This window comes from Misgurnus anguillicaudatus, chromosome 19, assembly GCF_027580225.2.
Source record: "Misgurnus anguillicaudatus chromosome 19, ASM2758022v2, whole genome shotgun sequence".
In the NCBI taxonomy this organism is placed as follows: domain Eukaryota; kingdom Metazoa; phylum Chordata; class Actinopteri; order Cypriniformes; family Cobitidae; genus Misgurnus; species Misgurnus anguillicaudatus.
Window position 1 is genome coordinate 41,444,981 of NC_073355.2, and position 52,450 is coordinate 41,497,430.

The following is a 52,450-nucleotide window of genomic DNA, read 5'->3' on the forward strand; positions in this document are numbered from 1 at the left end:
TACTACGTTAGTATTTACCACTAGTAAGGCGACTACTAGTGGTTTTCAAGATGAAAGAAAGAAATAGTTTGAATGCTATGATTGGATTTCATATTAACATTTTGCAGTATTTCACTATATAAAACATGGGTATAACATTTGTGCACATTACTGTCCACTATACTAACAAGGATGTCGCATACTATTTCCAGTACGGTTTAGGTTACTCTTAGCCACTGTATTTTGCTACTTTTGTTGTCTTCTGATTTGTCTGTGTTTTCTCTTGTTTTTATTAATGTAAAGCTGCTTTGGAATATTCAATTGTGTAAATAGCTATAACGTTATACATAAAATAACATTCTATTGAATTGTACGTTTACATGCAACCAAATAATCAGTTTGTAATCGTATTAATGGCTCAATCGTATTAAGAAAGGAAACATGTATACAGCTTAATCAATACGATTGAGGACGATCGGATGCAAATTTGGATCGTATTGAAGGGGGTGGTGTACTCCGATCTATCATCCGATCAGCAGGAGAAAAGTACGCATGTAAACGCGTGAATCGTTGTATTTTCTAAATCGGATGCAAAAATACATTTGTGTTCAAGTTCACGCAAACACGCAATATCATCACGCATTTTAAGGTAACGTGGTCACGCGCTGTACACGCGATGTACTAAATTCTGCCGCGTAAAGTATACTTTTAAAACATTCGGCTACTTAAAGTAATATGATAGCGTTGTGCCTTTTGAAAAGTGTGTTTTTATTACCTATATCTGAAAACTTTTTAAGAACTCGATGAGAGAAGCTGTCCGCATTGTAGCGTTGCCAAGTCCTCTGCTTTTTTCGAGTTTAGATTTGGGCTACTGTTTAAACGGTTTCCACCAATTGTTTTTTTCTGTGGGTTAAAGATTAAATTATTTCGTTGCTTAGTTACCAGTATTTGGGCTGTGAATAGTCATTGAGGTGCTTTTGGGCTAGTTTTGAACGTCCATTCGGATGCTTTTGATACGCGAATCTGGCAACCCTGCCTGCACGCTTGCGCAGATTTTCGGTTCGGATTATATATAATGTACACGTCAACGAACATTTAAATCAGATTGCAATGTTTGGGGTGCATGTAAACTGTATTGTCGTAACCTTCAATCGTATTAAATTCAGTCGGATTGACACAATTTTGTTCATGTAAATATAGCCAATGCGACTTTTGTTCGTTTGAATTTTTTATTTAAATGCAATTTATTATATTTAATACCAACGCAAAAAAATTCAATGATTTGTGTCGTTGCTAATGATAATATTCTGTAGTAATTAAGAACTCTGTTGGTAGACTTGCACTAACTCACCCCACCACTGGATGGCGCTACTAACCTCGCTCCCTGTGCACTGCAGTCATTACAGCTGCTGTGAGGAGAGAGGAGGAGTCAGTAACTCTGCCTTCACACTTTCTAAACCCCCTCTCTGATCTTTATTCCCTGTCAGAGAGAATAAACACACTCCAGATCAATGCAGCATCTTTAAACAGGTGAAAGTGAATTTACACGGAGATCACAGGAGATCTGAAGAAGATCAAGCACCTCACAGGAGTTTCAGCACTTTAAACAGGTGTTTGTGTGGCCACGGGGCCCAGAAGAGGTAAACAGACATATTTAAGCCATGTCCAGTGGGAAAGATGCACCTGTTACAGAAAAGTAAGTGAGAACAGTTTTGACACATAAATGTATGTTTATATCAGTACGCAATAAATAACGGTGTTGCCTTTCATATGCTGAGTTAAACTAAACGCCTTCTTTGTGGTTGTTGGAGTCAGTAAAAGGCTGATTCAGTATTACTGTTAGTAGCCTACTGTACGCAGTTGTGACAGGTTTTTTTCACTCCATGTCAAACGTTTACATCTCTTCCTTCCTTGTTTTGCAATGAAGTCTCAGCTCTTGTTCTCTGTAATAATGCAATTCTGATGTTTTAGTAAATGTTCAGTGGTGCAACGTAAACCTTTAAATATGTCAGATGCGATTAATTCAATTGCATTTAATTTGTATTATGACGTTCATATGTGTGTATTTGTATCTGTGTGTACACTGAGCAAACATCAAACACATTGACTTAGTGACACATTGTGTGATCTATAGTTTCTGTAACAGTGTCACTTCAGTTTCGGACATAAGCACAGTGTTACACTTAAAATTTGCTTGTGAAGTCACTGTAACACAGCTTCTGCGTCTTTTACAGTGTGCACGTGCGTTTTTAATAGGTGCGTGTTTATCAGCTCAATATCTCAGGTGCCAGAGAGACCTGTGGCTGGTTGCATAAACATAGCTGTGTCTTAAAGGGATAGTTCACCCAAAAATAAAAATTCTGTAATAATTTTCTCATCTTTGTGTTGTTTTAAATCTGTATAAATGTATTTTTTTCTGATGAACACAAAAGAAGATTTTTTAATGATTGATGGTAAGCACAGAGCTGATTGGATCCATTGACTTCAATAGTAGGAAAAACAAATACGATGGGTACCGTCAACTGTGTGCTTACCATCATTTATCAAAATATCTTCTTCATCATTTATCACCATACCTCCATATTATTTGTTTTCCTACTATGGAAGTCAATGGTTACAATCAGCTGTCTGCTTACCATCATTAATCAAAATATCTTTTTTTGTGTTCATCAGAAAAATGAATTCGTGCAGGTTTGGAACAACACGAGGATGGGAAGGTAGTGACATTTATTTTTATTTTTGGGTGAACTGTCCCTTTAAGAACTAGTTTGAGTAACTAAAGGTCTAATTTGTGTGATTTCTAACCCTTTAAATCAATAAAAGGCTAGCGTTATAATTCAATAAGTTTGATGTCAATTCCATTTTATTTATAATGCACTATTTAAAACAACAGCTGTTGACCAATAAGCATATCTGAGCTAAAAGACTAGTCGAAGCAGCTAGTCAATGCAACGACCACTGGAGCTCTTGGCTTGGTGTTTTCATGCATATATCTTTAATATTAAAGCAGACTCAAGCAGTTGACATTAATTAGTCCTGCTAAATATATCTTTAGAAAAACTGTGCATCAGGTTGCATTCATAATTTATAAAGGGCGCTGTTCACAGCTCTAAGTCGTGTCTTAGTATTTAATAGTAAATGTCAATTTTAAAGTGCTCTCTTCTTTAGCTCTAGTGCAATCCTAGAAATGATAACAAAACTGCCATAGACTTCCTGAACAAATTAAAATTCAGACACTTCAAAGGACAAGCAACACACTAAGAGGGGACCTATTATGCCCATTTTTACAAAATGTAATATAAGTGTATCTAGAATGTGTCTATGAAGTTTCAGCTCAAAATACCCCACAGATCATTTATTACAGCATGTTGAATATATAAATATACAATATATATTGCTTCAAAAACAACCACATTTCATCTTATCTTCATTTGTTCTCCTTTAATAACCTCTCAAATATGGGTAGGTGTCTTCAAAAATACCAAATTTTGATTCAACATTTTGAATATTTACAAGCAGAAATCCTCTTGTGTGGGGGAAGCCCCAAGGACAAACATACACACACGCTGTAGATTGTCACGTGAAACGAAACGATACCCAATCAGAAAGCGAGCAGATGAAAGATAAAACCATAACAGCTACATGGCGCAGCAGGCACATTCCAAAGTGAGATGGACATCAGAGATGTAAAAAAGCAGACCATTGTATTAATGCCATTTCTTTATGCCCGTTGTTTGCCATGTTTGTTTACTGTGAAGTCACTTTTGGACGCGAGAAACATCCCGGTGATCTTTGAGAGATTTCCTGTGAAGTCACTTTTGGACACAAGAAACATTGCTAGATTTATGTGAGATTTCCTGTAAAGTCACTTTTGGATGCAAGAAACTTCGTGAGGTCTTCACGAGATTTCCTGTGAAGTCAATTTTGGACGCGAGAAACATCACGAGGTCTTCGCAAGATTTCCTGTGAAGTCCCTTTTGGACGTGAGAAACATCACGAGGTCTTGGCGAGATTTTCTGTGAACTCACTTTTAAACACGAGAAACATTGCGAGATCTTTACAAAATTTCCTGTGAAGTCACTTTTGGACGCGAGAAACATCGCTAGATCTTCGTGAGATTTCCTGTAAAGACACTTTTGGACGCGAGAAACATCACAATGTCTTTGCGAGATTTCCTGTGAAGACACTTTTGGACGCGAAAAACATTGCAAGGTCTTCATGAGATTTCCTGTGAACTCATTTTTGGACACGAGAAACATCGCGAGGTCTTTGAGAGATTTCCTGTGAAGTCACTTTTGGACGCGAGAAACATCGCGAGGTTTTTGCGAGATTTCCTGTGAAGTCACTTTTGGACGCGAGAAACATCGCGAGGTCTTCGCGAGATTTCCTGTGAAGTCACTTTTGGACACGAGAAACGTTGCGAGATCTTCGTGAGATTTCCTGTGAAGTCACTTTTGGACGCCAGAAACTTCGTGAGGTCTTCGCGAGATTTCCTGTGGAGTCTTTTTTGGACACGAGAAACATCGCAAGGTCTTTGCGAGATTTCCTGTGAAGTCACTTTTGGACACGAGAAACATCGCAAGGTCTTTGTGAGATTTCCTGTGAAGTCACTTTTGGACACGAGAAACATCACAAGGTCTTTGCGAGATTTCCTGTGAAGTCACTTTTGGTCGACTTTGCGAGGTCTTCGCGAGATTTCCTGTGGAGTCTTTTTTGGACACGAGAAACATTGCGAGATCTTTGCGAGATTTCCTGTGAAGTCACTTTTGGACACGAGAAACATCACAAGGTCTTTGTGAGATTTCCTGTGAAGTCACTTTTGGACACGAGAAACATTGCGAGATCTTCGCGAGATTTCCTGTGAAGTCAGTTTTGGACACGAGAAACATTGTGAGATCTTCGCAAGATTTCCTGTGAAGTCACTTTTGGATGCGAGAAACATCGCAAGGTCTTCGCGAGATTTCCTGTGAAGTCACTTTTGGACACGAGAAACATTGCGAAATCTTCACGAGATTTCCTGTGAAGTCACTTTTGGACACAAGAAACATTGTGAGATCTTCGCAAGATTTCCTGTGAAGTCACTTTTGGACACGAGAAACATTGCGAGGTCTTCGCAGATTTTCTGTGAAGTCACTTTTGGACACGAGAAACGTCGCGAGATCTTTGCAAGATTTCCTGTGAAGACACTTTTAGACGTGAGAAACATCACAAGGTCTTCGCGAGATTTCCTGTGAAGTCACTTTTGGACACGAGAAACATTGCGAGATCTTCGCGAGATTTCCTGTGAAGTCAGTTTTGGACACGAGAAACATTGTGAGATCTTCGCGAGATTTCCTGTGAAGTCACTTTTGGACGCGAGAAACATCGCAAGGTCTTCGCGAGATTTCCTGTGAAGTCACTTTTGGACACGAGAAACATCGCGAAATCTTCACGAGATTTTCTGTGAAGTCACTTTTGGACACAAGAAACATTGTGAGATCTTCGCGAGATTTCCTGTGAAGTCACTTTTGGACGCGAGAAACATCGCAAGGTCTTCGCGAGATTTCCTGTGAAGTCACTTTTGGACACGAGAAACATCGCAAGGTCTTCGCGAGATTTCCTGTGAAGTCACTTTTGGACACAAGAAACATTGCAAGATCTAGCAAGATTTCCTGTGAAGTCACTTTTGGTCGTCTTTGCGAGATCTTCGTGAGATTTCCTGTGAAGTCAGTTTTGGACACAAGAAACATTGCAAGGTCTTCGCGAGATTTCCTGTGAAGTCACTTTTGGACACGAGAAACATCGCGAGATCTTCACAAGATTTTCTGTGAAGTCACTTTTGGACAAAAGAAACATTGTGAGATCTAGCAAGATTTCCTGTAAAGTCACTTTTGGACACGAGAAACATCGCGAGATCTTCACGAGATTTCCTGTGTTCTCAGCTGAGACTCGCGTTGTTTGTAAAGTTATCTGATAGTGCATGGCGTGCTGTCATGAACACATAGTGGCACTCTACACTATTGGAACAAACGTGTTAATCATGTTTGTGATGTCTCACAATCTGAAAATCTGATAAGATTTAAAAAATCTTTTGGTGTGTATACCCGGCTTTACCAACAAAGACAGTCTGCGCTTTCAGGTAAAATAGATCTGATTCCTGCGAATAAAGTCTGAGACAATAGTATCTCTCTATTGAGATATGGCAGATAGCATACAACTTGCTGAAGGTGGAAATGCTAATGCAGGACTGTCAGTCAGTGGCCGTGGGCGGGGCCTAAACAGTGTGATGTCACATTAACAAGAGAATCAAACAGCGTGTCTAATGAGACTGCTTTGGTTTAATGGAGAATAAAAAAGAGTGGGTGAATGTTTTTTCATTGTAGGGGGTATGTATTCACACATTGCACATAGAAGAACCATTTTTGGCTAAATAGTTATTTGAGGAACCAAATATGGTTGTGCTATGGCATCGCTGTGAGGATTTTTAAGAGTATATACTTTAAAAATGGATTTTAGATAAATCTAAGGCCTGGTTTCACAGGCAAGGCTTAGCTAAAACCAGGACTTGGCCTTAGGTAAATTAGCACATTTAAGCGTCTTTTATAAACATGGCTTTAAAAAAGACGTTACTGGTGTGTATCTTGAGGCAAATCAATGGCACTGGCATTGCAAGTTATTTTCAAATGAGACAGTTCAAACATTTGTTTTAGTCTAGGACTAGCCTTAAGCCTTGTCTGTGAAACCAGGGGTAAATGTGTTGTCTTCGTAACTAATTTTAAATCATTAGGGAAAAGCCTAAAGCTGGATTTATAACCAATAACCCTGTGTGTGTTTGACAGCTCCAGACAAACATCCCTCACGGCTTCTCTTGATGAATGCATGGAGGCTCTGGACCTGTTTCTCAACAACCACTTTAATGAAAGTTTGGACAAACTGAGACCACGGTATGAGCTGTCATTCTCATGTAGGCTACTTTATAGCTTTTCTCTCTTTTTCATTTATTCAGAGGGTTTGGACAGAGTATCTGTGTGGGTTTCGAGAGCAGGTGAGGTGTTTAGTAAGGGTGTGCTAGGACCTTCCAAGCCCACGTTGCGATTGTGCCTTATCACATTTTACATGATTTTTTTGTCCTGTTGCTGTAAGTGCCTTGTGAAATGGTTTTTATTGTAAATGCCATGATAAATGCCTTTATTCCCCTGGCATGTTTCGTGGTGCAGAATGACATCACACACGCTCCCTTTTCCAGGATGTAAGATGTTTACTTAAAGCTCACACCCTCATGACTGACAATAGCTCCACACAGATGATACACATTCATTAAGGTTCACCACAGACAAATACTGACCTTACACTGAAACACAAATCAGATTTTTTGAAGCGGCTCTAATGTTATATTTGATATATTGCCCTTCTGGCTGTAAAATCTTTATAAATAATGCTGTTGGTTTAGTGTGCCACTTTCAAATTGTTGCTCAGTACTCGAGACTGGTCTTGGTCCTTAAGATAAAGTGCAAAAAAGTATGACACTTGTTTTTTTGTAACATCTGATATAGTTCATCAAAAGAGAAAGAGAGCTGTTTTCACGAGTATGAGCCCGATTGTAAACATGAATTTTTAACGTGACATTTTATACAAACGTACAATAAGCAGGATGTCAATATTACATTTTAAACACAACCCTTACGAAAATTAACCTTGGTTTTACTACAGTCAAACAAAAAAAACCTTTGGTTACTACAGTTAAATCATGGTTAACACAAAATAACCATGGTTGTGCTACAAAAACCATGGTTTCTGGAAAAAACATGGTTTTACTTTTGCCAAGACTAATCTGTATGCCAAAAAACCTTCCCATAATAAATTAAATTTATTAAAAAAAAAAAATTTAATTGGCCAGAAATATGATTTAAATATATGCTAAATACATTTTGTAGAAAGTAAAGCTTAATTAAATATATATTTTGAATTTGAAAATATATTTAGTTTGAACCCCTTCATATTTTAACATATATTTCAAAATGTATTTTAATAGCAACAACTACATTTCTAATTTTACAACCTATACAGCAAAAAATATATTTTTCCTTGCCAAAATATAAGTTTGTATAAAATGTATGATAATAAAATGTAAAATATACCAAGCCCCTAAGGTGCCATTAAAGTAAAAAATCAAAAGTTTAGTTTCATGTGCTTACGCGAAACTATCGCGTTTAGTTTTCCCTTAGGGGCTCCGTAAAAATAAGTGTATTTTGCAGTTAAAAGTATATTTAAATTTAATATTTTCAAACTTGTTATGCTTACAGAGTAAGTTTTTCTTCCAATGTAATGTAAATATAAATGCTTGAAAATATATTTATTTTTAAAATATACAAAAGATGCCAAAAAAATATATTGGTGAAAAATACTTTTTTGTAAACACATTTCAAAATATATTTTAGCACATATATTTTTTGCCTTTTTTGAATATTTAAACTAAACGCGATAGATTTACGTGCGCACGCGGTAGTTTCACGTTAGCACATGAAACTATCGATTTCGCTTGCTCACGTGAAACTATCGATTTCGCGTGCTCACGTGAAACTATCGATTTCGCGTGCTCACGTGAAACTATCGATTTCGCGTGCTCACGTGAAACTATCGATTTCGCGTGCTCACGTGAAACTATCGATTTCGCGTGCTCACGTGAAACTATCGATTTCGCGTGCTCACGTGAAACTATCGATTTCGCGTGCTCACGTGAAACTATCGATTTTGCGTGCTCACGTGAAAGTGAAAGTTTCTTTAATTTTTGCTCCATGTCCCCTTAGGGGCTCCGTAAAAATAAGTATATTTTTGCAGTTAAAAATATATTTAAATTTAATATTTTTAAAATTTAATATTTTTAAACCTGTTATGCTTACAGAGTAAGTTTTTCATCCAATGTTATGTAAATATAAATGCTTGAAAATATATTTATTTTTTATATATACAAAAATGGCCGAAAAATATGTTGGTGAAAAATACATTTTCAAAATATATTTTAGCACATATATTTTTTGGCCTTTTTTGTATATTTAAACTAAACCCGATAGATTTACATGCACACGCGGTAGTTTCACGTTAGCACGCGAAAGCGATAGTTTCTATATTTTATATAGAAAAATATATTTTAGCACATACATTTTTTGGTCTTTTTTGTATATTTAAAAAATAGTTACAATTATATATTTGAAAATATATATTTTTGCCTTATGAATTAGTTACTTAAAAAAAAGGAAACTAATGCTGTTTCATTGTATTATTGACATTTTAGTGTTGGGGTAAATGCTCTTGGACATAACTCGATCTCGCCCTTGTCTGGGTCTTGGTTTACATGTTCATTATGCGAATATCATTGTGCCAGCTATTCTGCTCAAATAAATTCAGATCTGTTTGGTGCTGTTACCATTGCCGAAATGACCCTTGTGTTTATAATCGTGTTTTGTTTCAGGTCTAAGGACAGCATGTATCATGCTTTGATCTATGCCACAGTATTAGAAATGCAAGCCATGATGACGTTTCAACATGATGACATAGTGCAAGCTGGAAACACCATGAAGTGCGCTCAGGAGGTGTGCCAGAGGTACACAATACTAAACTTAATACAGCGTATATACAATGTGCAGATCTGTAAGACTCACCAGTGATCTTTCAACTTTTATGCAAATGGAAATTTGCCTGTGTTTGCATGGAGTTATAGCTATGAACAACAGCTGATTTTAAACATTTAATCTGACATTACATAACATGCATTAAGTGCAGTGTAAAGATGCATGTATAACGTTTATGTACATCAGGCTTTCTCATCTTATGATACAGCGCAAATCCACATGAGGGTGTGTGTGTGTGGTGTTACCATAGCAAGAGTTACAGGCAAGCTCACTTTGGTTTGTTTAAGAAACAGTGAGTCAGTATTAGATGACACTGATGGACAAACACAAATACCACGATTGAGATCCTTCACATGCATGCTGTGATCTCCACCTATAACATCCTCCTCTGATGGAGAAGTGACGTTAGTTTGTAGAAAGTGTGTATGCTTTGGTTGTTCAGAATATACTGTAGGTCGAGAGCCATTTGTAAACACATGACAGAATTACATATAAATTTAATAAGAATATTGCTTTGTAAATATTAAATGAATATACAAGTAATGTGAACCTAACCTTATCACAGTTGCTTAAAGAATTCACCCAAAAATGTATTCACTCCTATGTGATTCAAAATTGCATATGACTCTTTTTTTCTGTGGAAAACGAAAGAAGATATTTTGAGAAATGTCTTGGTGGTTTGGTGTTCGTACACTGTGAAAAAAAGTTGGTTCAACTTATAAAATAAGTTTCCTGGTTGCCTTACAATTTTGAGTTAATTCAACTTAAAAATATTCGTTTACACAACATTTTGTTGAATTAACTAAAAAATGTAAGGCAACCAGGTAACTTACTTTATTAAGTTGAAATAAATGTTTTTTTAAAAGTGTACAATTCTTGAAAATATCTTCTTTTGCGTTATACAGAAGAAGATAAATCATACAGGAATGATATGAAAGTGAGAAAATTATAAAATAATTATCCCTTTAATGCATATACACTGTACAAAGTAAAAGTTATGTTTTTTAACCTAAATTTTATAACTTTAAGTGAAAAAAATAAAAAATTAAAATATTTTAGGTGTTACCACTTTAAATAATTAAACACAAATTTTACCTTAAATTTTACCTTAAAGTGCGAAAATGAAATCAGAAACTTTATTATTTAAAGTTATTTTTTAAGTTGATCCAACTTTTACTATTAATATTGTATTAATAACATGCAAATGAGCAATTTCAGTGTTATGGATGTGACATTTGCAATCAAACCTTGTAATATAAGCTGAGTCCCAATTCGAAGGCTGCAACCTTCTAAGGATGTATTTTAAGACAGATTGTGTCACAGCTGTGTGACTTAAGGCTAGTAAGGACATCCCAATTTGAATCATGCTTAAATGAAGACTTAAAATGTGTCCTTATTTCTCCACGCTGTTAAGGATAAACTAATGGATCTTTTACAGCCTAGGCTATCCGAGGATTCATTGCTTGCCTGTAACGCCTGTAGCAATTAAACAATTAAAACCTTTATTAAATAAAAGTGTGTATTTAGCAGAAAAAAGTTTCTTCAACGTCAGCGTTTTAGTATTATAAGTTATGTTTTGTATTAAAATTATTCTGTGTATGTTGTGTTTACTTCTAAGGTAAATTAATTTGATACAGGGCTTTGAAACAGATCTTTTCCCAATTGGTTCGTTTCAAACAGAAACAGTATTTTAACGTTTCCGGTTTTCGGCTAAACCCTAAAATTGACGTTCTTGAACCGGTTAAAACAAAAAATAAAGTTCTCGAATTGGTTAATAATGTCTTATGTCAGCTGTGAGACATAAAAATAAGTAAGCTGATCATTAGGACATTAAACTTAAATTATTAGTCTACATAATTTTCCTTAAGTCTTGTCATCAAACATTAAAAAAGGCTACATTATGTAAGCGGCATAACTGTAATTCTGACATGCCTACATTTGTTTCAGCATTATACATGACATAAAACAAATGTTTTTATTAGAAAAAGAATAATGTGGTATTTCGAGATCATTTTATTTGTATGTGCCCTGTCAGAAACGGAAAGATTGTTTGCTTGTTATTGAAATGCGTCTCTCCGTGTATGCACTTGTGAGTGCACTTAAACACACGCGCACACACATACGGAGGATGAATTCCACACGGTGTTTCAGGAAGAAGATGCAGCATAAACAGTTGCTCCACATAAAGTGAAAATGTATTTTTTTAGTGCTTTATTCAGCAAACCTATTTTAATAGACTACAGTATGAGACAAAGTAGTGCAACTCTCTCTCAAGATTACACATCAAGAGTTCTGATCTTGTCAAAGAACGAAAAAAATAATGGTATGAACCGGTTACCATTATTTTAAATAAACGATTCTGTTCCGGAACATATATATTTTTTAAAGTTTCTGGTTTTTAAAGTTTCAAAGCCTTGATTTGATATACTGTTGGTTAGTTGAATCTACATCAACATGTCATATTTTCTCAAATAAATTAACATTATTCTGGTTCCATATTTATTTGAATAAGTCAGAAACGTCTCCGCTGTTTCCTGCTGACAGGTGTGGTGGGAGCCATAGATATGTATAAAGGCTAGATGTCTTACGAAGGAGTCTGTAACGGCATCACCTGGCGGCCATCTTACCTCAGACAGCTCGCTCACTCGTAGCATTGAGTTTAATGTTGCAGGTACTTTTAAATGACCATAACTTGCTCAATTTTCTACCGAGTTTGGTTTTTTACAAACGTTATAATTCTGGATGCTTTAACATGCTTCATGAATGTTTTATTTATTTTTAGTATAAGTATGCAGTGTCATAGGTACATTTTTGACGTTAAAACTTAAAACTTAAATGCTACGAGTGAGCGAGCGCCCTGTGGTAAGATGGCTGCCGAAATGCGGACGTTCCACTCAATTGGCCAGCAGCGAGGGCGAGACATCTAGCCTTTATAACATATCTATGGTGGGAGCATACAGGTGACGCAAATTATGGGTCCTTCGAATGCTAGACCGTCTCATTTCAGTTCTTTTCATGGACTTCGGAGGCTGCCACCTTTAAGGTCGCAGCCCTTGAATTGGGAAATTCACAGATAATGCATTTATTAGCCATGTACTGAAAATACCTGTTTGTATTTTCCTAATGAGAAAAAAACGTTTTTTAATTAAGATGAGGGAAACATGCATGCGTTATGGATGTGACCATTTTTTTTAAGCCACAAACCCGAAGCAATAATATCCAACTAATAAGGAAAGGATTGGCCTTCCCAAAACATTTAATATTTATTTTATTTATTATTTTGTATGTGCATATATGAGGAAGAAACAACGTTATGGACTAAGCTGATTTGATGATTATTGGATGATAAATGTATAATATATGTGCCGAGAACATGCGGTCAACATCATTATATCATAATCATTTTAGCATACTTTTGAAATGTTTTTTTACGGAGTGAATACAAAAAACCCTAGTTACATTTTTCAATAACTAAACCTGGCCCTCGCCATGAACAGAGCCCTAAAAGCTGGGATGGTTTTACAAAGGCAACCTAGACGTTCTCCAGCAGGTTCCTCTAGGGTCGGTCTAAAAAAACCTCTTTTAAATGCAGTGTCTCCTCGTTCCTTGATCTCTAACTGTTCTCTTTCAGGTTCCGTAAGAAAACTGGCAGTCTGTTGAACCTGGGAGCAAACAAAGATATAGCAGAAGGTGAGATTTTTTTAGGCCTGTTTTTGTCATGTATGTTTTACACAAATACAAACCAAAAATGCCAATCGTATTGTTCAAACATGGCAGAGCAAAACTCAATTCAATTCAATTTTATTTATATAGTGCTTTTCACAATTGTTTAATTGTTTCAATACAGCTATACATTAATAAAAGCAGGAGAAAACACAGAAAAATCTTGTTAATATTATTATGATTACTGAATACCAGCTCTCAATATGAATGATTCCATAACAGATTTTGCATAGCGTGAAATGCTCATTCGTCTCTCGTTTAATTGCTATTTTATGCTGAAGGCTTTCAGTCACAAGCTTTGAATCTTCTATGTGTTTTGTTTAATGTTTTACAGAGCAGCTTCACGCTGAGGCGTGTTACGCCGAGTGTTTGCTACACAGGGCTGCTCTTACCTTCCTACAGGTTTGAAACGCAATTCAAAGACCTCTCACATGTTCACAAATACGCAAACCACCTGACATGTTTCATTTATGCATTTTGATGGATGTGTTTTTTATGTAGTAGTCCTGAGGGACACTCCTTATATTAAAGGACACCTATTATGCCCATTTTACAAGATGTTATATAAAACTCAGGTGTGCTCAGAAAGTCTCTGTGAAGTTTCAGCTCAAAATACTCCAATGATTATTTATTATAACATGTCCAAAAATCCCCTTATTTGGGTTGGAGCAAAAACACGCTGTACCTTTAAATGCAAATGAGCTCCTCACTCCCTTACCAAAAGAGACAATGAGCACTTGCAAACACAGTCTGAGATAATAGTATCAGTAGGTACCAGTAGGTGGAAGAGTAGGTGGAAACTATGGTAATGCAGGGCTGTCAGTCAGTGGCAGTGGGCCGGGCTTTATCAGTGTGACATCACATTAACAAGAGAATGTCTAATAAGACTGTTTTGGTTTAATAGGAATAAAAAATAGTTTTTGTGGGTGAATTTGCCCTTTAAATGAGGGTTCGGAGCCATATCCAGGATCGTAATATCATAGACTTAACCATATAAAATATCAAATGTTGGTTTTCTTGTGTGTGTCGACAGGATGAGAACATGGTGAGTTTCATCAAAGGAGGAATCAAAGTTCGAAACAGTTACCTCATATACAAGTAAGTCTGTGCACCTGTAACAGAAACATCCTATATTATATTTCTTATTTGAGTTGTCCTTGTATGCTGTGAATAGCCTCTTTAATTACCATGAATTTACCAGAATGAATTTACCAGTAAATACAAAAATGTGCTGTTCACACACGCAGTGGCGTTCCGTTATTTTACCAGTAAGACATCATTCACACATCAGTATCAAAATACCGGTATATTCGTTGAGAAAGCGGAAGTACCTTTAGCACGCGGCGAGCTCAGTGTTGTATTTGTAAACAATCCACGTCGTTCATAACCACGGTCCGTATTTTGTTGTTTTCACTTCTGTGGTAAACAGTCGCCAAGTTGCTCATGACCAAACAACATTGAATGAGACGACGTCAAACCGAAAATGCGTTTTAAACAACACTACTGTTTGCACGTTAGGCTTCACAGAGGGCGTGCTAAGGATGTCGGCAATTCGGCGGTAAGCTGTTTTAAACAACTTTGGTGAAGAAATGTGGACGTAAACTTCAGGTGTGCTCAACTTTCAAGCAGCATGTGTGTGGAAACGTCAGTAAACACTGCGGGGGTTAACTGTATTAAAGCGCTATGATTGGCCCGAAGCTGTCAGCACGGTCTGACGTCGTCCGTTCTAAATGCCGGTAATCCTATAATTTTCGTTCACACACAGCGCTTACCGGTAAATTACTGGTAATCTTACAACCTGTCTTACTGGTAAATTGGGAGCACTGATTTACCGGAAAGGTTCTGTTCACACATGACATGTTAACGGCAATTTACCAGTAAATTACCAGTAAAGATTGTATGTGTGAAAGGGACTAATGACATCATTCTCATACAAGGAGCTGAACACTTTCGTCCAATCAGGCATGGGTTTTAAAGGACCAAACCACAAGCATTTAGAGGGGGGAGTCTCATTTGGAATTGGGGCTTTCAACTTGGTATGTTCCACAAAAATAACACATCTATATTCTTATAAATGAAGCGAGTTGTCTGTCAATCATTGTTGTTTCTCACAATTTCATACAGACTTTATCACTGTTTCCTACGAGGATACTCAAGTTGCTGGAGTTTGCAGGGTTTTCTGGAGATAAGGTGTTGAACTGTCACTGTATAAGCCCCAAAATTGACACAAGTAAATAAAAATATTCATTCTGCAAAGACAATTTTGTGTATTGATTTGTTGTGTGTTGCAGGAGTTTGGCATTTCTCAGCTGAACACGGGTGCCACCTCTCACAGCCTGCGCTCCATGTTGTGTGCTTTACTCCTGCTCTGTTTCTACACATTCCTCTCCTTTATTTTAGGTATTCTCGATTTTTTTTACTGTGTTTTGGTGGTGCTTTTATTTTATTAAACTTCCTGAGGTCCATATGGATCTCACATTTGACCCCTGAACCACAAAACCAGTCATAAGGCACACGGGTATATTAGTAGCAATAGCCATACATTGTAAAAAAATAATGCTTAAGAAAATTAAGTAAAGATCATGCCATGAAGATATTTTGTAAATTCCCTACCGTAAATATATCAAATATTTATTTATCATTGGTAATATGTGTTGCTAAGGAATTCATCTGGACAACTTTAAGATTTTTTATTAAGATTAAGTTTTTTATAATTTCATCTCGGCCAAATATTGTCCTATCCTAACAAACCATAAATCAATGCAAAGCTATTTATTTAGCATTCAGATGATGTATGAATCTCAATTTTAAAAAAAATGGACCCTTATGGTTTTGTGGTCCAGGGTCACATATGGATTTGAAATGATGTGAAGATTTGTAAATGATTTTCTGGGCGAACTGTTACAATGAAAATGCATTTTCTTTCCCTATATTTTGATGTTTCTGATGTGTTTTGTAGGTATTGGAGAAGGAGACGTGGAAGATGCAGAGAAACTGCTTGAGCCATTTCGGCAGCAATATCCAAATGTATGTCTAATTCATTTTTAATGAACATCTTGTGTCTAATTTATAAAAGCGATAAGTGCAATAGTACAAAGTTGCGTGTTATAACAACAACAGCTTTAATGCAACAAAAGAAATGTTTAGTAACAGTACTGAAGACCTTAACTCGCTAGAGTGTGAAACTGAGAAAAATGACTTTAAAGTTTAGACTTATAGTGAGTTTCAGTTGTCAGTTAATTTCTTCTTTATTTTTATTTTCTCAAAAAAACATAAAATTGACTCAAGATACTAATGCAAATAATAAAGGAGGTCTTGAATGTCTCAAAAATATCAATAAGTAATTTTTGACCAAAAACGAAGTTACTGCCTTTTGCCTTTGTAGGGCAGAGTAGATATTTGACAAAACCAGTTCTTAACATCACATATAACTAATGATAAACATTTTTAATATATTTAAGGTAGGACATTTTCAAAATATCTTTACATAATATCCTAATGATTTTTGTATAAAAAACGATTATTTTTACCCATATACGCTACATATATATCCATGTGACTTATGACTTTTTGTGGTCCAGGGTCACATATGCATTTAAAATGTAAAGTGTTTTCTGGAAAAAAATATATAGATCTTATGTTGTACCCAGAGGCATTTGTAAATATTTGTCCAATGACATGCTCTCTAGAATGAAAATGTCCCGCCCTTTTAACACCATATGCCTTTAACTAACAGTAACAGTAAAGCTCATGTTTTGATTTTTTTCTAGGGGGCAATTTTTCTCTTCTTTGCCGGACGAGCAGAAGAGATGAAGGGGAACATTGATGAGGTGAGAAACTGGAGAACATTCACCAGAATACTGGTCTGAATTCATCTGTATTTTATACTTTCTGTCTCAGTGGGTTTAAAGTCAGCAGCCTTGTTAGAAGACATTGTCATCATGACTGATTGATACCAATCCAGATCCTTCAAGCATTAGTTTACACCGTAAATATGTATATTATAGTTTTAAAGGCGGGGTGCATGATCTCTGAAAGCCAATGTTGATATTTAAAATCACCTAAACAAACACGCCCCTACCAAATATGAGTCTGGACCTTCTTTTGATAGACCCGCCCCACACATACGCAACCCAGGCAACGGTGTCGGTAGTAGACACGCCCCTTACTGCTGATTGGCTACAAGTTCAATTAAATTGTATTTATATAGCGCTATTCACAATTGTTAATTGTTTCAAAGCAGCTTTACATGAATAGATATAGGGGAAAACACAGAAAAATCGATAGATAATATAAGAAGCAGAATACAGCAGCTAAGAATAAACCATACAAGCGAGTGTAGTAATAATGTAACATATACAATAAGTGCTCCAATGTAAGTTAAGCCAATGTTGGCTGACTCTCCATGGGATGAAAAAACCCTTAGGAGAAAAACCCTGTGGGAAAACTCCTAGGAGGAGAAAAACCCTTGAGAGAGATACATATATATTTATATATATATATATACACGATAGGGATACAAGTGTGTACTTGGCCCGACTCCCTTTTTCAAAGTGTTTTTTTTTTCAAAATTATGCACCCTGCCTTTAAAACAATCAAATAAGGAAACACAACAACTATTCATTATACAAAGATTTATTTAAAGAGCACATATCATGCAAAATCCACTTTTACAAGGTGTTTGGACATAAATGTGTGTTTGCGTGCATGAACCCCGTCTTGTACCAGTTTCTGCCCTCAGTGAGTTGTATGCTGTCCGGCATATCTCAATAGTTAGATACTATTGTCTGTATTGACATAAATCAGATCTATTTGAACAAAAAGCACTCACTGTCTGTTGGTAAGAGAGTGAGGAGCTCATTTGCATTTAAAGGAACGCACACAAAAAGCTTTTTTGCTCCCATTATTTTAGACATGCTGATTTGTGGGGTATTTTAATCTGAAACTTCCCAGACACATTCTGAGCACACCTGAGACTTATATTACATCTTGTAAAAATGTGCATAATAGGTGGCCTTTAATATACAACAGGGTTTATGCAAAACACTGATATTAAACTGAACATGATTGCAACTCGTTGGGTGTTTTTAAAGGTGCAGTGTGTAATTTTTAGAAGGATCTGTTGACAGAAATGCAAAATAAAATATAAAACTATATTATCAGTGGTGTATAAAGACCTTTCATAATGAACCGTTATGTGTTTATTACCATAAAAAGAGACATTTCTATCTACATACTCCGAGGGTCTCCTTACATGGAAGTTGCCATTTTGGGCCGCCATGTTTCTACAAAAGCTCTTAATGGACCAATTTTTTTACTAAGTTGTCTCCAATGATGACATGTTTGTCAAGTGGCGGCTACCACAGCTTCTCTATGTGTTTCAAAAGCGAGGGGTGAGCACTGTACTAAGCCGTTGGCTGCAATTCACAACCTTACCACTAGATGCCGCTAAAATTAACACACTGCACCCTTAAACATTGTCCAAAATATGACTCGGCACAAAAGTGAAAAAAACTGTTTAACACCTAAATAAACAAAATGGATTCAGTTTGTGGGATCGCAAATCAAGTAAAAAAAATCGGCTTATCTGAGCATACCAAAAATAAAATCTGAATGACTTATGCTGCGTTCACACCAGCCGCGGTAGAGGCGTCAAGCACAAGTGATTTCAATTTTAAGTCAATGTGAAGACACGTTGACGCACATCTAGAAGTCTCGTGGCGCAAATGAGGCATTAAGCAGAGCGCGGTATACGCGATTCCGCCTAATTAAAATTTTTTAACTTTAGCAGAAAAACGTGCCACATTAACCAATCAGGAGCTTGCTCTAATAGTGACGTGATTACAGGAAGCGTGCGGAGTCGCAGAAGCCCCTTCCATGATGCAAATTTCCGTGTGAATATCTAGATGACTAGAAGCTAGTAAACTCAAAATGTTTAAGCGGCAAACTAAACGTGAATACGTAGATGCAAATTTAACACCTAAAACGCGGCTGGTGTGAACCCACAGTAAGGACACCTCAGTCGCAAACTCAAACCGGCGACCTTCGGATCAAAGCCTGACTCTCTAACCATTAGGCCACAACTTCCCCCAGTATTAATATCCCTCAGACACGCACTGACCACAGGTGGACTGTTACGTTATGTTTGCATATAACACTAAACCACGTAATTTCATAAAAGCATGTAAATCCTTTTATCCTACCGGTGGGTCCACACCAGACGCGAGTTCAACGATTTGTGCAAGTAGATAACATACAAAGTCAATGAAAAGACGCGATCAGATGCTCCCTCGCGTGTGGCGATGCGAATGATGCGATATGGGCGGCGCGTTTGCCAGGAAAGCGCGCTTTTCGTCTCAAACGCGTCTTCGTACAAGCAAGAAATTTGCATGACACAAAGTTAAATCCCGCGAGTATTCTAAAGCGACTAACGTGATGCCCCGCGTTTGGTGTGTACGCAGCATTAAGCAAAGCACGTTTCCCTCAATTGCTCACATTGCTTTACTTATTAGTGTAAAAAATGCCCATTGTTGTTTTTCTGTGTCCAGGCGGTAGTACTGTTTGAAGACGGCTGTAAGGCCCAGCAGACCTGGAAACAGTTTCACCACATGTGCTACTGGGAGTTAATGTGGTGTTTCACCTACAAGAGACACTGGAAGATGGCTTACTTCTACGCAGACCTGCTCAGCCAGGAGAGCCGCTGGTCAAAGGTGAGATTAGTGACAGATCAACCAATGCTAATCAAACCCCACACCAGACGTGTCAGAGGTGCAGCTTGGTCACAGAACAAATTGCATTGATCCTGGCTTTCAAAAGAAATGTTACAGAGTCATTGTTTGGTCTAAGTGTGATTTTCACAGCTGACAACACAACTTTTGTCATGGCCTCCACCCAGAATGTAAATAATGTGAATGGTGTGTATTCAGTGCATATGCACAGGGATGTCTGAATAAACAGCCTATGCTCACAACTTTGCCATTATGTCTCAAATAACGTTCGAGTTGACCAACGCTAACGTTGGCCAATCATTGTGGCATAAATTCAGACAGAGTTCCTCTTTCAGACGAATAGATTGTCATGTTGTTAAGCCTGAAGTTTTTATGAATAATTCATGTATCACATTGATTAAAGAGCAAGTGTATGTGAAAATATGGGAGGTAGCTGTGTTGTCATTGGTTTTGTGGTTTCTGTTTAAACTAGTCGGGTCTGTTGTTTGATGTGATTATGTATAGTTATTGCACATAATGAGTAATGTATCTCTCTCTATCAGGCTATGTACATATATATGAAGGCTGCTTACCTCAGCATGCTTCCAGAAACAGAGTCTCGGCCGTTCGGTGATAATGAGGTGGATCTTTTTAGGTAAATACACATGCTTCATCTGGTTTATTGCAAGTTTGTTAACAAGATTAAAACACATTGTTACTCAATTCAAGTCCTCTTGCACCCCTTTCCCTATTAAAAAACCCATCTGATTCAACTCATCAGATTTTTAGTGTGTCAATCAGAGAGACATTTCCAACATTACGCCTGTTTGACTTCAGTGGCGCCATCCAGACCGATTTGACGTCACGTTCTGGGCGGCGCTGTGTGAAGTGAGCAAGCTTTTTATGGAAAAGGGCAAATTAGTTGAATCAGACACAATGTATTTATGTAGACTTTAAATTGCTGGCTTGTTTTTAACAAATGCCGGGTGAATACTGGACAGAACACAGCGCTGGGATAAAAATGACCAAATGCTTGGTTGTGGTTACCCAACCATGGGTTGTAATATCCTAGCAGTTTCGTTGAAACAACCCAGCATTGGGTAATTTTTATCCCAGTGGTGTGTTCAGTCCAATATTTACCCAGCATCTCATATGTCAAAAAATATTTTCAAATATAATTGTAAATATATTTAAAATATATACAAAAAATGGCCAAAAATGTATATGCTTAAATATATTTTGAAATATGTTTACAAAAATGGATTTTCACCAATATATTTTTTTAGCAATTTTTGTATATTTTGAAATCTAATTTAAAAATATATATTTTTAAAGCCTTTATATTAACATTGCATTGATAGTAAACATAACAAGTTAAAGGAAATAATTTATTTTCAAATAGAACTTTAAATATATTTCAAAAATATACAAAAAAATGGCCAAAAAATATATGTGTTGAAATTTATTTTGAAATATGTTTACCAAAATGCATTTTCACCAATCTATTTTTAGCATTTTTTTATATTTTGAAATCTAATTTAAAAATATATATTTTTAAAGCATTTATATTAACATTGCATTGAAAGTAAACATAACAAGTTAAAGGAAATAATTTATTTTCAAATATATATCAAAAATATACAAAAAAGGCCAAAAAATACATGTGCTGAAATATATTTTGAAATATTTTTACAAAAATGTATTTTCACCAATATATTTTTAGCAATTTTTTATGTTTTGAAATCTAATTTAAAAATATATATTTTGAAAGCCTTTATATTAACATTGCATTGATAGTAAACATAACAAGTTAAAGGAAATAATTTATTTTCAAATAGAATTTTTAATATATTTCAAAAATATACAAAAAAATGGCCAAAAAATATATGTGCTGAAATTTATTTTGAAATATGTTTACAAAAATGTATTTTCACCAATATATTTTTAGCATTTTTTATATTTTGAAATCTAATTTAAAAATATATATTTTTAAAACCTTTATATTAACATTGCATTGAAAGTAAACTTAACAAGTTAAAGGAAATAATTTATTTTTAAATATATATCAAAAATATACAAAAAAATGGCCAAAAATACATGTGCTGAAATATATTTTGAAATATGTTTACAAAAATGTATTTTCACCAATATATTTTTAGCAATTTTTTAAATTTTAAAATATATAAAGGAAATAATGTATTGTCAGATAAAATTTTAAATATATTTCAAAAATATATGTGCTAAATTATATTTTAAAATATGCTTACAATATATTTTTAGAATTTTTTTATATTTTGAAATATAATTAAAAAATAAATATTTTAAAGCATTTCGAAAGTAAACATAGCAAGTTAAAGGTACAAATTTAATTTAAATTGCTCAGCTGCAAAAATATACTTATAGTTTTATATTTTATACTTTTTAAACTTTATACATTTTGTAAAACTTTTATATTTCGGTAAGGAAAAATATATTTTTTGCCGTATAGGTTAGAATAGAATTAGAAATTAATTTTTTGCCCCTAAATTACATTTTGAAATATTTGTTGTTGATATATGAAGGTTAAAACTAAATATATTGTCAAATTCAAAAATATATTTAAATAAGTTTTACTTTCTACAAAATCTGTTTAAAAAAATTGCTGTATGAGACAACCCAGTGTTTTTTTAGACTGTATAGAGACATAAAAAAATTAAAACATTTGGAGAGGGGGGCACGAAGACTTAAACTGTGATAAACTGCTTTAGCTAATGGATTGAATTTGTAAATAAAGTTATCTCTGTCGTTCCTGTTCACTTCTTGTCTCTCTTTATCTGTCACTCAGACAGGTTCCTACATACAAACAGAAGATAGCAGGCAAGTCTCCACCAACAGAGAAGTTTGCCATTCGTAAAGCTCGACGTTATAAAGCCAGCAATCCAGCCAAATTGCCTGTTCCTGTGCTTGTAAGAATATCACATAAACATTTAATAAATTATTTTGTTTATCTGTCTGTCTTATTCATTTGTAACTGGATCAGGTGCTACTTATTTGGCGATTGTGTCCATTGTTGTGAATCACTGTCTGAAAAAATCTTAACAAATGGAAAGTTTATTGTTTTTTGTATAATTTAGGAAATGATGTACATGTGGAACGGTTTCTCAATGATCATTAAACGCCCCGAGCTCACACAGGGCATGATGGAAACACTCTTGGATGCAGAGCGCACCCTAGAGACTTCTCCAGGTAATGCAACACAAACTCCATCTTCACATCAAATGACAAACACAGTTAATATCAATGTGGTATAAGTTTATAGTTCATTCCTTCTGTTAATGTAGAAAATGAGTACACGGTGGATGACAGGTGTGTAATCCTGCTTCTGAAAGGCGTCTGTCTGAAGAACCAAGGTCACATACAAGCCGCAGAGGAATGTTTTATCAAAGTTTACAGCAGGTCAGTGTTTCATGTTTGTTTTTTACACGATGGGATTTTTGTCTAAATGAAACAGAAGGTATAAGTGATATTTCTGTGTGTCTCAACAGTGATAAGAAGATAAAGTATGACCATTACCTGGTTCCCAATGCTCTGCTGGAGATAAGTCTGGTGTATATAGACACAGGACGAAAAGATCAAGCCATCAAGCTGCTGCAGAAAGCAAAGTGAGTACAAGCTGGCTCAAAAAACTACTAAAATATTATGTTTCACTTAGATGTTATAAATTTAAAATAATGGGTTGTAAACTGTTCAATGTATTCTCTTCTCTTGTCAGGAATAACTACAAGGAATATTCAATGGAGTCTCGTACACAGTTCAGGGTCCACGCAGCCCTGACCAAACTGAAGGCTGACACAAGCGACCAGGATGAAATATCAGTATTGTGAGGCTTCGGGGTAATGAATGCCCCCGTAAGGACCAGAGCCTAAAATATTGTGCTCACTTTACAGGGAGAAGTAGACCAAAGACATTTACATGCAGTGTATTGGCACTACTGCCCACAGCAGGGTTTGGGTGGTTTTATAGGGAACACTAAAACTTCATTTTCCCTCATGAGGCCGATGTGCCACATTGATGTTTATTTTAGTCAGATAGCTGTAGAAGACAAGATTAATAATAAATATAGCAAAAAAGTAAGCCAGGGCTTGAGCCCTTGTGTGTTAAAATGTAATAAAATGTAAATTTTATCAGAAATCAGTTTATTATTTCTGCACTTTTTTTGGTCAAGTTTGAACCCTGTACAGCTTTAATAAGCGGTAAGGAAAACTGACAAGTGTTTAATAACTATTTTTACAATTAATTTAAAGTCAACAAATTGATTATTGTAAGGATATGTGTGGAATTGAATACCGCTAATATTTATTTAAAGTTAAAGTATGTTTAAACATTAGGTTTGTGGCCATTTTGGTATAAAAATCTTTATGCATTATTTATAAATTAAATTTTCTGTTGTAAAGCATATTAAAGTACATTCAGAAGTTCAATACAAACATTATAACTATAAATACTTTTATTCTGAAGATGTTTTTGACTGGCATGTTGATTTAGCAAAGTACAATGAAATGAAAAACTGCAGGATAATCCCAATTACATGTGTGTAAAAGAAAACAACGTCACAATATTGTACAGCAACACTGCATTGAAGTCCTTGTTGTTCTCACAGTGAGAATTATTGGCTGGATTCAGCTGATGTTGGGGTCAAGTCATCTTCTCTTTTCCTGCGTTTCAAAAGTTTCCTCTTCTTCTTCTCCTCTTTCTCTAGTTCAGCCACCATCTCTTTGAACTTGGAACTGCGGGGGTCCACGGCATAGCCGAATCGCTCTCTTGCCTCGGCCAGCAGTCTCTCTTTTTTCACCTTTTCCTCTTTCTGCTTTAGTTTGGTCTCCCGTTTCTGCTTCTTCCAGTCAGCGACCATTTTGGGCATCTTAGCCATGTTGGCGGCTATTGTCTTCTCTCTAGTCGAGAAAAGGGACAAGCATGTCAAAGATGTTAAAAATATATAAAACCAATACTGATAGACAATGTGTGTTGCAAAAGAAGAACACAACTTTTTTTCTGGCACCCATAAACTATTTGGGAGTTGAGCGCGTCTGTTCTCAATACTAAAAGAACTCAAAGACACCAAATCATGCATGATTCAAAGCCTTCAAGAGGATAAAATAGGCTTGTTCGACTTCATATGGCGCCGCAAGAACCGACAGGCGCATGACGTCAAAGTACCGCGAGAGCGAGTCGAGAAATCATACGGAGACGTCTAATTTCAACTCGCTCTCGCGGTACTTTGATACCACACGTCGATCGCTCTGCGCAGGGCCGCATGAACGCAAACTGCCTCGCGACGTTAAATCTGGCGTGACATGCGCTGAGGTGGAAAGTTTAAATATCGCTAATCCACACTTGAGGGAAAATATTTTCAACTGTGTTCAATTGGATGATAGCGCAGGATTAGTTAATGTTATAGTTCTTGTCATCGTTTTTAGAACAGCTTTAAAGATCCTCTCACGGACAAAGCAACTTGGTCATTTGAGGTAACTGAAAAGTTTGACCTGACAGACTTCAATAACTCAAATAACGTTACTCTTTTGACAGTTAACAATTGTTTTACTACACCAAACGTTATTATGGTTCTTTTGGCTAACTGATTATCATTTGTATTTTCATATTTTAACGTTACTACAAATATCAAAGGTAAACTATGGTTAGACAATGGTAGGCTACATTAGTAGTTACTATGGTTTTCCTACAAATACCAATCATGAATGAAAGCTATTAAGATCACATCAGGTGTCCTTTAATGTACCTCTGGATCCGTTTCTCCGTCTTCTCCTTCTCTCTGGCTGCGATGTTTTCCAGCATCACCTCCAGCGGTGGATGCCACTCTCTTTCTTCGGCGATCATCTCCTCCAGTTTGGCGTGAGACGGCCAGAGTTTGGCCGGGTTCACTCCAGACGACAGTCCGTATCGCCCGAACAGTTTGCGATCATACTTGTCGGTCTTCTGCCAGTCGGGTGTCTTCTCGCTGCTTTTATCAGGTATGTACGGATTCTTGATATTCACCCAGAGCGGTCTGGGGTTATAATGCGCGACCTGTTGGACAACAGCCGGGAGAAAGTTTAATTTAGAGCTGAATTGAGTAATGTCAAATAGCAAAGCCGTCCTCCTGCACAGTAAGGAGGCCGCCATGTTTGATGACCCAAGGCGTCACGTGGGCGAGTGCGAAAGACGTCGGTACTAGGGTTCGCTCTGGAAGCACGCGCTCTGCTGGCAAGAGCGTGTAATTACTGGTATAAATTCTCCTTAGAAATTGATGCATTTTTGAACATGGATGTTAAAATAACATGGCCAAAAGATCTTACATTTGATGCGTGATTTAGATGTGCAGCTAAATGATTTACATTTTGCGTTAAAACTTTCATAATCCTAAAACGTTATGTTCGTTTTTTAAGACTCAAATGAAAGACAGTGCAAATTTTGCTATAAAAAATATTGAATGCAATTCCACAGCTGTAATAAACCAAATTTAAATAATAATACAATTCTGATAAAGAGTGTTATACATAATTACATATACTATTATATAAGTGGGTATACTTTTAATTTATGCCCCTTTTTTAAGTAGAAGTGGCTATATGTATACTCTGCACTACACCACTATGCCCTTGTGTCAGAGTAAGAAAATCACAAAAATATTGCTTCACTTTCTGTTTTCGTTTCTATTATTATTTAATTATTATTATTCAATAATTTATTATCTATTATTATTATTATTATTATTATTATTAATACCGTTATTATTATTCAATTATACATTATTATCATCATTTGTTATTATGAAATTATACATTATTATAAATATAAAATATAAAAAAATCTATATAAATGACTGTTGATGTTAAATAAGGGTCATAACCCTTAACTGGTGTTACTGGTGTCAATTATATGTCATTCTTAATTGAAAATAGGGCTGCATAACAATTAATTGCGAATAATCGTTTGTAAAATAAAAGTTTTTATTTATATCATGTGTGTGTTTGTACTGTGTATAATAATTATGTATAAATAATTACACACGCATGTAGATATTTAAGAACTATTTACATGTTTACACTTATATAATTTATAATAGGCTATATATATATCCTATTATAATTATAATATATATAATTTTATATTTAAATATTTTAGATAAAAATATTTTATATATAACTTTAATGTACACATTAAAAAACTGTAAAATTGTATAGAGCAGTGGTTCTCAACCTTTTATATTTTAAGCCCCCCCCATTGCCACAACAATAATTGAAGGTCCCCTACTCACAATTTTGAGTTGATCAAAATAATTATGCTTGACGTGAATAGACAGATGTATATTTGTTACAGAAATAACCAACCCCAGAAAAATGTCTTGATTTGTGGTTGTTTTAGCTTATTTCAATGCTTGTTTTGTCTTGTTTTTAATGATTTTAATCAAGAGTCCCAGCGCCCTGGTCGAGAAATATAGACAATTCTTAAAAGAAGATAGATGGTAACAATGACACAATGATAGTAAAATCTTGTTAGAAAATCTTAATATGTTAATATTTGTGTTTTTGTGTTATTGTAAATGAGCAAATATGCAGATAAAGCTGTTTAAATATTTATTACTTTATTTAGACTTGCTTAAATTTGAATGTATAATAATCAAAACAAAAAGAAAATAAATACAACAAATTAAACACAATATTTAATTATTATAGATAATAGAGCAAATTAAGTTGATCATTTAGTGAGTTTGCATGTTGAAATGAAGTTTTATTAATTAATTAGCCTATGTAAATAAGAATGGATAAAAATCGTCTCAAAGCCAACTCAATACAGGCATACAAGTTAGTTATAAATTGCAGATAAAGACAGTTATTAAATACTGATTTCAATCATTGATTTGATGGACATTTAAATATTTTGGTAATATTTGGTAAATCAGAAGATGTTAGGGTCAAGAGAAAGTTCAGCTGTATGAATCACAATCCACTTTTACAGACTATATCATTGTTGCCGTCCTCCCGTAATTTCCTGGTGAATGGATGAATGATCATGTTTGAACAGTCCTAAAGGGCTTTAGATTTTCCCTGAGGTTTTCCTAAACTAACAGTGCTGCATGAGGTCTTCTGTTCTTATTGATGGTTCATGCCAACTTCGGCGAGCAGATGAGCAGAAAACGCCGCTCTAAATGTCTGGAACGCAACATGGGAGGGTTGGATTATTAACCAGCAAACACTGTGAGAAAAAAAGTCCTTTGTTTTAAATCTCCGGCCCTCCCTCGCGATCAAAAATCCCTCCCCTCCTTCCGCAGCTCCTCTTTAGTTTTGATTCCTTTTCAAAAATGTATAGATGGAACAAACAAGCGGCTTTAGAAAGCGGCTCTCGGAGAGACAGATGTCTGAGCTTTTGTGCCTGATGAGCGCATCATTATAACTGGAAAGTTCCCATGCCGGGGGGTTGAGGGTTCGAGAGGGGTGTGCAGTGTGATCTGCGCACACAGGGCTTAATTTAGACACCAGTGATCCATGCCAACTAAGACGCTTTATAGACATGATCCTCCACGACCATCTGAGAAAATCACATATGTTGGCATTCATAGACAGAGACTTATATGTATACTCTACCAAAAGTTTAGGGTCATATTCTAACATATTGTTTTTTTGGAAAGCAATAAAAAGTGAAATTTTATTCAAAATAAATGATAGAAACATAATTTAGTTTATATTAGTCACAACTGAAATGCATGCAGTATATATGTACAACGTTCTGTACAATGAAGTGATGGGAAATGGCTTATGGCCAGTTTTTTTTAACAAGGGGCTAAGGACAATGTGACCCTTTGGCATATGTACCCAGCAGTTGTTAAGACTCCTACTGTAGTAGAAATGAAAGATGAATTATATATGCACTGTGGATGGATGGAGTCTGTTCTCTTGTTTTGCTCTTGCGAGGCCATCCATATGGTCTTATGATTAAATATTTACATGCCAACCAACTCATGAGAAATTCATGGAGATGTTGCGTTATGGAATGGTTTTGTTCCTGGTCACTGAGATTTTACCCAAAATAACTGCAGTACAGATGTCCTGAACTCATTACCGCGATGCCCATCGTCTGTTTGTCATGATATTAAAGCTCACAGGACAGCCTGCAGGTCTATAACATATGCTACATGTGATGGGATTTATGATGCTCCTGTCCACTTAACATTTAATCATTTAGCAAATGCTTTTATCCAAAGAAATGCATATTTACAGTTCCTATATTAGGAGTAAAGGAATACGGTACACAAGCTTTCAATTTTAATTTGAAATATTGTCTACAAATTATCAAATTCATCTTTATATTACAATGGTTTCAGTTTCGCTTCTTACACTGCAAAAAATGATTTTCCAGATTAAGATGCTTTTTCTTGATGAGCAAAACGACCTTAGAAAATAAGCCTAGTTATAGACCAAAAATATCAAATTTAAGTGATTTTGTGCATAAAAAGCAAACAAATCTGCCAATGGGGTAAGCATTTTTGCTTCTTGGAACATTTTTCTTAAACACCAAATTCAAGAAAATTTCAAGAAAAATGTGCTTACCCCATTGGCAGATTTTTTTGCTTTTTATGCACAAAATCACTTAAATTTGATATTTTTGGTCTTAAGACTTATTTTCTTAGACCGTTTTGCTCATCATGAAAAAGCATCTCAATTTAAGAACTTTTATATATTTTTACTGAAAACAAAAATACTAAGATTTTTTTTCTTGAAAATAATTTTTTTACACTGCACTGCAAAAAAATTATTTTCAAGAAAAAAAATCTTAGTATTTTTGTTTTCAGTAAAAATATATAAAAGTTCTTAAATTGAAAATTACAGCATTACTAGCTGCCAGTAACTTACTGTAGATTTTACATTAATGTTATATACTGGCAACAGTTTGTTCAAAGTTAAATGAACATGTAACATTTCCAGTCTTTACCTTCTACAGTAAGTTACTGGCAACCAGCTGCATAATTACAGCTAAATTTTTACAGTGTTGTTTTAAGCACAAATTCACTTAAATTATATATTTTTTCTTAGGTAATTTTGCTCATTAAGAAAATGCATCTTCATTTAAGAATATTTGTACTGAAAACAAAACAAAAACGTGTAATTTTTTTGCAGCAATTTGTTAGCAACAACCCTTTAAAAGACACTTTAATGCTTTATAAAACACATGGTGTGCGTATTACTGTGTGTTTTATGTTGTAGAATAAAATGTGAAAATATCTTGGGCTTGTCTTAACCCAAGATCTTATTAAAGGCGTTTAACCATAACCCCATTCAAAAACCCAATGACTTCGGGACGATGGAACCGGAAGTGGTAAAATGCTAACTCGCTTCCGGGTTTTTCCTACAAAAATATGTCATCCCTGCAGCACATATTGTCTTTTTATTATAGCTTTCACTGTAAACAATTTGTTATTGTTAAGTTCAATGTTGAAAAACTAAATAAAATAAAAATAAAATATAATTTTTGCTTGCTTAAAGCTCACGTAACACACGCTGTTTCTGCATTTCTGATATTAATCTGGAGTACCTATGGAGTAGTATGACATCCTTTATATCTCTGAAGAGTCTTTAGTTTAATCAGATTTATAAAAGAAAGATTAGCTTTACCGAATCTTTCCGATAACGTACGAAAAAATGAAGAAGGAGGAGTTATAACACGGGAGGAGCGAGTACGAGTCATGCAACACTATACAACACTGTTTTAACTTATGATTCACTACATGTTCCTGTCATTTATATAATATACACGCGCCTATTTCCAACATAAGACAGAAGTCTTACTTACCACGTGTAACTCGTCATGACCCGGTTCTGAAAATCCACCGCATCAAACACACACGCAAAACTCCGCTGCTAATCCGGATAATAAACTATATCCATTGTTTCCATAAGGCTGGATGTCTTCTCCTTACATCCAAAAACACACTTCTTCTTTTGTGCCATTGTTGACTTTTGAAATTAAACAAAGCTGAGTGGCGTGATAAGCTGTTAGCAAGCTCTAGCGTCTCCCGCTGACTGACGGCTGGGCGGGGTTTTCCGGGGGAAGTTTTCCGGCGGAAGCCCATATAAAGAAGTGATACGTATCGAAAACCCCTGAAACGTCAGTTAGAACCGTAATCGAAAAAAATTAGCCGAAACTTGTACGAACACTGGCGAAGTGCATTCGGGACAGAAATACTCTGAAACACGCCCAACTGCATTTTTGACACTTTGCCTACGTTTAGCATGAGGAAACAACTCTATAACTGTGTTAATAAGTCAGAATGCTTGAAATACCATTAAACCCCCCCTTTAAAGCACAAATTCACTTATATTTTATGTTTTTGTCTATAAAGTAGACTTATTTTCTTGGGTAATTTTGCTTAACAAGAAAATCTTAATTTAAGAATTTTTAGATATTTTCACCGAAAAAAAAGAGAAAAACAAAGTCATTTTTTGTTGTGTACATGAGACTACATTTGACTAGATTTGTTGGGGGCTTTAAGCGGCATTACGCATGAAGATCTCAAAAACAACGCAACATGAGAACAATTCACAGAGATTGTTCTCACACAGACATTCATCCACAGAGTATTTCCTTATCAATGAACATGTTTTTAAATGTGTTTTATAAAGTTTGAAAGAGTTGTCAGAGGCTTGGTGGTAATGACGTTGATGTCGAGAGACCGTGGTGTAGTTCGCCTGTAGCCTAAAGGGTTCAAAGCTGGGCGCCACGGACAGGCTGCACCTGTCGGCGCCACCTATTGGTGCCGGTGTGTGTATACTCATAGAAAACAATGTGTTCGTTTTTTTAGAACGGCGCAGCGCTGAGCTACGTGTCCGGTGTGCAACCTCCTTAAAGCCTCGTTCAGACCACCAGCGACTTTGGCCCTGTCCCAAATGGCGCACTTCATGTGGACTTTCGGTCTCGTGGCCTTAAATTGCGCGTGCTCGCTTAGTCCACGAGTCCGTAGGGTGTCCCATCCGTCATTTTTACGCTTTGAAGTGTGCTCATCAGCGCCTCCTTTGCCCCCTTGATGCGGGCTTCAGCGAAGCCCGCACTGCAGCAGGCTTCGCGCACTTTACCAACCCAGAAGTCCTTGCGAAAGAGCAATCAGACCAATCAGACGACGGAAGGGAAGAGCTCACACTGACGGGCAACTTCTCTACCTATTTCCGGTGTGACACTCGGGTCTGTCCCAAAATACGACTCCGTTGCACCCACGTGGACTCGCATTAAGGGTCCCTAAAGTCTGGACTACGTGATGTCATCAAAGTGTGGACTCTGAGGAGGACCACAAGTCCGGAGTGTGCCATTTGGGACAGGACCTTTCTCGCTGTGTGTCGCCCATCACTTTCAATGAGGCGTTTTTAAAACTGGTTGACTAGCAATAGCAGAGCGACGCAATCTCATTCATTTCAATGGAAGCTTGGCGACTTCTGGCGACACAAGCGAAAGTGACCGTTGGGTGTGTCCAGCGGCGTGAGAAAGTTAATAAAAGTTTATCTTTATGCAAATGAAAAGCGATTATCAGGAGCGACTACCAATGGGAGCGACGCAGTGGACTTCATGTCATCCTTCTTTCATCAGTTACAGAAGTGGACGGTACTCATTTGTTTATGACAACAAGATTTAAAAACGCTTAATTGAAAGAAACGAGCGACACACAGCGGAAAAGTCGCTGCTGGTCTGAACGAGGGGTAAGGTTCATTTTTAAACTCATTTAGACTTCAAAATGAATAAAAGTTGTGTTCATCTGTGAAGATTATCTTGTTGGACAAAACGCGTAAGCATCATAATCTTTTTTTTTGTTAAATACAGAGCTTATTTTTATGATAATCCAAAAGTCTTTGGGAAAAATGAATGGGCTTTTTTGGCGAGGAATCCAGTGTCCTGCTAAATCTCCGGGATGGCCTACAAAAATTTGTCATTCTATGATAATAAATTAAACATGAGGTCAGGCTAATTTCTTGCGTTTTGCTAATATCTAAACTAACATTTAACAACTACCGCTCAACTAAAATGTTATTTTTGCAATGTTATAGTGATCATATATAATTATTTCTCAGTCTCTTTATTAAAATACATCCAGAAAATACAGTAAATGTGTATAAAACTGTATAAAAGTATAAGCTGAAGTGTCAAGTATTTAGGTAAACTTCCCTTCCACTTGAGCAATAGCAGGCAGCTGCAGGATCTCTTAAACCTAAATGAAATTAAATCCTAATTTCTAATTCTAATTGAATGACTTCAGGACTTCAGTCTCCTCAAAAAAGCTCAAGATGTGTTTCATGCCAAGAGATGTCACTAAATACTGACTGATAAAGACATTTGAAGAAGAATACGACAACATTTAGTTCTGAAAATTTTGTTGTTTTTAATTTTGTGTACATCTTTCCTGTATTTTCTGTTTGTATCTTAATAAAAGATTGAGAAATAAATATGGAAAAACATTAAAACTTTGCTAAAACAGCAAATTGGTGATGGTGGCCTAAAACTTTTTCACAGTACTGTATATACATGTTTAGTGTAACTGTGTTTTTATCCATCAGGACGATCTAAAAGTCTCCATGTCATTGTTTAAATGCTTCCCCTTCACTAAACTTCAGTCTGGAACGAACCCAAGTGAGAACTACATGTGAAAGCACCTCAGGAGGGGAGCGCTTTCAGCGGGGAGCATTTCAATAATGGATGTACCACATCGAGCTCCCGTTAATAATGTGTTTCTGTCGCAGCGGGAGACGGAAAACCACGTTTTAAAAGTGGAAGGAAAATGAGAGAATAATGGATCGAAAAGTTTGAGAAACTTAGTCATAAGTCAAACATTTCGATTTTGGCTCCTCCTCAAACCTTTTCAAGTCTAATGGCTTTCTGTAACGGCCAAAAAAACAAACAAGCGTTTTGTTTTGAAAGCACAGATTATACAGCAGCCTGTTAACCCTTGAACCTCATCACTGAAGCTGCTATTATCATAACTGCAATTCAAAATGACTGTGTTTTTAATAGACGTAATGATAGATTGGAGCAATGATCCGTAGAGGAGGAAATGTTTGACTTTTTTGTCATGTGTTCCTTTGCGATCGTGTTATAAACAAGATTTAAAGGAATGTTTCGGGTTCAAAATTAGTTAAGATCATTTGTGGGATTTATTCTGACAATGATTATGATTTGGTTAAAAACAGGCATCTTGTTAAAGTGATGAAAAATGAAAATTCTGTCATTATTTACTCACCATCAAGTTGTTCCAAACTTGAACGAATTTCTTTGTTCTGCTAAACACAAAAAATTTATTTTAAAGAATATTAATTACCAGACAGCATCATTCATTTCCATAATATTATTTGTCCTACTATGGAAGTCAATAATCTGTTACAAACATTCTTCAAAATATGTTAATTTATGCTCAGGAGAACAAAGAAATTCATACAGGTTTTAAACGTCTTGAGGGTGAGTAAATGATGACAGAATTTTCGTTTTTGGATGAACTATCCCTTTAAGAGTAAAGCACTTAGACTGGACGTCTATGGGGCAAGGCATTTTGGAGGGTTTAATTTAATTTAATTTAATTGAAATTAAATTTCCTCAGTTCCCAGTTTTCCATCTTCTGTAACTCTTAACCTCGAGTCATGTCTGCACTTCCAGTCTTTTCGCTCTGAGAGCAGATGTGTTTTGTAAAGTACCGTCTGTGTATAAGAGCTTTGACATTTGTTTCATGCTCTGTCCCAGTCTCTTGTGTCTTTATGCATTGATGACCCATCAGAGCCCATCATCCAATCAGAAGCCGAGCCCTTCTGCCGACTCTTTGAAAACGAATGCAGTGCCAAAGGCGAAAAATGCAGCAAATGGTCAATGAATTCAAATGTCAGCTTTATATGAAAATAAATACATGTCCTCTTTATACATAACCTCTTGAGTATTGAAATGCACAGTGTTAACATTTCCAAAACTGATGCATTGAAATAGACATTTATTATACCCTATAACTGACATTATTAATAATATTTTGTCTGTTTCAGGCAGCATTTACAATATATTTCCTATCTAGAAAGAAACAAACCTGCAACCCACAATGAAATGTTAAATGGGACATATCATAACAATTTGACTTTTTCCATGTTTAAGTGCTATAATTGGGTCCCAGGTAGAAAATGTGAATAAGATCAACCCAGTATCTTAGTTTTGGTAAGCCATTCTCTGCAAGCATGAGAAAAATAGGTAATTGAAATTTGGCTCCCATTGTGATGTCAGAAGGGGATAATGTTGCCCCTTAATCTGCGCTATCCAACCACGCCACTGCCATTTAGTGCAGAGATCAGCTCATTTGCATTTAAAGGACACACCCAAAAACGGCACATTTTTGCTCACACATACAAAGTGGCAATTTTAACATGTTATAATAAATGATCTATATGGTATTCTGAGCTAAAACTTCACATACGTACTCTGCACCAAAGATTTATTTGACATCTTTAAAAAGTCTTGTGAAATGTCCCTTTTAACAACCATATAGATGTTCCTGTAGCTCATTTGGTCGAGCATTGCTTAATTAATGCAAAGGTCATTGGTTTGAATCACAGAGAACACACATACTGAGATCATGAATGCACTGTAAATTGCTTTGGATAATAGCGTCTGCCAAATGCGTAAATGTAAACGACTAGATGGGTAATTTTCACAACGCAAGGATATATCGGCACAAACATGACAAACTGTTTTTGTTTATCGCTCGCATCAATAAATACACAAACAAAATGCACTTTTGGAAAGATCTTAAGAGATCCCTAAAGCGCCATGATAGCTGACTCATCACACATCCGCCGTCCCATCCATTGCTGATGGGTTTTGTAGACTGGCAGAGGGGTGCAGGTGGCACAGAATCGGAGCAGACACCGTCCCGGCTCTCTCGTGCCCACGCCAGTGCCATCTGTCATTACCAAGAACATCTGCAAATCCAAGGTGCCCTTGGTGCCCGGTGCCACCATTCCCTCTTCAGATCTCTGCTAAGGGACGGGTTGGTGAGAACCTTCTCCCAGAACACTAATCACATCTTTATCACTAATCATCGCGGTGTCCGTATGGTTCTCTCTCTGCCGTGCCACAGTTGTTTGTCGTCTTTCTTCTCGGATCAGCCGAATTTGCGCTTAATGGGATGGTTTACCCCAAAATTTAAATTATCTCATCATTTCTCATGTTGTTACAAACCTGTATACATTTCTTTGTTCTGATGAACACGAAGGAAGATATTTTGAGGAACGTTTGGAACCAAACCGATTATGAGCCCCATACTGCAAAAAATGATTTAAGAAAATATTTTCTTAGTGCTTTTATCTTGTTTTCAAAATATCTAAAAATTCTCAAATTAAGATGCTTTTTCTGGATGAGCAAAACGACCCAAAAATATCAAATTTAAGTGATTTCTTTGCTTACCCCATTGGCAGATTTTTTTGCTTATTTTATGCACAAAATCACTTAAATTTGATATTTCTGGTCTAAAAACTACACTTTCTGCTCATCAAGAAAAAGCATCTTAATTTAAGAATTTTTAGATATTTGTACTTAAACAAGACAAAGGTGCTAAGTAAGAGAGTCATTTTTTGCAGTGCACACGACCCAAGAAAATAAGTCTAGTTTTAGGCCAAAAATATCAAATTTAAATGATTTTATGCATAAAACAATCAAAAAAATCTGCCAATGAGGTAAGCAAATTTTTCTTGTATTTTTAGTGTTTAAGAAAAATGTTCAAGATTTTTTTGCTTACCCCATTGGCAGATTTATTGCTTGTTTTATGCACAAAATCACTTAAATTTGATATTTCTGTTCTAAAAACTAGACTTGGGTTGTTTTGCTCATCAAGAAAAAGCATCTTAATTAAAGAATTGTTAGATATTTCTAATGAAAACATACAAATAAGCTTTAGCTACACTGCAAAAAATGATTTTCAAGAAAAAAGATTCTTAGTATTTTTGTCTTGTTTTCAGTAAAAATCTCTAAAAATTCTTAAATTAAGATGCTTTTCTTGATGAGCAAAACGACCCAAGAATAAAAGTCTAGTTTTAAGACCAAAAATGTCAAATTTAAGTGAATTTGTGCATAAAACAAGAAAAAAAATCTACCAATGGGGTAAGCAAATTTTACCTAATTTTTTTTGTATTTATTTAAGAAAAATGTTTAAGATTTTTTGCTCACTCCATTGGCAGATTTTTTGCTTGTTTTATGCACAAAATCACTTAAATTTGATATTTCTGGTCTATAAACTAGACTTATTTTCTTGGGTCGTTTTGCTCATCAAGAAAAAGCACCTTAATTTAAACAAAACAAGACAAAAATACTAAGAGATTTTTTTCTTGAAAATCATTTTTTGCAGTGCAATGTGCATTCACTTCCATAGTAGAAAAAAATACAATGGAAGTGAATGGGAGCTAATGAACGGGTTGGTCACAAACATTCCTCAAAATATCTTCCTTCGTGTTCATCAGAATTTTCATTTTTTGGTGAACTATCCCTTTAAATTTTTATTTATCCATTTCTAAAGATATTACTGCATTTTCATGAATAATGTAGCCTATTGAGAATCACTAAAGGTTATACATTTATTAATTGAACAATTCAAAGTTGATTTTTGAAATTTGTGTTCGACTTTTTCGAGATTTTTTTGTAAAGACATTGCATTCTTCACATATGCAAAAAATAATTCAAACTGTGTTATTTTATGCATTTTTATAAACTAAATTTTTATTAAAGTGTGAAAAACAAACAACAAAATTTACATTTGTGTTTGAAAGACGCTTTAATCCAAAGCAATTTATCCAGTGCATTCAAGCTATATATTTTTCCTGGGATTCGAACCCACAACCATTTTTGCTGTTCAAGCAATGCTTTACCAATTGATGTAAGAGGACCACCACGGGGACACAATTATTTATTTCTTGTATTTGTGCAAATTCAAAACTTTTATGTGTGGATTTTAATAGAAAAGTGGGCCACCTTAAGCATCAATTAAAATTCGGAAGAGCATTTGAAACAGTCAGCAGAAAACAGTCCGGCCTGTTATTGAGGAAAGAAGTATAAAAGGGAGAGAAGAAGAAAACCGCTTCTGTTTTGTTGGCTAATAGCAGACTAGAGAAAGTAGGCCTGCAAAAAAAATCTACGCTCTTTAAAAGCAAAGAACAAACAAACGCAAACTACTGCCACCGAGAGCTCAACACACTGCGCCAAAATTGTTTGGCACTCGTGGTTTTTAAAAGGAACACCTGCGATGCTGCAGTCAGTCCTTCACTCTCTCCCGAAACCCCGCTGGTCAGCGCTGCTCAATTTGGCATCTGATATTTTGGCCCACGCCGTCGGACGCAAAGAAGAAAGGAAATCGCTCAAGACGTAACATTGCGTTTCTGTGGTGATAAAAGATTCAGTTCCCCCCCGCACAATTTGTCACCTGCGTGTTTGTTTTCCCTCCCCGAGTCGAGAGCCCACCTTAATCCAAATGAGCTCATTAGCTGGCAGCGCTCGCGGCGCAGGTTCGAGTAATGAGGCCCATAAACGCGGGCGCCATCCACTAAATGAGGCCTGTCATCTCACGTTAGCCGAGTTTGCATAAAACACCGGCTCATTTAAATGAAAACATTTTCATTCGAAACTTTGCCCGGAAAATCGTTGTTTTGAGGAAAAATATTTTGGGCTTCGGACTGAACTCACGGCTTTGGAATGTGTAGGGTTGGCTGTTTTACGTTTATTCCCAGGAAGAAAGTAGAAGTTGATTTTTTTCTTTCTTTTTTTTCGGTGGACTATTGAGTCTGTTGGATGCAGTTCAAAGGAAAGGTATGGAACATAAAGTTCAGGTCTTCTCTGTTTACAATATTTGGGTTGAGGTCCCACGGCACCGTGAAGCTCGCTGGCAATGGCGCTACGCACGTGGGTCCATAGGTGATTTATGGCTCGCTTTCCTCGCATGGTGGGCTGACAGCCCAAAGTTCATTTCAGGACAGCCTAGATACTAACCCCAGGAAAACCTTTAGACGAAGGCCCGAAAATTGTTTTAAGCAGTTGGCTCTTCATATATCTGGTGCTTTTATTCTTTCCGTGTTATGTTTAAAATAACAGATTCAGGGAGAGATTAAACTTCAAAACTGTATTGAAATGGGATTACGACTCTGATCTGCAGATTCCTTCAATAAACAAATGTGCTTTTAGATGAATAAGTCATAGCAAAGTTATTATATTTTTTTCAACTTTAGATTTTTTTTGTTGCTGATGTGTAGCATAGCAAATTTAGGTTTATTACCGCCCAAATTTTAAGTAAATACTATTTTTTTAGTTGCTATGCGGCTGCTAGGGTGTTCTATGTGGTTTTGTGCGATGACATGGTTGTTCAGGTGGCACTATTAGAAAAATGTATTGTACAAAAGCTGTTGCTGGGACAGTACCATATAAATAGGTCCTAATACATACCTTTGTGGTACACCCTTTAGGTACAAAGTTGTACATTTTAAAAGAGTAACGCCCCACCGTTTTCTAGGAGTGTAGGGCATTGCTAGGTGCATTCTCCCTTAAGCCAGGTCTGAAAGGCCAATACCAATATATGATATTAAAATCTATATGATGTTATTGGTGTTATATACATCCTTAAATGTAATTATATTTGGGGCGGTTTCCAAGACAGGGTTTAAAGGGATTGTTTATTTTTCAGTGAACTATGTCATCATTTACTCACCCTCAAGTTGTACCAAACCTGTAAAAATGTCTTTGTTCTGCTGAACACAAATGAAGATATTTTAAAAATAGTAAAAACCAAACAGATCTGGGGCACCATTCACTTAAATAGCATTATCTTTTTCTACACTACCCTATGTCACAGCAAGTCGTGTTATCATCACAAAATATTAGATTAATTTATTCGTGGTCATGGACACGATTTTCAGCTGTTTTTCGTGCACTCAGCATGAATTTTAATAAATAGTTTTTCGTGTCCATGGCACGACTTTTTTCATGTCATTTTATGTATTGTATTCTCATTTTTTTTGTGCTATTTTTAAATACCCCACAACTTGGGGTTAGATTTGGGGATTGGATGTAATTTTAAGTATTGGTTTCTTGATGAGCAAATGTCCTAGACTAGAAAATAACTTTAGACAAAACATATCAAATTTAAGTGAATTTGTGCTTAAAACAAGCAAAAAAATCTGCCAATGGAATAAGACATTTTTGCTGAAATTTTCTTGTATTAAGTAAATTCAAGAAAAAAATTCTTATTCCATTGGCAGATTTTTTTTTTTGTAAAATAACTAGAGTTATTTTCTTAGGTCATTTGCTCATCAAGAAAATAGATCTTGATTTAAGAATTGTTTGATATTTCTACTGAAAACAAGACAAAAATACTAAGTAAGAAAGTAATATTTTGTAGTGTGCAACTATTACACGACTTTCCGTGAGACTGGGTTGTCCTGCAATGTGAGTCAATGGTGCCCCAGATCTGCTTGGTTACAAACATACATTTATTTGTCCTGCTGAATACAAAAGAAGATATATACAAGTTTAAAACAACTTGAGGGTGAGTAAATGATGACAGAATTAAATTTTTTTGGTCTTAATTAAAAACAGCTTGCACTGACATATTTCTAAAAATATATCAGTGCCACTGATTTGTCTCAAGATGCACACCAGCATTGTTTTTGTAAGGTTTGTTTGTAAAAACCACTTAAATGTGCTAATATATAGCTAAGGCCTAGTCCTGGCTTAAAGGAATAGTCTACTCATTTTCAATATTAAAATATGTTATTACCTTAACTAAGAATTGTTGATACATCCCTCTATCATCTGTGGAGCGCGCTGCGACGCTTCGATAGCATTTAGCTTAGCTCCATTCATTCAATGGTACCAATTAGAGATAAAGTTAGAAGTGACCAAACACATCAACGTTTTTCCTATTTAAGACGAGTAGTTATACGAGCAAGTACGGTGGTACAAAATAAAACGTAGCGCTTTTCTAAGCGGATTTAAAAGAGGAACTATATTTTATGGCGTAATAGCACTTTTGGGAGTACTTGGACTCGGCGCAGTAACACCCTCCCTCTCCCGTTATGAGAGTGAGAAGGGGAGCGGACTTTTCAGGTGAGTCGAAGTACTCCCAAAAGTCCTATTACGCCATAAAATATAGTTCCTCTTTTAAATCCGCTTAGAAAAGCGCTACATTTTATTTTGTACCACCAAACTTGCTCGTATAACTACTCGTCTTAAATAGGAAAAACGTTGATGTGTTTGGTCACTTCTAACTTTATCTCTAAATGGTACCATTGAATGAATGGGGCTAAGCTAAATGCTATCGAAGCGTCGCAGCGCGCTCCAGCGCTTACGTGCACAGACACAGATGATAGAGGGATGTATCAACAATTCTTAGTTAAGGTAATAACATATTATAATATTGAAAATGAGTAGACTATTCCTTTAATCTAAACCCTGTCTGGGAAACCACCCATTTGTGTACTAAATATTAATATAAGGGTTCCCACGCCTTAGTTAACTTCAAATTCAAGGACCTTTTAAGGACTTTCCAGGTCCAATACCCTCAAATTCAAGGACTAAAGGCCAATTCGCACTGGTCAGACAGACTCAGACAGACTCCAACAGACGCGTCTGTCTGACCAGTGTGAAACCCCGTTTGGCAGTTGTTGGATAAAAGTAAATGAGACTTTAGAATGTGGGTGTCTGTTGCTATCTGTTGGTGTCTGTTGGAGTTGGTAGTTGTCTGACCAGTGTGAATTGGCCTTAAATGTGGGGCTACATTTCAAGTGAGAGCAAGGTTACATCGTGTTACTTTTTAAGATCCCTTTAGAGGAAACTCGCACTGCGTCACTGCAGTGACACTTTGGGGACGCCTCCAGGGGTAAGTGCTTCTGAATGTGTATATCAAACTCAACCAATGGTGAGGCTTAACGACAAAGACAGGTTGACGCGGAAGTATATCGCTATCTGAAATATTGCCAAAGACGGCGTTACAGGGACGCAGAAAGTATGGCAAGGGAGACGCAGCGTCTCGTTCCCTTCTCACACTGTAAAAAATACTTTGCTGCCTTAAATTTTTTTGTTAAATCAACTCAGATTTACAAGTCATGTCAACAGAGATGAGTTGTCACAACTTATAAAATAAAGTTGTTATAACTTAAAAAAATTAAGTTGACTTTTTTCAACTCACCTTTAGTTACAACAACTCATCTCTAGTCAAGATAAATAATAGTAAGTTGAAATGACTTGTAAATCCCAGTTGATTTAACAAAAAATTTTAAGGTAGCAAAGTATTTTTTTACAGTGAAGGGAACAACAGTTACATACGTAACCCTAGGCGAGCTAGTTTTTATGTGTCAAACACAACTATGCAAAAAAGCATTTGGGTATGAATCAACATTCACATACAGAAAATATAAGCATTTAAAGCGAACAGTTTAGCATGTGTGCTTAAAAAGTCTAGAATTGTCTAAATATTATCCTACACTACACAGGGAATAATATGGATTTTTTCCTAGAAAAAGTCTTGCATAAAATAGATTCAAGCACTTTCAATGACCTGTATCTATGTATGTACATTTTCAAAAACTTCCCAGGGCCTTTAATTTTTCCCCCCAGATTCACAAACTTTCAAAGATTTTCAGGACCTGTTGGAACCCTGTAATATTGTTCAATTCATAATAATCATTTAATGTTTGGTAAAATGACGTAATAGGATTTTATTAAAAACCTTTTGTGACGTAAATGGGTCCTGGGGATATTTCATGATATTCACCATGTTCCTCTAGTCTAGATCATCCCTAGTGCAGGAATCAGTCCTGACCTGAGACTCTCTTCTCTGTGATTGGTTGAAAGTGAAGATCAGGGTTCATGCAGTGCTCGGGTTGAATACATGTAAAATAGAGGAGTGAGAGGGTGAAACTTAAAGCAGATGGTTGTGTTGGCACCTGTGTTGCTCTGAAATCTGTTTGGAACTGTTTTCCATATGTATAAAACAGTCAAGACCCTCTTGTGCCAAAATGATAAAGCCTCAAATTTAACCCTCGTTGCCCAGCAAAGTCAATGGATGGGATTAGAGAGGTTTTGAAGCTCATGCATGCTAATAATCAGAAATATGAATATAAATATGTTTTATTTCAAATTCACCTCAACAACTGGTCAACAGAACACCAGTCAATTTTTGTTAATATAAAAAGTGCACAAAAACTATCCAGCGTGAAATTACTGTCTCATTAGTGGTTAAACGTTTATGTTCGTACAGTTAGCAAAACCACAAATCGTTACCACATTTAACAGTAAGTTTAAAATGTCTACTTTAATTGTGAATTAAATCTGCATGAGTTTTTAACTGCTGAAAATTTTTTTCCAAAACCCAACAATAACTATTTACATTTAATTAAAGAAAATGCTAGGTGTGCTTGCTTTGCAAAACTGAACGTGTAACGTGTGTTGCCAGTGCACTGATGTGTAGTAAAAATACTGGGTTATTTTCAAACCCCAATGGGTCAAATAGGGGCAGTAATCCAAAAAAAATTTATATTTGACCAAACATTAGATTAGTATCCCCTTCTGACCCAACACTGGGTTGATAATAATAACAACCAACGAGTGGTTGTTAGGTGGATGTTTACTGCAATGTGTCAATGAAGCTCATTCACATCGGATGTTTTGTCTGCCTGTATTTGATTTAGATGCAATACTTGAATAAATTCATTGCTCCATTCGTCTTGTGTCAACCGTTGGCATGCATTAGGTCCGTTTATATTGCTTGTGCATCATTTTAATCTCACAGCCTACCTGAGTATCGTTGTGGACCATGTGTGTCCCTTTATGGCCGCGGTCCATCCGTCTTCTTGTGCCGTCTTTTAGCAGGAGTGTGTGCCATGTCACAACATCTTAGGCCAGGTTCGCAGACATAATGGGTTCATTGTAGTCAAATGGCCACCGAATCTCGATCCAGCATTGCATCTTTTGGGACACTGTAAACCGTTTTCACAAGCATGCATGTGCTGCCAATAAATGTTTCTCCATAATTCTCTCATGTCAACATGGACCACAATCTTTAAGAAAGCACTTTGTTTAAATCCACGTCACCACAAATTCAGAGTCATCTGTGGGCAAAGTTAGATATTTTGCCTATATAATTAGTTTATATGAATTGGGATTCGTTCTTGATGTACAAATGATTTGTGAGCGCTTTATAAGCAGACAAGAGTAAAGTGCTATTGCTCAGATGTTTTTCATCTTAGGGGACTTCAGAAGATGTCAGTTCTGATTTAATTTTATACTAAAAATATTTGTGGAAATAAAACTGAATGTCAAAATTAGTTTCATCATTAAGGTTGTTAAGGAATTAAATGTTTGGATTCACATTGACATCTCTCATTTTTAATGGCAAAACTTTCTTATCTTGGCAGATCTGAGCTCTAACGAAAATAATCATGTTTTTTTGTAAACGTGTACTGTACAGTAGTAACCATGTTTTTTTTTTGGTGTACCATTTATAAAACCATTTTACACTACTACAAATACCATGGTTAAACTATGGTTATTGCAGCAAAAACTAAGGTTAATTTGTGGTGACCATGATTTTATTATAGTAATTTATTTGGTTTTTAGTAGTAATAAAATTATGCTTCATGGAAGGGTTTCTGAGGACTCTTAAGGAGACACATGTGGGTTACCAGGGTCATCCAGATAAAAAAGAATGATGAGAAACAAAACCATACACAACCCCTGGCCAAAATGATCTTGTTTGTGAAGATTTGATATAGGCTGGGTTTACACTTTGCATTAACATGCGGATACAGGTTGCATGTTAATGCCAACCCAGACAGCAGCCGACTCTGGGCCGGATCCGCACCGGATCAGCGCCAGAGCTGTTGACTTCGGCACAGATCCAGAGCGGATCCGGCCCAGAGTCGTCTGCTGTCTGGGAAGTGTAAACGCAGCCATAATTTAATTAATATTTTATACTATCAGTCCTAGTGCAGTACTATTAGTCCTAATGCAGCAAACAGCCTTAACATGTGTGGCATACGGTGCGAGACTCTCTTCTCTGTGATTGGTTGAAAGTGAAGATCAGGGTTCATGCAGTGCTCGGGTTGAATACATGTAAAATAGAGGAGTGAGAGGGTGAAACTTAAAGCAGATGGTTGTGTTGGCACATGTGTTGTTCTGAAATCTGTTTGGAACTGTTTTCCATATGTATAAAACAGTCAAGACCCTCTTGTGCCAAAAATATAAACACCTCAAATTTAACCCTCAGTCTCTTATAGTAACAAAGTCGGTGAATGGGATTAGAGAGTCCAGGGTTTTGTAGTTTATAAGTTCAAATGTTTCATACAGTCGAGTTAATATTATTTTAATTTACAGTAGTGCTGGACGAAGATTAATCGTGAGTAATCGCATACAAAATAAAAGTGCATTTTTGCCTAAAATATGAGTGTGTGCTGTGTGTAATTATTATGTTTATATAAATACATACACATATATACATATTTATTTAATACATATAAATACATACTTATTTAAAAAACATTTACATGTGTATATATTTTTATATTATTTATATTTTTAATATTATTTACATTTTTATATATTCTATATTATATTTAAACAAAAAATGGATATATAAATAAAAATGTTCTGAAATGTATGTGTGTGTTTAAATATACATAATAATTACACACTTTTTATATTATTATTCAATTATATTCAATTATATTCAATTATATTATATTCAATTATATTCAATTATATTCAATTATATTCAATTATATTCAATTATATTCAATTATATTCAATTATATTATATTATATTATATTATATTATATTATATTATATTATGCAAAAATGCACTTTTATTTTGTATGCGATTAATCACGATTAATCTTTGCCCAGCATTAATTTACAGCAACATCGTGTGTGTCAGGAGATGCAAACACTTGAATCACACTTTGAAAATTTCACTACAGAATATTACTACATACTGAACCATGTCTGCTAACAAACTTTTTTTTCCAGAGTTAACAGCATGTTTTTCAGTCATTTTTAATTACCTGACTAACTGCCAGGTTAATTTTACTCATAACGGGGCCGCTTTAATACTTTAAATCATTTAAAACATATTGAATTTATTCATTTGTAAAATGCTTGAAAAGTGTGCTTGTATTATATTGTCTATTGAAAATTTGATATAGGTAATACCATGATATTAATACGTTACGTAAGGAATAATTGACGACGAGCCATTGAATTATTAAAAAATAATGCACACCCAAGGTGGTAATGCGATATACATTATATATATTGCATTATTTTCAATATGCCACGGTTACAAACATTGCTCTGGTGGTTATTTTAAAACATATGACAGGCTATGTGTGCGTTTATCAAAAAATAATGTATACCCTTTGAACTTTTCTCAACCAATCAGAATAAAGCATTCAACAGCCTTGTGATATAAATATATATTTTTTGTATATAATACAATATATTTATATAATATTATATTTATAAGATTTTTTTATTAATTTAGAAGCTGATTGTCATTTAGCCAATATCATACTCTGACTTTTTGACATTTACTTTGCATTTGGTGCATGAGAAACAACTAAAACTTCTTTAAAGAAATCATCCATATCTTTATATTAAGTGACTAATAATATTTTTGTCCTAAAACTCATAATTGGCCCTCAGGAGGTTAATAGGGTTATATGTAATCTGTATGCAAGTGATTAATGTCAGTATATAAATGAACAGCAGAGGGCGCTGTAACACATTTCTCATACACATCCACCTGTGAGTGGAGAGGAGCAGAAATGTTCAGACAGCACAGACACTCCAGCAGCACAGTTAGTACAACCACAAATTGTTACCAGGTTTTCACACATAGTTTGTTGTGTTTCACTTTTAAACACGTTCAAACAGCTCACTTTCATGGTGAATTAAAATGGCATGGGCCTTTATTTGAAAAACTAAGTGCAAAAAAAATCAATTATAACTCAATTATGCAACATCATAACAAACAGCATTATGAGTGTTATTACAGCAATGTTTAAACCCAGTTAGTGCAACGCTATTTTTAATCTGTGTTAAATAGAGACAGGGCATTCATAAATCGCACTGTAGTTAAATGGATACAAATATTTTGAAGCATTTTGAGCAACGTTTATTGGCCAGACACTAAATCCCAAAAGCTTAAATATGAAATGTATTCACATGTTTGGCATAAAGAAGGACTGTCTACATTGTGTGTTGTGTGCTTTTTAATGATTATAGCACATAAGAAATGAATTATGCTGTATTAAACTAATGTAAGAGTGATTCAGTTTGATGGACTCCGTATGCTGGATTGTGTAATACTAAAAACCTACTACCAAAAAGTTTAATTTACTTAGGAAAACCTTGAAAAAAATTGTTTTAGCAAGTATTTTACAGAGAACTGTGGAGTGTGTTTGTGTGTGTGTGCGTGCGTGTGTGTGTGAAAGAAAGAGAGACCTTTTTGGGGGGCTTTATTGTATTGGGAATGCCGTGAATGTAGAATTTACTGTTTTAAATAATTGTATTGAATGTTTATTATAAAATATTGCATGGGAAATCAATTTGTGTATAGATGGATGGATGGAAGATTGGATGCATAGATGGATGCACAGATGGATGCACAGATGGATGCATAGACAGATAGATGCATAGACAGATGGATGCATACATGGATAATGCATAGATGGATAGATGGATAGATAAATGGATAGATATAGATGCATATATAGATAGATAGATAGATGGATAGATGGATAGATGGATAGATGCATAGATTGAAGATGCATACATGCATAGATGGATAGCTGCATAGATGTATGCATAGATGGATATATGCATAGATGCATAGTTGCATACATGGATAATGCATAGATGGATAGATGGATAGATAAATGGATAGATATAGATGCATATATAGATAGATAGATGGATAGATGGATAGATGCATAGATTGATGCATAGATGCATAGATGGATAGCTGCATAGATGGATAGATCCATAAATGGATAGATGTATAGATGCATAGATGGATAGATGCATAGATGCATGCATGCAAAGATGCATGCATGCAAAGATGCATGCATGCAAAGATGCATAGATGGATAGATGCATAGATGGATAAATGGATAAATGGATAGATGCACGGATGCATAGATGGATAGATGCATGGATGAATGGTTGCATTGATGGATAGATGGATAGATGCACAGATGGATAGATGGATAGATGCATAGATGGATAGATGCACGGATGCATAGATGGATAGATGCATGGATGGATAGATAGATGCATGGATGGATAGATGCATAGTTGCATACATGCATAGATGGATAGATGCATGGATGCATAGATGGATAGATGCATGGATGGATAGATGCATAGATGCATAGATGCATACATGCATAGATGGATAGATACATAGATTGATAGATGGATAGATGCATAGAGGGATAGATGCATAGATGGATAGATGCATAGTAGCATAGTAGCATACATGCATACATGCATAGAGGGATAGATGCATAGATGGATAGATGCATAGATGGATAGATGCATACATGCATAGATGAATAGATGCATAGATGAATAGATGGATAGATGCATGGATACATTGATGCATGGATGTATGGATGCATAGATGGATGGATGCATAGATGGATGGATGGATGGATGGATGGATGGATGGATGGATGGATGGATGGATGGATAGATGCGTGGATGCATAGATGGATGGATGCATGGATGCATAGACTGATAGATGCATAGACGGATAGATGCATAGACGGATAGATGCATAGATGGATAGTTGCATACATGTATAGATGCATACATGGATAGATGCATAGATGGATAGATAGATGCATACCTGCAAAGTTGTATACATGCATAGATGCATACATGCATAGATGCATTGTTGCATAGATGGATAGATGCATAGATGAATATATGCATAGATGAATAGATGCATAGATGGATAGATGGATAGATGCATGGATGCTTAGATGGATGGATGGATGGATGCATGGATGGATGGATGGATGGATGGATGCATAAATGGATGGATGGATGGATGGATGCATGGATGCATAGATAGATGCATGGATGCATAGATGGATGGATGCATAGATGCATGGATGGATAGATGCATGGAGGCATGGATGCATAGATAGATGCATGGATAGATAGATGCATGGATGCATAGATGCATGGATGCATAGATGCATGGATGCATAGACGCATAGACGCATGCATAGATGAATAGATGCATGGATCCATAGATGAATAGATGCATGGATGCATAGATGGATGAATAGATGCATAGATGAATGAATAGATGGATGAATAGATGCATGGATGAATGAATCGATGCATAGACGGATAGATGCATAGATGAATAGTTGCATACATGGATAGATGCATACATGGATAGATGCATAGATGGATAGATAGATGCATACCTGCATAGTTGTTTACATGCACAGATGCATTGTTGCATAGATGGATAGATGCATAGATGAATAGATGCATAGATGGATAGATGCATAGATGGATAGATGCATGGATGCATAGATGGATGGATGGATGCATGGATGCATAGATGGATGGATGGATGGATGCATGGATGCATAGATAGATGCATGCATGGATGCATAGATGGATGAATGGATGGATGCATATATGCATTGATGCATGGATGGATAGATGCATGGAGGCATGGATGCCTAGATAGATGCATGGATGCATAGATGCATGGATGCATAGATGGATAGATGCATGCATAGATGAATAGATACATGGATGCATAGATGGATGAATAGATGCATAGATGAATGAATAGATGGATGAATAGATGCATAGATGGATGAAAAGATGCATAGATTGATAGATAAATGGATATATGCATAGATAGATAGATGAATAGATGCATAGCTAGATGCATAGATGAATAGATAAATTTAAGTTTGGTAATGTTTATATATTCATTATTTCATACATCAGTTACAGTAAGTCAGCATTTGGTTAGATCTGTATAATCAGTTTCCTAATGAGTCAGGTGCTCAGGCAGGTGTTGTGATAACTCTGCACTGCTTCCACCTATTGGGAATGTCTGTAAACGTCCTACAACCTCCATAGGTGTTTCAATGGACTTGGAATGTGAAGGTAGAACTTCTTCCAAGCTTCATGCAATCATTTGATAAGACAGATCCACTGTTTTTTAATATACAGCAGTGTAAAGGAAATACATCTAACAAGTACATGCTATATCGCTCTCCAGAGATCAGGTGTGCAATCTTTCTCTTTGCCTTTTGGGAGGCATCACCCATCATTGATCTGAACTTTGGCAGGATTTCTCTGGACATGCACTTTTATTAATTTGGTTTGTTGTTGGGTAAAGGCAGCTGGAGGTGAATCGAGACGCAGATGAGCTGGCAGGCCGTGCCACAAGTGTGAGGTTAGAGAGAGAGAGAGAGAGAGACAGATGGACAGACAGATAGATAAATGATTTTCGGTGGAAAGACAGAAATGGTAAGCTAGCGAGGATAAGAACCAGCCTGGCATTATCCAGTGCCCTTTAGCATTTAAAGGATTCTGGCATAACATTTGGGTATTTGGGGTGACACAGCCATGCAGAAAACACACAAGCCCCCCCCGACAATGATTTGCTTTATGAGGTGCCCACCGATGTCATGGTAACCCTCAAAGCTGCAGGCAGCAGTGTGCCAAAAAAATACCATGGTAACTTTTTTTAACCCACGTTGCCCAGAAACCTTTCAGGTTGAGTAAGTGAAACCAGTAAATTCACAAATTGGACTAAGCAAGAGTTTTAGAAACAGAATGAGCGAACAAAGAGATGAAAACGTGGCGTTTAGTGGTGTGTCCACAAAATGACTGCTAGCCTATACAATGATTTTAAAGCAAGCTTTACTGTAAAACGAAAATTATTTCTATCATAGATCATTGGTCTGTATGTAATTTTCTATACTGTAGGTGGTGCCTGTTTAGCTCGTGTGAAACCGATATGAAACATCAAAACTGCTTCTATTTACTCAATAGATATGATTTGCTGATGTTATTTTGAATAACAATAAATGACAAATCTAAAAAAATCTTTTAATACATTAATACATTTACGATACAGAATTTAAACTAAACTGAGTATGTACTTTACAATATCCAATTTAATGTAATGTGCCTTTTTCAGCGTAACAAGGTGATTTTTAAAATAATCAATAAAAATAAATTGTTAACATGCTTTTAAATATCATTAAAAAAATAATATTTAAAATATTAACCTTACATTTTCATTTTGTTTTTGTGTTTTTAGATAATGACTGCTTAATTTGATATTTAAACCTTATTCCAAACTGGATTTTATGCTTATAAAAAATATTGATTTTGATTACTCCATCATTTGTAATTTGCTTTGAATTAAAGCATCTGTTAAAAAAATTTAAATGAAAAAAAAGATTTACTTTAAGGCCGAAATTGATAAATTGAAAAGCTTAATAGCCTAAATAAATTTTATAGGGTTCATTTGATCAATTTGTACTATTTAAAATCAAGATTTTGACATTACAGTGTAAATAAGAGAAGATTCTGACTTGACCTTGCAGAAGGTTTATTGATTTAAGGGAAAATCTAATTTTTTTGAAAAGGAAAAATATATGATGGTAGCAGAGAACTTCATTGTAAAAAGTGAAAGTTGGTTTACTTCAAATAAAATTACTTTGAATTACTTTAAAATTGATTGGTTTTTATCTATTTAAGTGAACAATGTAAGTTGAAAAAGCTAAGTCATTTCTAATATATATATATATATATATATATATATATATATATATATATATATATATATATATATATATATATATATATATATATATATATATATATATATATATATATATATATATATATATATATATATATATATATATATATTAATTACTTAAATTGGTAACACTTAAAATGTAAGTGGCTTTCATATTTTACAGTGTAATTCAGCATTTCATTAAAAAGCTTTATTATATAGGACAGAAATTAAGACAAAGCTTACATGTGCAGCAACCAGGTTTGGGCTGGAGAAAGGCATTCACATTTAAACAAAGTAATGCAAATGTCACCAGTTTTAGCTGACTGAAGGTTAAAGACAACTTGCTTTTCAGTGTGTCTGACGTTGAAACCTATAGTTTGTTATCTTTTCTTACTTAGGGTTGTCTAAACATTTCTGCTTTCCTGTCTCTGACATCATGTTAACTTAATCCTACAGCTCTCTCTCTTACACACAGAAGTCTTATTTAATGTGTTTTAATTTCTTTAAATAATGATGCCATGTCAAGCACTTGCAGCCATCACACCGTAAGCAGACGTAT

The 52,450-nt window shown here is 35.6% G+C and overlaps 2 protein-coding genes across 2 annotated transcripts; one reads left to right on the forward strand and one right to left on the reverse strand.

Moving 5' to 3' along the window:
- The first annotated feature begins 1,387 nt into the window (after positions 1-1,387).
- Positions 1,388-24,190, forward strand: LOC129421430 (tetratricopeptide repeat protein 39A). Its single transcript, XM_073857677.1, is given in 18 exon segments — positions 1,388-1,675; positions 6,798-6,902; positions 9,428-9,559; positions 13,219-13,277; positions 13,645-13,712; positions 14,344-14,412; positions 15,251-15,346; positions 15,435-15,500; positions 15,602-15,710; positions 16,270-16,337; positions 17,081-17,140; positions 19,859-20,020; positions 20,581-20,672; positions 22,842-22,962; positions 23,131-23,242; positions 23,338-23,452; positions 23,542-23,658; positions 23,769-24,190. Coding segments are annotated over 18 exon segments (1,698 nt in total). The 5' UTR covers positions 1,388-1,640; the 3' UTR covers positions 23,881-24,190.
- Positions 24,191-24,485: 295 nt separating this feature from the next.
- LOC129421594 (large ribosomal subunit protein mL64) lies at positions 24,486-26,205 on the reverse strand. Its single transcript, XM_055177226.2, has 2 exons — positions 25,794-26,205; positions 24,486-24,948 (listed from the first exon to the last, which is right to left on the reverse strand). The coding sequence occupies exons 1-2, from the start codon at positions 26,174-26,176 to the stop codon at positions 24,663-24,665; spliced, it is 669 nt and encodes a 222-aa protein (XP_055033201.2). The 5' UTR covers positions 26,177-26,205; the 3' UTR covers positions 24,486-24,662.
- Between the last annotated feature and the right edge of the window lie 26,245 nt (positions 26,206-52,450).

Coding starts and splice junctions, on each gene's coding strand:
- LOC129421594 (XM_055177226.2), bottom strand. CDS start 26,176: ATGGCGGCCTCCTTACTGTGCAGGAGGACGGCTTTGCTATTTGACATT. Junction 24,949..25,793: donor ACGGAGAAACGGATCCAGAG/GTACATTAAAGG, acceptor TTTCTCGACTAG/AGAGAAGACAATAGCCGCCA.